The sequence below is a fragment of the Schistocerca cancellata genome, chromosome 9 (genome assembly GCF_023864275.1).
Source record: "Schistocerca cancellata isolate TAMUIC-IGC-003103 chromosome 9, iqSchCanc2.1, whole genome shotgun sequence".
Lineage (NCBI taxonomy): Eukaryota > Metazoa > Arthropoda > Insecta > Orthoptera > Acrididae > Schistocerca > Schistocerca cancellata.
The window spans coordinates 115,338,486-115,410,574 of NC_064634.1; positions in this window are offsets into that span (position 1 = coordinate 115,338,486).

The following is a 72,089-nucleotide window of genomic DNA, read 5'->3' on the forward strand; positions in this document are numbered from 1 at the left end:
CAATCATTTTCACGGATAATTTTCGATCAGATCGTACGACACACACCCTGGCCAAGTTGACATCCGTTCGTGAGGTTCATGGTCGTCCACTGCGATCTTAAACATTCGTTCTACTTCACTAAACATTTTATGCCAATGAAAAACTTTAGCTCTTGACAGAACCTCCCCTCCAAAAGCCTTCAGAAGCTTACCGCAAGTTGTCGTCGCGTTTTCACCCAATTTAACGCAAAAAGAAATGGCATACGGTTGCGCAATATTACGCGGTTCGATTTCCGTGACGAGAGACAGAAACACGTGTTAATGTATTACAGCACAACTCACGACTGAGCAGTTGCATCTACGTGCCGCTAAGACTAGAAGCAGCTTATAGACCAAGGTAAAAGATATTGTGCCTACGCAAGCCTGCAGGGTTGCCACATCTTGCAAAGAAAATCAGTCTCATTACTTTATTGTCGCACCTCATATATATATATATATATATATATATATATATATATATATATATATATATATATATATATATATATATATTGTGGTGTCACCGCCAGACACCACACTTGCTAGGTGGTAGCCTTTAAATCGGCCGCGGTCCTTTAGTATACGTCGGACCCGCGTGTCGCCACTATCAGTGATTGCAGACCGAACGCCGCCACACGGCAGGTCTAGAGAGACTTCCTAGCACTCGCCCCAGTTGTACAACCGACTTTGCTAGCGATGGTTCACTGACAAAATACGCTCTCATTTGCCGAGACGATAGTTTAGCATAGCCTTCAGCCACGTTATTTGCTACGACCTAGCAAGGCGCCATTACCAGTTACTATTGCTATTGTGGCTCATGTACCGACAAGAGCGACGTTCATCATTAATGGATTAAAGTTAAGTATTCCACCAGCTACGTCCTTTTTTCTAAATTCAAATTTCCTTGTCCTGTTCCAGACCTCACGCCAGCCTGCGTGAGCTAAAACGCCTGCCTTCTGGCTTCCTCTAGTAACACGGTGTTGGCTCTCCTGCCAACTCACAGGAAATATCTCCCACTGGACTCAAGGAGGATCCACTTTAGGGCACCATTGATTTCTCCCTGAGTCCTGCGGGACATATGCATCACAAAATAATTATAAAACTATAAACAACAGCTGAAATTTGGAAAGATGGTCTGACTCAGTATCCATCCCAAAATCAGGAAACCAATTTTTGCAGTAATTCGGTCACAAAAGGGTTAGTTAATTATAAATTCGTACGTTCATACAATTTAAATATATGCTTTAGAATTATTTGCTTCCTCATTTACTGCTGTAAGTGGAAAGCTACAGGTGATAAAATATATTTTTCAAACAAAGCTACATTAGCCATACATAGTGCATAAAACGAGTTGTTTCATACAGCAGAAAGAAACTCATCTAGAAATTAGTAGCAATTTGTATATTATGTTTCTTTCTCTCTTCTGAATAATTTATCAGTCGTGAGCTGTCCCATTTAGGAAATCAGCCATTCAATTCATAGTCGAAAGATTCGGGAAAATGTGAGAGAAGACAGTTTGTAGGAATCACACAGTTCAACAGAACAGGCGCCAGGCTGTGGAATGCGGGAGGTATCGTGGAATTAGCCGCAAGCGCAGACGGGTACGGAACACGCTACGCGCGCGTCAGCGTCACGGCGTCGGCTTTTTTCCATCGGCGCGGTCCGACGCGCCCTTCAGCAGCGGAAATTGACACGGCGGCCGGGGACGGCGAATTAATACAAATCGCATTCCAGTCCCCCGGCGAGGCGCTGCGGTGCGGTCGGCGGTTTGAAACAGTTTAACGCAAACAGGCAGCGCGATCAATACGCGCCGCCCTCAACAGACAAACGCCGCGGACGGGCGGGCGACCTTGGTGGCTGGCCGATGTCGATGCAATCGACTGTACGAAACTGGCGGCGCCAAGGCAACGCATTTACGTTTCAGCCCGGTTACCGCATACAGCGTGTCCATTATACGTCTGCCTAGAGGCTGTCTGAAATTTTAAAAACAAAACGAGCGCAACTCGTCCGTCTCCCCGTGGGGACGATAGAACGAAGAGTGGTCATTGGGGAGGGGTGGTTATCTGTTGCCTTGGTAATTGTTTTGATTATAAAAAGACAAAAATAAACTTGAATTTAACTCCCTTAATACTGGTGCGGTAATATATCTGCATGATTGCTTTGTAATTCACACTTGAAGTGTCTGGAAGAGCGTTCATAGATCCACTTTCAGAATGTAACTCTACTGTACCACTCTCGAATAGCAAGTGGAGAAAATGAAATGTTCCCATGTGATGACTGATTTCTAATATTGTTTTACGATGGTCATTTCTCCCCATGTAGACGAGAGCCAACAAAATGATGTAGCATTCGCCGGCCAGAGCGGCCGAGCGGTTCTAGGCGCTACAGTCTGGAGCCGCGCGACCGCTACGGTCGCAGGTTCGAATCCTGCCTTGGGCATGGATGTGTGTGATGTCCTTAGGTTAGTTAGGTTTAGGTACTTCTAGGGGACTGATGACCACAGCAGTTAAGTCCCATATTGCTCAGAGCTTTTTCTTTTTTTTTTGGGTAGCATTCGGAGGAGGAAATTGGTGATCGAAATTTCGCCAAGAGATCTCACCGTAGCGATAAACGCCTTTGTTTGAATGACTGCCACCGCAACTCGCTTATCATGATGATGATGATGTTTGGTTTGTGGGGCGCTCAACTGCGCGGTTATCAGCGCCCGTACAATTTCCCCAACTTTGCTCAGTCCAATCTCGCCACTTTCATGAATGATAATGAAATGATGGGGACAACACAAACACCCAGTCATCTCGTGACAGGTGACCCCGCCGGGAATCGAACCCGGGACCCCGTGCTTGGGTCGCTTTTCATATCCGCAATACTCTCCCGCTATTTAGCAACAATGCGTAACAAACTGCCCTACCTTGAACTTTTCCCATGTCCTCTGTCTGTCCTATCTGGTTAGCCGGCCGATGTGGCCGATCGGTTCTAGGCGCTTCAGTCCGGAACCGCGCTGCTGCTACGGTCGCAGGTTCAAATCCTGCCTTGCGCATGGATGTGTGTGATGTCCTTAGGTTAGTTAGGTTTAAGTAGTTCTAAGTCTAGGAGACTGATGACCTCAGATGTTAAGTCCCATAGTGGTTAGAGCCATTTCAACCATCCTATCTGGTTAGGATCACACATGGCACAATAATACTCAAGAAGAGGAAGACCAAGACGTATAGTGTAGACAATATCTTTAATAGATTTATCGTGTCTTCTAAGTGTTATGCCAATAAAACAGTCTCTGATTCGCCTTCCCCATAGCATTCTCTGTGTGATGGCTCCAATTTCAGTTCATAACTGGAGTCATTGGTATTTTAGTTGAATATACAACTTTTGCATTTTTTAATTTATCGTGGAACCAACATTTACAGGCGTTTTTCATGTGGGGACCTCATACTTTGTATTCTTTAGGGTCAATGCCACTTTTCGCATCGTGAAGATATTTTGTCTAAATCGATTGGAAATGGGGTTTGATCTTGTGATGGCTGTAGCAAACGGTAAATAGCCCTACCATCCGCAAAACCTGTAAGAAGGGTGCTCAGATTCTCACCGAAACCATTCATACAGCTTAAGAAGATCAGAGGGCCTATTATCTTCCGTTGGAAAGCAGAAGACTTCCCAGGAAGTACTATGAACTGTGACCTTTGTGACAGTACAACATATCGTGTTGCGAACCCCCCAAAGAACTCCACGTCCAATGACATGTGCGTGGGCGGCAGCACAAGGCCTGAAACAAAGGATGACTCGAGAGGTCATTAATGAATATGACATCAGGTGACAGATTCGGCACTTTTGGATGAGGAACGCAATGATGCTCATCCATAATTTGTATATCAGTTTCATTTCGAAATATCTAAAGATTCAACCGCGACTTAAAGCACCTGAATAATTACAGAAACGAAAGAAATCCTTGTAATAATAGTTCCCTACATACAGGGCAACCGAAATCTGTAAACATATTTCCGCTGGCGTCAATTTCAGAGGAGTATATAAATATTTTAGTATCTCGGCAGCGGTGAAAAACGGCCGTCTTCTTGGCCTTGGGGCACGCACGAACACAATAAAGACCACCGTCCCAGTGACCGAGGCTGTTCCAGGTTAGGAAACCTAAGGTCCAAAAAGGAAGCAGCCAGTTCTATCGCCCAGCAGGCGACAACCAGCCGCTTGACCACCCGGCAATTTGTCAACGGAACCACTTTTTTCAGCTGTAGGCACACTTGAGAGGTGCCGACCAGCTAAAAAAGCGCAGAGCATCGCCGCTCCGCCCCATTCTGCATCGTCTTCTCGGAAGGTCCACCAGCTGCCGTCTTGCCCGCGACCGCCTCTTGTACACTCCGCCATGCTACGGAAAGTTTAACGACTCGTTACTTCGGGCACAGTCTAGTAATGATGCTCGGATTCGATCGCCGTTTCGGCCGTTTGGCAATCGCGTGTATTTCGCGATACTACGGGGAAGCAGCAGCGCCGGCCATGCGGTAACATCCACAGAAGTCTGCCACCTCCCTTTCGTTGCCATTGCCGAAACCTAGTTCTCATGGTAAGTATTCTCTCTCCGAATGTTCTCAGCTGAACTTGGGTAGTTACTGATGAGTGTTACTTCCATATGTAAACTGTAAATCTGTCTATGTCAGTCGATGATGTCCTTGGTTAAGTGCTTGTTGTTCCGTGCTAATTTCAGAATATCTCTCTTTGCGTTAGTCTCTAAATCTTTTATTTGTGTTGACTTTTATACCACCTTTCTCCAAATATCCATTCAGATCAGTGGATCACTGCAGGTAGCGTCGTAGTCCATACCTTCCCACGGTCTAATACTGGGTGGAATGATAACATGAGATCCCGATGGCCTAATTTATCCCACCCGCTGGCTGGGGAAAATTCTTTTTATTCAGGCTGCCCAGGGTACGAAAACTGTGGCACTTAGTTAAGCTGTGGTAGTGCAACAAGAAGACACCAATTCAAGCGCAATACATGGCGGCTATATCCAATATGATTGTCAAACACTATATTTCGGTTACCAAAGAAAAAAAAAGATAAATGGTTAACACCCCGTCGACAACGAGGTTCTTAGGGATGGAGCACAAGTTCACTGCTGAAGGATGGGAAGGACATCGGTGTGTCGGCTTCCGATAACCAGTTAATTTAAAAATGAAACCAGAACAATATTAAAAAAAAGACATAAATTCTAAACTGCAAAAGTCCGACAAGGGTGTTCCCAAAACCGACGGGGTACGGATCACCGATTTAGTGGCAGCGAAGCATTAGTGTTGAGACTACTGAAGCTGGTTGTATGTTGACTCTATATTCGATGGAGCACGGTGAAAATCTGTGGCGTTTATTGAGTGACATAGGCAGCGTATTTTGGAAACATTTTGTCTCAAAATATAGTAGAACAAGAACTGCATCCGATATTCGAATGGATACACAAATTTATGGATCTGTTTCCTTGCCTACAGATATCATGGTTTCTCGTTTGTGTAAGGATCTTTTCAGATTAAGCTATGAAGCCTTGCAGATTAAGTAATCATCTTGGCAAATTGTATTCTGAGGAAGCGGGTACGTTAATTCCGTATTTTCCAAGGTTTAAAAACACAAATTTGAAAAACGCAACGCTGTAGGCAAACACACGCTCATCGCAGACAAAGGCATTCTTGACTCCTATGAAATATTACTAAAAGCTATATATGAGATATGAAATACTTTTGAGAAAATACTGTTGTTGGCGTTGTCAAATTGTCGATGTAATGATGGGGACGACACGTATGCTTGATTAAATGAATTCGTTTAAGTAACGACACAGTTGCGAGCTGAATTTATGGTTCAAATGGTTCTAAGTCCTATGGGATTTAACATCAGAGGTCATCAGTCCCCTACACTTAGAAACACTTAAACCTAACTAATCTAAGGACATCACACACATCCATGCCCGAGGCAGGATCCGAACCTTCGACCGTAGCAGCAGCGCGGTTCCGGACTGAAGTGCCTAGAACCGTTCGGTCACAACGGCCGGCTGCTGAATTTATGAGGTGACCTTTCTTATGTGGAACAAAAGTGGCTAGATACTTTGAAGCACAGTGAATTTCTACTGCACACTGATATATCAGTAGATAAATACAATGAAGTATTGATCCCAGCTTGTGTTTTATTCATGAAGCGGTATGACGGGATATTGGAGCAACTGTTGTTTACCAGACACTAGACCAATGGCAGGAGAGTCTCCTCTATGTACGGGAATGCGGAAGACGACTGGAAACGTACATGCTTGTGCAAATGATGGAGCTGCGCTCACATCGCGGACACATTTAAAATCCGCTATATGTGACGTTCTGGTAATCCACTGTGTAATCCCATGCAACAACTTTGTTGCTAAGAGAATCGAGTGGAAAACTGCGTGTACGATTAATTCTATTAACATAAATGTGTATTATCTGAACGACCGCCTTTTTTGCATGCTGTGTCATTTTGACGAAGATTTCGAATATCTTCTCATGCCTACCGGCGTTAGGTGGCTATTAAGACGAAACTGCAACTTATCTGCGACCTTTTTCGTACAATAGTAGAGTCTCGCAGATATATCTGGCACATTTAATGAGCTCAGCAAAAAGCTGCTGGGAAACAAAATAGATTTGCTTAGGGCGTAATAATACCTTCATTCATTGCCAAACTAGACCTTTACACCAGTACTGGAATCGTCAAGTACTCATTCACCTTCCGAATCTTCAAAATATTGCACGCAAAGGTAGAAAAACTTCCAGACCCAGACTTACTTGAACTATGTGACACACTTCAAACACAAAAAAACTGAATTACTATGAAATGAATACCCATAGCTGCATCAGGCGTTGATATAAGTCAACGGGGACAGTTGAAAATGTGTGCCCCGACCGGGACTCGAGCTCGGGGTCTCCTGTTTAAATGACAGAAGCTCTATCCATCTGTTTTTTTTTAATAAATCTTTATTGAACAAATGGAGAGTACATATATATACACAAAGCAAAAGTTCTTCAAGGTACCACATAAAACATATACAAATGATTGTTAGTTAAACAAAACAAAATATTAAAAAGAAAACCATTAAATACAACAAAATATAACATATTCTGTTTTCTTCCTTTTTTTTAATTTGTTTTTTTTTTTGTCGATGCATGAGAACGTGGATAAGGGTGTTGCATCATGTGACAGGTAGGCATGGCACACCCCAACTTTGAGGGGGGTCAAGGAAGACGCTGCGGAGATAACCGGCAAAAGTTTGTCGGTAAGATGGTTTTCGGGTGAGGGTGCTATGCGCGGTCACAACTTTGTACCAGAAGTCAAGGACGGTATACGGACCACTCTGAAAGAGGTATTCTAAAGCCTGTCCTCGAAACCAGATTAGGGTATGGTGCCAGAGGGTAGTGAAATGTCTGGGGCAACAACAGGAAATCCGGGGTTACCGTCGTTGGCGGGGCACGGAGGTAAAAGCCCACGATGCGTTGGATGAGGAGCCATACGTTTTGTTTCAGGGGGCACGTAAGACGGTGCTCGTCGGCGTCTTCGAGCTGACAGTCAGGGCAGAGTGGGGAGGCGGCCAGTCCTATGCGATAAAGTCGACTATTAGTCGGGAATTTTCCATAGACTAAAACATACCAGAGTGCAGACACAGACGACGGTAAAAAGGGTGCATGCACACACCCTCAAACCGTTCGCCAGTTAATGTCAGGGTTCTGTAGCACCATGGGGTCGCAAGGATTGGACGGCATAAACAAACGATAATAATCTTTTGTACGGGGAGGACGGGACGGGTGACTGGAAGATCGGCCCGAACCTCCATCTGAGCCACCGAGGACACATAGGATCGTGCGAATTCTTCATATATATGGTGTCCCAGCTATCTTGTCCACCCAAAATATCTCTGGAACAATAACAGCTAACAGCTATTGGAAAACGACTTTCACCGGTATTAATGTAGGGCTGGGGCCCATGAATGTACATATATGGAAACGTTCTAAAACGAAAGCATATGTGTTTTTTTACACAAACTTACGTTTTTTTAAATGGACCTCCTATATTTTTTCTTCAGCAATCCATAGCATGACAAAGCACATACACAATGGCGTTGATTGCATCGCAATATTCCCATTGCATCCTGAGATACTGAGGCGCGAAGTTGACGCTTGAAACACCCGACATGCGCTGCTAGCGCACGTCCTGAGGCTCAGGCGTGAACCCCATGCTGCCCGTAATCGCGATGTGATTGACATGTGTAATCACACCTCCATACTTATCAAGAGGTCCAAAACGAATAATACGGTCTGCTGCCATCAACTCTCATAAGCACATAATGGTTTCCCTCTTGCACGTTTTACGTATCTACGTACACAATATGAACCAGTACCGATCGGTGTACACCCGTCTGGTTGTCTTATTTATCCTGCACACCCAAAATAAGGTTTATCTAATGCGTTATATGACCCATTGTGCCTGTCGCGCAGGGCATGGCTCTACCTATTCAAGTGTCCAACGTAGTTCCCACTACTGCCACAGTTACCCTTCGCCTTGTTTATGATTTGTGACCCATGCAAACTCCTGTACTCCACCACCCTCCTAGCATCCCATTTGTTGTTGCTTTGGCGTGCAGTACACCGCTTGCCAGTGTAGTCGTGCATCAGAGTAATCTAGTGACGGCACGGAGGTAGTACACATTGTGAATAAACGTTGTGTTGTGGAACTTATACTGTACAGTATAATGTACACACATGAAGATATGGTAGAAATGCTGCTGATCTATGGAGAATGTACGTTGACGAGAAATACGTTATGAGATTGCTTGTTTGTTGATGGTACTGTTAGCGAACATTATGATTATTAAGTTAATATTGTTTTCTACCCTACTCTACATACCTGTACTGTACCCTGTTGTAGGTGGACGAAATGCTGTTCAGGCAGAACGACTGTACAGAAGACGATACCCTGACAAGCCATCGCCTTCGCGCCGGATGTTTGGTCGTCTCACATCTCGTGTACGTGAAACGGGAAGCTTAAATCCAAGACCTCGACATCGTCCTAGAACACGCACAGATGAACGTGCTGAAGTTGCTGTGCTCGCTACCATAGCTGTGAATCCTTAAATCAGCACGCGTCAAATTGAACGTGAAGTTGGTGTGTCGAAATCAAGTGCACAGCGTATTCTTAAACGTCATAAATTTCATCCTTACCATGTTCATTTACACCAGGATCTTCATGGAAATGACTTCCGCAATAGGGTAACATTTTGTCGGTGGGCTCAGCAAAAACTTCTGACTAATCCAATTTTTTTTGCAGATGTTCTCTTTACCGACGAGGTATCATTCTCCAACAAAGGAATTGTCAAAATGGGGAATATGCATTATTGGTCTGCAGACAATCCAAAATGGCTCCGTCAGGTAGAGCATCAACGTCCGTGGAAAGTTAATGTTTGGTGTGGGATTATTGGAGATACCATTATCGGACCTTTCTTTATAAATGGCATCCAAAATGGCAGACAATACTCCAGATTTATACGACACAATCTTCCGGTTCTCTTGGACACCGTACCTCTGAACCGGAGAATGGTCATGTGGTATCAGCATGACTGATGCCCTGCACATAACGCCTTACGAGCACGACGACTTCTGAACCGTAAGTCCCCTGGTAGGTGGATTGGACGAGGTGGCCCAGTTAGGTGGCCTGTCCGACCTCCGGACCTTACACCGCTGGATTATTTTCTTTGGGGAGCAGTGAAGGATGCTGTTTACCAACATGAACCAACAACACCAGAGGACATGAAGCAACGCATTATTGATGCTTGTACAGCCATCAAAGAGGAAACAGTAGCACGAAGTAGGGAATCCTTCATCCGCAGAGTGACCCTATGTATGCAAGCCAATGGGCATCACTTTGAGCATGCGATGTGAACGCTATGTTTAGTATGTAGTGCTGGTATCACAGTGGAAGTTTCTAAAAAAGGGCCATTTTACCCAGTGATGTTAAGAAACATTTATTTGCAACAATTTGTCATTTAACGCATTAGATAAACATAACATTGATAATTATGTGATAATAAAACTAATTGGTTAAACATGTTTACATTCATCTTCTATGTCCTACCTGAACTTCCAAAATCAAAAAATTTGTACCTAAACAACGGTAAAACTTTTAGTCCACTTGCTCGTTTCAATAAAACCATCAACATGAATTTTACTATTACGAGTGAATGATTAACTGTCACTTGCGCTAGATCTACAGTAAAGTAAAGTTTTAACGTTGAACGGCATTACGTTTTTTAGTAACGGATTAACGATAAGCGAAGTTAACTTTGTGACAAACGTTGCGGTACACAGATATGTTACGGAACCGCATCACCCCTAGCCTATGGGATAAATACCTGCTGGAATGTACGACGTTAGTGCAGGATAGCAGCAGACCGTATTATTCGTTTCGGACCTCTTGATAAGTATGGAAGTGTGATTACGCATGTCAATCACATCGCGATTACGGGCAGCATGGGGTTCACGCCTGAGCCTCAGGACGTGCGCTAGCAGCGCATGTCGGGTGTTTCAAGCGTCAACTTTGCGTCTTAATATCTCGGGATGTAATGGGAATATTGCGATGCAATCAACGCCATTGTGTATGTGCTTTGTCATGCTATGGCTTGCTGAAGAAATTAAAAAAAACATAAGTTTGTGTTAAAAAACACATATTCTTTCGTTTCAGAATGTTTCCAAACTTGTACATTCATGGGCCCCAGCCCTACATTGATACCGGTGAAAGTCGTTTTCCAATAGCTGTTAGCTGTTATTGATCCAGAGATATTGTGGGTGGACAAGATAGCTGGGATATATATATATATATATATATATATATATATATATATATATATATAAAGGCTCATCGGCCATTTGACCATCTTCTTCTGTGCGGATGCACAAACAATGCCTGAACTCTTACGGGAATCGGCAAAAAACCGCGAGTAATGAGTATAATGGATAGGGGCATTTTTTTTTGTCATCAGTCTACTGACTGGTTTGATGCGGCCCGCCACGAATTCCTTTCCTGTGCTAACCTCTTCATCTCAGAGTAGCACTTGCAACCTACGTCCTCAATTATTTGCTTGACGTATTCCAATCTCTGTCTTCCTCTACAGTTTTTGCCCTCTACAGCTCCCTCTAGTACCATGGAAGTCACTCCCTCATGTCTTAGCAGATGTCCTATCATCATGTCCCTTCTCCTTATCAGTGTTTTCCACATATTCCTTTCCTCTCCGATTCTGCGGAGAACCTCCTCATTCCTTACCTTATCAGTCCACCTAATTTTCAACATTCGTCTATAGCACCACATCTCAAATGCTTCGATTCTCTTCTGTTCCGGTTTTCCCACAGTCCATGTTCACTACCATACAGTGCTGTACTCCAGACGTACATCCTCAGAAATTTCTTCCTCAAATTAAGGCCGGTATTTGATATTAGTAGACTTCTCTTGGCCAGAAATGCCTTTTTTGCCATAGCGAGTCTGCTTTTGATGTCCTCCTTGCTCCGTCCGTCATTGGTTATTTTACTGCCTAGGTAGCAGAATTCCTTAACTTCATTGACTTCGTGACCACCAATCCTGATGTTAAGTTTCTCGCTGTTCTCATTTCTACTACTTCTCATTACCTTTGTCTTTCTCCGATTTACTCTCAAACCATACTGTGTACTCATTAGACTGTTCATTCCGTTCAGCAGATCGCTTCCTCGATGTACAGATTGAAGAGTAGGGGCGAAAGGCTACAGCCTTGTCTTACACCCTTCTTAATACGAGCACTTCGTTCTTGATCGTCCACTTTTATTATTCCCTCTTGGTTGTTGTACATATTGTATATGACCCGTCTCTCCCTATAGCTTACCCCTACTTTTTTCAGTATCTCGAACAGCTTGCACCATTTTATATTGTCGAACGCTTTTTCTAGGTCGACAAATCCTATGAAAGTGTCTTGATTTTTCTTTAGCCTTGCTTCCATTATTATCCGTAACGTCAGAATTGCCTCTCTCGTCCCTTTACTTTTCCTAAAGCCAAACTGATCGTCACCTAGCGCATTCTCAATTTTCTTTTCCATTCTTCTGTATAATATTCTTGTAAGCAGCTTCGATGCATGAGCTGTTAAGCGATAATTCTCGCACTTGTCAGCTCTTGCCGTCTTCGGAATTGTGTGGATGATGCTTTTCCGAAAGTCGGATGGTATATCGCGAGACTCATATATCCTACACACCAACGTGAATAGTCGTTTTGTTGCCACTTCCCCCAATGATTTTAGAAATTCTGATGGAATGTTATCTATCCCTTCTGCCTTATTTGACCGTAAGTCCTGCAAAGCTCTTTTGAATTCCGATTGTAATACTGGATCCCCTATCTTCTAAATCGACTCCTGTTTCTTCTTCTATCACATCAGACAAATCTTCACCCTCATAGAGGCTTTCAATGTATTCTTTCCACCTATCTGCTCTCTCCTCTGCATTTAACAGTGGAATTCCCGTTGCACTCTTAATGTTACCACCGTTGCTTTTAATGGCACCAAAGGTTGTTTTGACTTTCCTGTATGCTGAGTCTGTCCTTCCGACAATATCTTTTTCGATGTCTTCACATTTTTCCTGCAGCCATTTCGTCTTAACTTCCCTGCACTTCCTATTTATTTCATTCCTCAGCGACTTGTATTTCTGTATTCCTGATTTTCCCGGAACATGTTTCTACTTCCTCCTTTCATCAATCAACTGAAGTATTTCTTCTGTTACCCATGGTTTCTTCGCAGCTACCTTCTTTGTACCTATGTTTTCCTTCCCAACTTCTGTGATGGCACTTTTTAGAGATGTCCATTCCTCTTCAACTGTACTGCCTACTGCGCTATTCCTTATTGCTGTATCTATAGCGTTAGAGAACTTCAAACGTATCTCGTCATTCCTTAGTACTTTCGTATCCAACTTCTTTGCGTATTGATTCTTCCTGACTAATGTCTTGAACTTCAGCCTACTCTTCATCACCACTATATTGTGATCTGAGTCTATATCTGTTCCTGGGTACGCCTTACAATCCAGTATCTGATTTCGGAATCTCTGTCTGACCATGATGTAATCTAATTGAAATCTTCCCGTAGCTCCCGGCCTTTTCCAAGTATACCTCCTCCTCTTGTGATTCTTGAACAGGGTATTCACTATTACTAGATGAAACTTGTTACAGAACTCAATTAGTCTTTCTCCTCCTTCATTCCTTGTCCCAAGCCCATATTCTCCTGTAACCTTTTCTTCTACTCCTTCCCCTACAACTGCATTCCAGTCACCCATGACTATTAGATTTTCTTCCCCCTTTACATAGTGCATTACCCTTTCAATATCCTCGTACACTTTCTCTATCTGTTCATCTTCAGCTTGCGACGTCGGCATGTATACCTGAACTATCGTTATCGGTGTTGGTCTGCTGTCGATTCTGATTAGAACAACCCGGTCACTGAACTGTTCACAGTAACACACCATCTGCCCTACCTCCCTATTCATAACGAATCCTACACTTGTTATACCATTTTCTGCTGCTGTTGATATTACCCGATACTCATCTGACCAGAAATCCTTGTCTTCCTTTCACTTCACTTCACTGACCCCTACTATATCTAGATTGAGCCTTTGCATTTCCCTTTTCAGATTTTCTAGTTTCCGTACCACGTTCAAGCTTCTGACATTCCACGCCCCGACTCGTAGAACATTATCCTTTCGTTGATTATTCAATCCTTTTCTCATGGTAACCTCCCCCTTGGCAGTCCCCTCCCGGAGATCCGAATGGGGGACTATTCCTGAATCTTTTGCCAATGGAGAGATCATCATGACACTTCTTCAATTACAGGCTACATGTCCTGTGGATACACGTTACGTGTCTTTGATGCAGTGGTTTCCATTGTCTTATGCATCCTCATGTCGTTGATCATTGCTGATTCTTCCGCCTTTAGGTGCAATTTCCCACCCCTAGGACAAGAGAGTGCCCTGAACCTCTATCCGCTCCTCCGCCCTCTTTGACAAGGCCGTTGGCAGAATGAGGCTGACTTCTTATGCCGGAAGTCTTCGGCCGCCAATGCTGATTATTTATCAAAATTTAGGTAGTGGCGGGGATCGAACCCGGGACCGAAGACGTTTTGATTATGAATCAAAGACGCTACCCCTAGACCACGGGTACTAGTGCGCGACAAGTAGGGAATGTGACGGGAGGCGTGCCAGAGAAGTCCCTGCAGTCGCACTGTCCTTTGTGCCCTCGGTGGCTCAGATGGATAGTGTGTCTGCCATGTAAGCAGGAGATCCCACGTTCGAGTCCCGGTCGGGGCACACATATTCAACTGTCCCCTTTGACTTATATCAACGCCTGTATGCAGCTAGGGATATTCACTTAATTGTAATTTCATTCTAGCGAGCTGCATGATCACCGATGGTATCTGTTCTTTCGGACATGTCCGAAAGAAGAGATACCATATATACAACAAAATAGATCTGATATTTAGATTTTCTTAACTATTGTAAGTAGGCTGTTTAGGTTTTTATGTTGGTAACACCATGTAGCACTCTATATGAAAATCACTGACTCTGCTGTGTGCAGTCTGTGGCTGGTTTGCATTGTTGGAATTTGCTATTGTAGTGTTGGGCAGTTGGCTCTTAACAGCGCGTAGCGTTGCGCAGTTGGAGGTGAGCCGCCAGTAGTGGTGGATGTGGGGAGAGAAATAGCGGAGTTTTGAGAGCGGATGATCTGGACGTGTGTCCATCAGAGACAGTAAGTTTGTAAAACTGGATGTCATGAACTGCTATATATATATATTATGACTTTTGAACTCTATTAAGGTAAATACATTGTTTGTTCTCTATCAAAATCTTTCATTTGCTAACTATGCCTATCAGTAGTTAGTGCCTTCAGTAGTTTGAATCTTTTATTTAGCTGGCAGTAGGGTTTCGCCGGGATCGAATGAAGGGTAGAGCCACGGGTCGTAACACATCTGAAATGTAGCGGCCACTGTTCAAAGTGCCGTCAATGCGAACGAGAGGTGACCGAGACGTGTAACCAATGGCACCCCATACCCTCACGCCGGGTGATACGCCAGTATGGTGATGACGAATACACGCTTACAATGTGCATTCACCGAACCATCACGCATACTAACCCGGTAAATCACGTGAGACAGCTCTCCACCAACTCGTTGGGAAGGTGGGAAAAGCACTTCACTTCCAAGAAATACCCCTCTGCATTTTCCTGGATGTTGAGGGGAGCGTTCATTAAGACGACCTTCCATTCCATGGTAAGGGGTTGGGGTTGGGTTGTTTGGGGAAGGAGACCAGACAACGAGGTCATCGGTCTCAGCGGCTTAGGGAAGGGCGGGAAAAGAAGTCGGCCGTGCCCTTTGAAAGGAACCATCCCGGCATTTGCCTGGAGCGATTTAGGGAAATCACGGAAAACCTAAATCGGGATGGCCGGACGCGGGATTGAACAATCGTCCTCCCGAATGCGAGTCCAGTGGCTGACTCCATGGTAAGGGCAGCAGAGGTGCATGACCCTGGGACCACTATATGTAGGTGAACCAGGACCGTGCTTAGTCGAAGGAAGGTGGAGGCTACCATGATGAATGGAAAGATGGTAATTAAGACCACTAGAAGGTGCCCACAAGGAGGGGTTTTGTCTGCTCTATTGTGGAATCTAGTGGTGAACGAACTCATTGAGGAACAAAGTTCTAGACAATGCTTCTGCCAATGATACGCAGATGACCTTGTCATAGTAATACTTGGCAAATTCTCTGACACAGTCAGGAATATGGCACAAAGAGTATTGGACATTGTGCAAAAATGGTGCATTAAACAGGATCTGAGAGTTAATCCTAAGAAGACTATTGTGGTGCCATTTGCGAAGAGACATATTCAGCAACCAAGTTGGAATCTAAAGCTCTTCGATGAAACTCTACCTGTGAAGGGGACAGTGAAATATCTAGGGGTAACCTTGGATGAGAAGCTAACTTGGACCCCTCAGATTAAGTGCATCTTCTCCAAGGCAAAAGTACTATAGTGAGTACTAGGAGGGCTTGTGGCAAAAACTGGGGCCTAAGCCCCACGGGTATGCACTGGATCCACAGTGGTTGGCGGGTTGTTGCTAAGGAGCTTGCTAAGGTGCAGAGGTTGGCCTGCTTAGCCATAACGGACGGAATTAGCAGCACATCAACCGCTGAAATGGAAGCCATGCTGGATATGCCTCCGCTTTACCTTCGGGTCAAGATGGAGGCAGCAGCTGGGGCATACAGACTTAAAACTGGCAAAAATTGGATCTGATTTGGATATCCAGAATCACACACTACCATAGTGAATGGGGTAAGTATAGGAATGGCTGGGGAAATGCCTGCCGACTATATAATAACTCCCAACTGCTTCGACAAGCCTTACAACATAATAATTGGAAGCAGGGAGCAGTGGGTAAAAACAGTTAGACACCGTACGGGGGACATCGTTTGCTTCACCGATGGGTCGAAAACAGACCAAGACGTTGGGGCAGGGGTGTATAGGGTTCAGCCAAGACAGGAGAGCATCATCTCAGCGTGCATCTGTATTCCAAGAGGAAATTACTGCACTCAGGACATGTGTTTAGAATATGCGTAGGTGCTACAATGACCTTAGCATCTACATCTATTCAGACAGCGTGGCAGCCCTGAAATCACTGGCAGCTCCCACGACAAGAACAAAGATCGTTTCAGATTGCCACTGGGCTCTGGTGGAGCTAGGGGGAAGCAATAGGGTAAACCTAGTGTGGGTCCCTGGCCTCTCATGGATCTGTGGCAATGAACAAGCCGATAGATTGGCTAGGATGGGGGCAACAACTCCATTTATTGGACCAGAACCTGTCCTGATAATCACCAAGGCTATGATCAAATTAGAACTACGCAACTGGCTTAGGAAACAGCGCGTAGCATATTGGACCAAAGTCAATAAACAAAAACATGGTAAGGTAGTGATGCCCAAGCCATGTTTTAAAAGAAGCTGTGTAATCCTGGGATAGAGCAGGAAAGAGATCAAACTCATGACTGGACTGATAACCGGCCATGGGAATTTCAAAAAACACTTGCACACAATGGGTATAACGGAAGAGGACCCTAAACGTAGGATCTGTGATGAGGGTGAAGAAACTGCATCACACCTAATCTTCGAATGCATGGCATTGGAGAGTAAAAGATACAGAATCTTAGGACAACTAGACCCGAAGGAATTGTGTCTAACAAAAAACTGGTAGAGTGACTCCTTGCACTATTTAAGGGCACTGGCTGGCTTTACTTGGTATATACAGGGGGTGATACCGCACAATAAACCTAGTTACGTTGCGGGAAGTGGCGAGTCAGACCCAAGCTGTTTTAGCTTCCCTGTTAAAATCAATCAATCAATAAATCCCTTCTGTAGCCAATCAGGGCCTAGCAGAGGGCAAAATTTGAGCAGACCATCCACCAAGACAGGGCAGTGTGATAGGCACTGTGGCGTCGACGACAAGCTTCCCACGTGGTGTCGATGAGCTGACGGCAGCCGACAGCCAGTGAAGTGAGGTGAATTGTGTTCAACTTTCATGGTCCACAGCCGCGCCACACCCTTTGACAGCAGATATATGTTTCATGGTCTGAAGACGCAACGGGCCAGACTTCAGCAGCGTGCACCACACTGACAATATTGTGGGAGATGTAAACATTATCGAGGCGGCTGGAAGAATGGCAATTGAAATGCGGAAGAATCCACAAGGCTGAGGTGCTGGACAATTCTCACAAGTGCTGCATCTGGGCAGTGATGGGATAGTTGGTCTTTGGGTGCCTGGGTGCAGTTGAAATCGCCTCCCATGATCAATGCATTCTGCCGACCCAGGGAAGGATGTGTGACTGTCTCTGAGAAGGAGGTGGAACGTTCACACCGGCGACCCGAACCAGTTGGCGCATAAACATTGACGATCCTGACGCCACTAAAAGTGGCAGTCATACCCCTGGCATGAGGGAGATTGGCAACAGCGAGGATATATTCACAGACCATGGAGAGCATAGAAAGTTGCAACATGCACCTGCTGAAGGAAAGCAAAGTCAACGTCCGCAGCATACAGCATGACATGGAGTAAATCCAATTTGTGGCGGTCACTAATGGCATTGACATTGACTGTGGCAGTGCGGTAAGTCTGGAATGCTACCATTGACCGGAGGAAAGGCGATTCAAACACGGGGAAAGCACGGGGAACTTCCTGTTAGGCCCTCGTGGGAGGACACATCACTGTGACGGGGAAGGAGCCGACCCCACCAAGGAGGGCCCATCGCTCTGTACACCTCCAGAATGTCCGTCCTTAGCATTGACGTCGTCCACCCAGGAGACAAACTTCTCACTGGGCTGGTTCAGTTGAACACTATGAGAGGTGCGGTCACAAGTAGCGTCACAGAAAAGGAGGCAACCGCATCAGACGCAGGCGGGGGAAGGTCGGTTCAGTTTTAGGTCCTCTGTTGTTCCTTATTCATGTGAATGACCTCCCACTTAACGTTCAGCAAGCGAAAATAGTACTTCTTGCAGATGACACGAGTGTTATAATAAACCCCATTCCAGAAAAAGCAGCTGAAGATATTGTTAAGGATGTCTTTCAAAGATTTATTAAGCGGTTCTCAGAAAATGGAATTTATTTATTTATTTTTTATTTATTTACATGTCAGGTTCCGTAGAACCAAATTGAGGAGCAAATCTCCAAGGTCATGGAACGTGTCAGTACATGAACTTACAACATAAAAGTAATAACAGATAAAAATAAATGTTCATGAACCTGAAAGAAAATCAGTCCATAAGTTTAAGCAAACGCTATCAGCAATACAATGAGAATCAGCTTAATTTTTCAAGCAATTCTTCGACAGAATAGAAGAAGTGACCCATGAGGAAACTCTTCAGTTTCGATTTGAAAGCGCGTGGATTACTGCTTAGATTTTTGAATTCGAGTGGCAGCTTATTGAAAATGGATGCAGCAGTATACTGCACACCATTTTGCACAAGAGTTAAGGAAGTCCGATCCAAATAGAGGTTTGATTTCTGCCGAGTATTAACCGAGTGAAAGCTGCTTATTGTTGGAAATAAACTAATATTGGTAACAAGAAACGACAATAAGGAATATACATATTGGGATGCCAATGTCAAAATACCCAGACTCGTGAACAGAGGTCGACAAGAGGTTCGTGAACTCTCTCCACTTATTGCCCGAACCGCCAGTTTCTGAGCCAAAAATATCATTCTAGAATGGGAAGAGTTACCCCAAAACACAATACCATACGACATAAGTGAATGAAAATAAGCAAAGTAGACTAATTTACATGTCGAAGTATCACTCACTTTCGAAACCGTTCGAATAGTGAAAATGGCAGTATTAAGTCTTTGAACAAGATCCTGAACGTGGGCTTTCCACGACAGCTTACTATCTATTTGAACACCTAGGAATTTGAACTGTTCAGTTTCACTAATCATATGCCCGTTCTGTGAGATTAAAACGTCAGGTTTTGTTGAATTGTGTGTTAGAAACTGTAAAAAGTGAGTCTTACTGTGATTTAACGTTAGTTTATTTTCTACAAGCCCTGAACTGAGGTCATGTACTGCACTACTTGAAACCGAGTCAATTTGCACACAACATCCTTTACTACCAAGCTAGTGTCATCAGCAAACAGAAATATTTTAGAGTTACCCATAACATTAGAGGGGATATCATTTATATAAATAAGGAACAGGAGCAGCCCCAACACTGATCTCTGGGGCACCCCCCGACTTGACAGTACCCCACTCTGATCCCACGTCACTGCCGTTATCAACATTGTGAATAATGACCTTTTGCTGCCTGTTGCTAAAGTAAGAGGTGAACCAATTGTGAGCTACTCCCCTTATTCCGTAATGCTCCGACTTCTGGAGCAATATTGTGAGATCAACACAGTCAAATGCCTTTGTTAAATCAAAAAATACGCCAAGCGTTCGAAACTTTTTGTTTAGCCCATCTAATACCTCACAGAGAAAAGAGAATATAGAATTTTCAGTTGTCAAATGACTTCTAAAGCCGAACTGTACATTTGATAGCAAATCGTGTGATATAAAATGATCAATTAACCTTACATACACAGCCTTTTCGATAACTTTTGCAAACACTGATGGCATAGAAACAGGTCTAAAATTATCTACATTATCCCTTTCTCCTTTTTATAAAGCGGCTTTACTACTGAGTACTTTAATCGCTCAGGAAACTGACCATTCCTAAAGGAAAAATTACAAATAAGGCTAGATACATGGCTAACATGTGCAGCACAGTACTTTAATATTCTACTAGACACTCCATGATAACCATGAGAGTCCTTAGTTTTCAGTGATTTAATTATTGACTCAATCTCCCTGTTGTCTGTATCACAGAGGAGTATTTCAGACGTCAAGCTCGGAAAGGCATTTGCTAAGAAATTTATATGATTTCCTGTAGAAACTTAATTTTTATTTAATTCACCAGCAATGCTCAGAAAATGGTTGTTAAATACTGTACATACATCTGATTTATCAGTAACAGAAATATTATTACTGCGAACTGACTTTATATCATCAACCTTTTGCTGCTGACCAGACACTTCCTTCACAACTGACCATATGGCTTTAATTTTATCCTGTGATTTAGCTATTCTATTTGCATACCACATACTTTTTGCCTTGCTAATAACATTTTTAAGCACCTTACAATACTGTTTGTAATGGGCTACTGTAGCTTGATTGTGACTACTTCTAACATTTTGATATAATTCCCGCTTTGTTCTACATGATATCCTTATCCCACTAGTCAGCCAACCGGGCTGTCCATTACTGCTAGTATCCCGTTTAGAATGTTCTAATGGAAAGCAACTCTCAAAGAGCATGAGAAATGTGTTATGGAAAGCATTGTATTTATCATCTATATTATCGGCACTATAAACATCTTGCCACTCTTGTTCCTTGACAAGTTTTGAAAAACTCTCTATTGCTGTTGGATTAACTTTCCTACGTAGTTTGTAATTAAATACGACATTGGTTTGAGTACAAAAACCTTTTAGTGTTAAAATTTGTGCATCATGGTCTGAAAGGCCATTCACCCTTTTACTAACAGAATGCCCATCTAGTAATGAAGAATGAATAAAACTATTGTTTATGACTGTGCTACTGTTCCCCTGCACCGTAGTTGAAAAAAACACAGTTTGCATCAGATCATATGAATTTAGGAGATCTACCAACATCCTTTTTCTTGCACAATCATGTACAAAATTAATATTGAAGTCACCACATATAACTACATTCTGGTACTTCCTACAAAGTGAATCAAGAACCCTCTCTAGCTTAAGTAAAAATGCTCTGAAGTCGGAGTTAGGGGACAACAGCAATTAGAAGTTTAGTTTCACTAAATTCAACTAATGCTGCCCAACTTTCAAATATCTGTTCAGGGCAGTGTCGTGATACGTCTATGGTCTCTAATGAAATACTGTTTTTTACGTACAGAGCCACTCCCTCACCCCGCAAGGAACTCCTTGAGAAACAGCCAGCTAATCTGTAGCCTAGTAAAGGAAGCCTCTGAATTATCCAATTATTTAAGTGGTGCTCTGATATACCAATAATTTCAGAGTTAACATCTATTACCAGTTCACTAACTTTATCTCTAATACCTCTTATATTTTGATGAAATATGCTAATTCCTTCTCGGAAACATTACATCCTCTGGAGGTGAGCCCTTAGTTAGAGGCACTTCCTTTAAGCAGGTGTACCTATCAGCTGACTTCAGTCTAAAAAAGTTGTAGCTCTAACACCAACTACTACAGGAATTTTTCCATGAGTGATACCACTACCACCACCCACTACACTGTCACCTATAAGCTTAGCCAGCCTCCCCTTCCCATACCCATTGAGGTGCAGGCCATGCCTAGTGAAACCCCATCTACTGATAGACCCAACTGGCACCACTGAGATGTGATCCATGCCCTCCGCCATCAGTGCCCTCCCCCCAGTCCCACATTAACGCGCCTAACAGCCACATTAAGGTGAGGCCGATCATGACGCTGAAACAGTTGCACGAAATGCACATTAGTGCCACCAGTTTGAGTAGCTATCTTAACCAAGTCACCACTGACATCATATTCCCCGTCCCTATCGAGACTGTTCCCTGCTCCACCCACTATCACTACCTGATCCTCTTTCGTAAAATTTTTACATAACTCCCCTATGCTTTCAGTCACCTGAGCCAACCCTGCACTAGGCTTCACAATGCTGGTGACCTGGTACTCACTCCCCAACACTTCCTGCAACTGCTGGCCCACGCCTCTACCGTGGGAACTACCTAGCAGCAGAACCTTCCTTCTACTAGACTTTGCAACTAACCTAGGCCTCCTAATTGCTGAGGACTGCTGCAAGTTACCTACATCTACGGCTACACGAGGCTCCTCTCCACTCAACTCTGACAGTTGGTCGTATCTATTGCATGTATGCAAAGTAAAACTGTCTGAATACCTCCTACCTCCTCCTCCTAGCTACCTTCTTGCTAACTGCCAGTTCCCATTCCCCACCACCCTTCACCCTCCTCAACCTATCTAGTTCCCCCTTTGCGCATTGTAACTGCACCTGAAGGGCACAGATCTTACGCTCCTGCTCCTCTATTAACTTGTTGCTACTACAGATTCTACATTCCCAGGAGAGGATCTCCCTAAAATGACCACTGGCTTCCCCACTGCATTCCCCCCAATGCAAATACTTTGAACAAATCCCACACCGTAATCCACTACTCACAAATCTACGACAGAGCCCACACTTTTCACTCATGGTAAAATTTTACAGTTACAGAACAAAACTATACGTCTACGTTACCAAAGTTCAGTTACACCAGTAGAACTATTTAAGAACTAACAATAATGGTCTCGAAATTCTCTGCCTACTAAGAAAGCAGCTACTTGTATTAATACTACTACAACACAGCCGATACCAATACCAGCAAAACTTCACAAAATTATTAGCTAAAACCAAAAAATTAAAACGACCACTGTAACACTAAGCGAAGTTAAAACACTAAATGAAAATTTTACTGAAATATTTCACTAGAAAGACTAATAAACGTCAATTGAAAACTAAAGCACGAAATTTACTAAACGACTTCAACACACAGAAAACTCTATAAAACACAGCGAGCGAACGATTACAAAAGTTTATTAAGTCGTTATTTCGCCACAAACGGCACGCAACACCACTGAAATCTATTAAATAACTGTATTAAAGAGCACAAATAAACTTGTCAGTGCTTAGCTTATAACCGCTACAGCTGCAGTGCACGCCACAAAATGTAAACACACTACTGAGAATCCCCCTTAATTTTGAAAAAACTCACTATATCCAGTTCTGTATACCGAATAGATTCATACCGACAATTGATGTAGCATATGAACAGGGCTCAGTTAACAGGGTAGATTTCTCCAAATTTTTGGATGTTCACATTGATGACGATCTGAACTGGAAGACGCATATTACTGAGCTTCTCAAACAATTAAGTTCAGCTTCTTTTGCTCTTCGTATAATCGCTAGTCTTGGTAATAAACAGATCAGACTCCTAACGTACTTTGCATATTTCCACTCAAGAATGTCTTATGTAATAGTTTTCTGAGGTAACTCACCACTTCCACATAAAGTATTGATTGCACAAAACAGAGCAGTGAGAATAATTAGTGGTGTTCAACCAAGGACGTCATGTAGGCACCTTTCCAAGGAGTTAGGCATTTTAACTGCACCATCAGAGTACATACAGGGTGTTTCAAAAATGACCGGTATATTTGAAACGGCAATTAAAACTAAACGAGCAGCGATAGAAATACACCATTTGTTGCAATATGCTTGGGACAACAGTACATTTTCAGGCGGACAAACTTTCGAAATTACAGTAGTTACAATTTTCAACAAAAGATGGCGCTGCAAGTGATGTGAAAGATACAGGAGACAACGCAGTCTGTGGGTGCGCCATTCTGTACGTCGTCTTTCTGCTGTAAGCGTGTGCTATTCACAAAGTGCAAGTGTGCTGTAGACAACATGGTTTATTCCTTAGAACAGAGGATTTTTCTGGTGTTGGAATTCCACGGCCTAGAACACAGTGTTGTTGCAACAAGACGAAGTTTTCAACGGAGGTTTAATGTAACCAAAGGACCGAAAAGCGATACAATAAAGGATCTGTTTGAAAAATTTCAACGGACTGGGAACGTGACGGATGAACGTGCTGGACAGGTAGGGCGACTGCGTACTGCAACCACAGAGGGCAACGCGCAGCTAGTGCAGCAGGTGATCCAACAGCAGCCTCGGGTTTCCGTTCGCCGTGTGGCAGCTGTGGTCCAAATGACGCCAACGTCCACGTATCGTCTCATGCGCCAGAGTTTACACCTGTATCCATACAAAATTCAAACGCGGCAACCCCTCAGCGCCGCTACCATTGCTGCACGAGAGACATTCGCTAACGATATAGTGCACAGGATTGATGACGGCGATATGCATGTGGGCAGCATTTGGTTTACTGACGAAGCTTATTTTTACCTGGATGGCTTCGTCAATAAACAGAACTGGCGCATATGGGGACCCATGTTGCAGTCCCATCGTCCCTGCATCCTCAAAAAGTACTGGTCTGGGCCGCCATTTCTTCCAAAGGAATCATTGGCCCATTTTTCAGATCCGAAACGATTACTGCATCACGCTATCTGGACATTCTTCGCGAATTTGTGGCGGTGCAAACTGCCTTAGACGACACTGCGAACACCTCGTGGTTTATGCAAGATGGTGCCCGGCCACATCGCACGGCCGACGTCTTTAATTTCCTGAATGAATATTTCGATGATCGTGTGATTGCTTTGGGCTATCCGAAACATACAGGAGGCGGCGTGGATTGGCCTCCCTATTCGCCAGACATGAACCCCTGTGACTTCTTTCTGTGGGGACACTTGAAAGACCAGGTGTACCGCCAGAATCCAGAAACAATTGAACAGCTGAAGCAGTACATCTCATCTGCATGTGAAGCCATTCCGCCAGACACGTTGTCAAAGGTTTCGGGTAATTTCATTCAGAGACTACGCCATATTATTGCCACGCATGGTGGATATGTGGAAAATATCGTACTATAGAGTTTCCCAGACCGCAGCGCCATCTGTTGTTGAAAATTGTAACTACTGTAATTTCGAAAGTTTGTCTGCCTGAAAATGTACTGTTGTCCCAAGAATATTGCAACAAACGGTGTATTTCTATCGCTGCTCGTTTAGTTTTTATTGCCGTTTCAAATATACCGGTCATTTTTGAAACACCCTGTATATTTGCTAATGAAATTCGTTACAAATACTCCATCTCAATTAGCGAGGAACAGTGATGTTCATACGGACAACGCTACAGGGAAAAATGATCGCCGGCCGGTGTGGCTGAGCAGTTATAGGCGCTTCAGTCTGGAACAGCGCAACAGCTACGGTAGCAGGTTCGAATCCTGCGTCGGGCATGGATGTGTGTAATGTCCTTACGTTAGTTAGGTTTAAGTAGTTCTAAGTTCTAGGGGACTGATGAACTCAGATGCTAAGTCCCGTAGTGCTCAGAGCCTTTTTTTTCCCCTCCATTACTGAAGCTGTCAGTTGCTCAAAAATGAGTACATTATTCAGCAACAAAATTCTTTGATCATTTGCCCAACAACATAAAGTGTCTGGCAGGTAGCAGATCCAGTTTTAAATCTAGCTTAAAATCATTTCTTTTGGACAACTCCTACTTCATGGACTAGTTTCTGTTTCAGAAATGGGGAAAAAACAGAAAAAAATGAACCTCTAAATGTAGTTGCATGTGTAGAACTAAATATTTCAGTAATATTAATATTAGCACTATTAATATATATATATATTGCAGGGTGTTACAAGAAGGTACGGCCTAACTTTCAGGAAACATTCCTCACACACAAATAAAGAAAAGATGTTATGTGGACATGTGTCCGGAAACGCTTAATTTCCATGTTAGAGCTCATTTAGTTTCGTCAATAGCGTGATCAAATAGTAAATTTTCACAATCAACATGTGTGGGCTGACGAGAATCCGCACGCAATTGTGCAATCACGTCATCAACACAGATTTTCTGTGAACGTTTGGGCAGGCATCGTTGGTGATGTCTTGATTGGGCCCCATGTTCTTCCACGTACACTCAGTGGAGCACGTTATCATGATTTCATACGGGATACTCTACTTGTGCTGCTAGAACATGTGCCTTTACAAGTACGACACAACATGTGGTTCATGCACGATGGAGCTCCTGCACATTTCAGTCGAAGTGTTCGTACGCTTCTCAACAACAGACTCAGTGACCAATGGATTGGTAGAGGCGGACCAATTCCATGGCCTCCACGCTCTCCTGACCTCAACCCTCTTGACTTTGATTTATGGGGGCTGCATCAGCGCTTCAGAGATTCCATGCGACGGAAGGTGGATGCATGCATCCTCGCTAACGGAGAACATTTTGAACATTTCTTGTAACAAAGTGTTTGAAGTTACGCTGGTACGTTCTGTCGCTGTGTGTTTCCATTCCATGATTAATGTGATTTGAAGAGAAGTAATAAAATGAGCTCCAACATGGAAAGTAAGCGTTTCCGGACACATGTCCACATAACATATTTTCTTTCTTTGTGTGTGAGGAATGTTTCCTGAAAGTTTGGCCGTACCTTTTTGTAACACCCTATATATATCAGACTTCCCCATGAACCATGGACCTTGCCGTTGGTGGGGAGGCTTGCGTGCCTCAGCGATACAGATGGCCGTACCGTAGGTGCAACCACAACTGACGGGTATCTGCTGAGAGGCCAGACAAACGTGTGGTTCCTGAAGAGGGGTAGCATCCTTTTCAGTAGTTTCAGGGGCAACAGTCTGGAAGATTGACTGACCTGGCCTTGCAACATTAACCAAAACGGCCTTGCTGTGCTGGTACTGCGAACGGCTGAAAGCAAGGGGAAACTACGGCCGTAATTTTTCCTGAGGGCATGCAGCTTTACTGTATGGATAAATGATGATGGCGTCCTCTTGGGTAAAATATTCCGGAGGTAAACTAGCCCCCCATTCGTATCTCCGGGTGGGGACTACTCAAGAGGACGTCGTTATCAGGAAAAAGAAAACTGGCATTCTACGGATCGGAGCGTGGAACGTCAGATCCCTTAACCGGGCAGGTAGATTAGAAAATTTAAAAAGGGACATGGATAGGTTAAAGTTAGATATAGTGGGAATTAGCGAAGTTCGGTGGCAGGAGGAACAAGACTTTTGGTCAGGTGAATACAGGGTTATAAATACAAAATCGAATAGGGGTAATGCAGGAGTAGGATTAATAATGAATAAAAAAATAGGTTTGCGGGTAAGCTACTACAAACAGCATAGTGAACTCATTATTGTGGCTAAGATAGACACGAAGCCCACGCCTGCTACTGTAGTAGAAGTTTATATGCCAACTAGCTCTGCAGATGATGAAGAAATTGAAGAAATGTATGATGAGATAAAAGAAATTATTCAGGTAGACGAACTACATGGTCACCGGACTGAAGTGCATGTTCCGCAACGGCCGATTTATCTATTTTACCCAGTCGGCAAAGACTGTAACTGTGGCAAGGTCTATATTGGTACTGCGAAAAGAAGTGTGAATACCAGGGTAAAGGAGCATAAAAGTCTTTGCCGACTGATAAAATAGATAAATCGGCCGTTGCGGAACATACACTTCAGTCCGGTGGCCATGTAGTTAAGTTTTCTGCAACTACAATTTTAAGTGCTACCACAAACTATTATCCACGACTGTATAGGGAGGTTATTGAAATTTATAAACATGATATTTTAATAGAAAAGAAGAGGCATTGAAATTAAGCGAGATATGGACAGTGGCATTACAGAATCGATAAGTGATTTTTATCTATGACGGACTATTATCGATAGTTAATCCGTCCTATCCTCTGTTATGCCAGCGTTGCCTGGATTTCCGCCCCCACCCGCTTTTACAAGGCCCTCCAAGTCCTTGAACGCCATGCGCTCCGCCTTGCCTTCCGTATCCGCCTTCCTTCCCCCACACGGCTCCTGTATGAACTGATCCCCTTCCCCCACTTCCTCCTGTTCCTCCAACATCTCCGCATCCTTTACATTGTTCGCAGACTTGATCCCCCCCACCCTCTGGTTTCCTCCTTCCTCTCCACCCCCCGCCCGTTGCCGTGCCTCTATCGCTGTATCCCTCCCTCTCTCCACCTCCACACCCTCCATCTCCTTCATCAGCGCAATTTCCAACGCCTCCCCCTCCCGGATGACGAACTTCGCCGTGACATCTACCCTTCCTTCCAACTGTAACCTGGCCTTGTTCCCCCCCCCCCCCTCCCCAGGGCCCCCTTTCCTCTTTCCTTCTTCTCCCAGAGCGGATTTCCCTCCGTCCCCCCTCCCCTGAGACCCTGCACCCCATACCTGCCTCTCTCCTTCCCAACTTCCCTGGCCCTCTCCCGTGCGCCTCCTGCTCACCTCCCCCATCTCTCCCACTCCCTCCCTTCTTCAGGTCTCCCTCATCTCCTAGCGCCTGGCAGATCCTCTGTCTTGCTCATCATCAGTGTGCCATATCAGTGTTGTGTTTAGTGCTGTTACTCGTGTGCATCAAGAGATGTGATTTTAATTGTGTCCTGCCTTGAGGTTAGCCGTCAGTGTTACGTTCTGTGCTATGCCATCCGTCGCTACTTTTATGCTCCAGTCATACTGTGCCTTGTGTTCTTTTAACCGTCGCCGTGTGTGGCTTTTTCTATGTGCTACTTTTAAACAGTTTTTTTGTTATCTCCATTTTACAGTCACCCCGTTTTGTTTTGTTTTGTCTTCCATGCTGTTCCCCCTTTTTTATATCTATGTTCACCTTATTCTCTCCTTTGCTGTTTTTGAATGTCTTCTATTGTTTTGTTCTGTCTTTCAGCTGAAGAGCAGCGCCTATGCTGCTGCCAGCCCGCCCCGATGGGGAATTGAAACACAATAAAGGAAAAAAAAATCGATAGTTACATTTTATCTTTGACTAGTTTTCTCTCTGCTAATATGTGCAAGCTAGACCACGCCCACTTTCCTGGGCATTTAGGCCGCTCTCTGACGTCCGACTCGTCAGTCGGCAGGACTCAACAGGACCAAGTATGTCCAACGTAGTATTGGACGAAACGTTAGGAACTGAAGTATTCCATGGACCACGGGCATATAACCCGGAAGAATTATCCACAACAGTACCATCCGGTCGTGAAAGCCTTCATTGTAAAATACGATATTACAGTGGCTGTGTCGTTCAGAAGTACGATGCAGTATTCCCTCCAACGTGACTGACGACGTTGCTGGAAGGTTCAAAGGGAGCCTTCGCGACGTCGGACGGTACCTCAAACGGGAGTTCGAAAACCCAGAATGCTCGTACGTCAAAACCAGCTGATGGACAACGACAGTCCCTGCATGTCCATCAAAGTATCGGAACTTCAGAGCGTTAGCGTGGCGCCGCATTACGTCGGTGCCCAAAATGGCTCTGAGGATAATGGGACTTAACATCTGAGGTCATCAGTCCCCAAGAACTTAGAACTACTTAAACTTAACTAACCTAAGGACATCACACACATTCATGCCCGAGGCAGAATTCGAACCTGCGGCCAAGTGGTCCCAGACTGAAGCGCCTAGAACCGCTCGGCCACAACGACTACGTCGGTGCACAGGTCGTCATTAGCCAGCTTTATGTACTCAGTAGCACGAAAAATGAATTCCGAGAACATGTTGTGGTGGGAGACGCATTTCATCCCGTATAAAACGTGCTAATTCATACACGTTCGGTTGTTCGTAATACAAAGGAAAATTTAATTTAATTATAGCTTGGCGGTATGAATACGCCATGATGGTCCATGAAATCGGATTCTCAGACAGGCCGCTACGCGAAAGTAAACTAACGCGCGCTCGATAGATTGCAGCACGAGAGGCGAGACGCCAACAAAGCCTCACCACTGCCGAAGGCAGACTGCCGTTAGGGTATCCAGGACTCTTCACGGTCAGACCCAAACCTCCATATGTCGTCAGCCAGGTGTGAGCAACCTGCACTCATACATTCGTCATGTATATTCTTGTACAGGGGAGACATTTTAAATGAAAGTTGCTTGCCCGTGTCAGCAGATAAATACGATATTACAATGGCTGTGCCGTTCCCCTCCCGGATGATGCCCTCTCTCCCTCCATTTATCCCTCCTATCAACTCTGATCCTCACTCCCCCTCCTTTCCTCTGTTCTTTCCCTGGGCTCCCTCTCCCCCCCTTCCGTCCTGTTTTGTCCCCACTAAACCTCTCCCTACCTCCCTTCTCCCCCCCCCCCCCGAGTCCTTTTCTATTCCCCTCCTCTGCCTACCCCACTCCCTGTCGCGTCTGCCCAGCGCCCACCACCCCTCTTATGGGTCCTCATCCTCCATTAGCTCCTTTCCCGGCTCCCCCCCTTCGCTTTTAGTCTCCTTTCCCCCCTTTTTTATTTTCCCATCATCTGTCCAGTGTACCCCCACCTGCTCTCGGCTGTGGTATGTCACATTTGCCAACTTTTTAGTGCAGTGTTCCAGTGACTATTCAGTGGTGTTCGTCTTTCTCGTGTTGCGAACAGAAACCATGCTGTCACTAGGTGTGAATTTTATGTCTTTTGCGAACAGAAACCAGACTGTCGCCGTGTTTTTTTAATTGACTGTCTATTGTTTTACTTGTCTGCTTCGTATGTATTTTATTAGAATCATCATCCCCCTGTTCTTTGTTTTAAGTTCCACGATTTCTTTTCGCCATGTTACTCTTTAAGTCTCCGATTTTATCGCCTGTTTTTATTATTTATTCTCTTCATCTTTCTAACAAAGTCTGTAGGCTGAAGAGCGACATACTAAGCTGCTGCCAGCCCGCCCCCTTCGGGGGGAATTGAAATTCAATAAAGGAAAAAAAAAAGCTGTGCCGTTCAGAAGTACGATGCAGTATTCCTTTCGACATGCATGCATGTCTGAAGGAACAACTGCGGATAAATTTCATGTATTTAATAACGCCTGTAGTCGCCGCAGTGCCAGTTTCTCGTCTTCTACTCACCAACGTGATGCTCTGTGCAGTCACAACTACAGAAGAAAATCCGAACAAATCATCCATCGTGGGGCAGGAGGAGAACTGTCAGAAGTAGGAGAACTGTCAGAAGTAGGAGACTGTTCATTTTCCCCTTTTTCGTACCTGGTTGTTCATATCAGTACACTTCAGTTGACACTCTATTTTTTTAAAATATATGTTGCTCATTTAAATGCGAAGTAAACTATTAATAAAGGCCTTAGCCATAGCTTATTCAAAAAAAAAAAAAAAAAAATGGTTCAAATGGCTCTGATCACTATGGGACTTAACATCTGTGGTCATCAGTTCCCTAGACTTAGAACTACTTAAACCTAACCTACCTAAGGACATCACACACATCCATGCCCAGGGTAGGATTCGAACCTGCGACCGTAGCGGTATCGCGGTTCCAGACTGTAGCTCCTAGAACCTCTCGGCCACACCAGCCGGCCATAGCTTATTCACCTAGGGCGCCACCTATCCTGGTAAGTATATAAGATCGACATCGTTCCACGCTACTTCTTAAAATCCTTTATCCAGTTATGTTTTATGATCATGTTTACCCGCCAGGTTAGCCGAAGACCCTAATACGTTGCTTCCTGAAGTCCGAGAGGCGCGCCGGCCCCGGGTCGAATCCGCCCGGCAGTTCACCGACGTCGGTCGGTATGCTAGCTAGTCTGTATGTGGTTTTTAGGCGGTTTTGCACATCCCGCTAGGTCAACACTGGGCTGGTCACGACATTCGGCCGCAGTTACATTGGTCGCAGATATCTGAACACGTTCGCACTGCTGGGGTACACTAATTCCGTCCTGGGTAGGTATGGAGTGGTTGCAGGAAGGGCATTTGGTCACCCCTTAAACTTAACATTGCTAAATCTGTTCCTAACCATGCCGACCCTGTGAAATCAGGGGCAAAGCACCAGCAAAAGATCAAGAAGAGTTTTATGATCATGTTTAATTTTCGACATCATTCGTAGTACCACATCTCAAACACTCTGAGTTCCGTCTTTGCAGGTTCTTAGGCAGTTCTTACTTTAACGGCATTCAGTGTTGTTCTACAGTGCTGGGAACACGGTCCTAAATTTCGAGTCAGTATTTAATGCGAGATAAGTTTTTGGTGAACATGAATAAAGTATTTTTTGCTCATAACAGTTTGTTTATTCCTTGTTTTATTCATAATTTGTAATGTTGTTGTCTGTACAGTGGAAGAAAAGTTATTCACTTGCCAATCAATGTTTCCCGCAATTTTTATATTTAGAGAATTGTATTCATCTTTCTACGACGATTCAGCACTTTCGCATTTGTTTTGTTTATTCGTCAAAATACTTCGTGTGGTGTCATAAGCACATCACACACGACCAGGCAGCATCACAGGCGTCCATAGGTCGACAAACCAGTCCAGAGGCGGCGGATAGCCCAGCGATTACCGCACCAAGAAGCCGCATCGGTGGCGCCGCCATAGAAGTAATATGCGCTGGTACACCAGCAGAGCGGGTAGTTACAAGTCAGCTCGACTACCCAGAAGACCGCCTGCTGTTTGTGTACTTCGCGCCGCATTGTCTGCTTCTAGCCCGTCAACACCCCCCGGTCTTCAGTGAATATTCTAGTAGGACAAGAACTGTTTACTATCCAGCCTTATATTCTAGAATAGTACACTATTGGCCATTAAAATTGCTACACCAAGAAAAAATGCAGATGATAAACGGATATTCATTGGACAAATATATTATACTAGAACTGACATGTGATTACATTTTCACGCAATTTGGGTGCATAGATTCTGAGAAATCAGTACCCAGAAAAACCACCTCTGGCCGTAATAACGACCTTGATACGCCTGGGCATTCAGTCAAACAGAGCTTGGATGGCGTGAACAGGTACAGCTGTCCATGCAGCTACAACACGGTACCACAGTTCATCAAGAGTAGTGACTGGCGTATTGTGACGAGCCAGTTGCTCGGCCACCATTGACCAGACGTTTTCAATTAGTGACAGATCTGGAGAATGTGCTGGCCAGGGCAGCAGTCGAACATTCTCTGTATCCAGAAAGGCTCGTACAGGACCTGCAACATGCGGTCGTGCATTATCCTGCTGAAATGTTGGGTTTCGCTGGGATCGAATAAAGGGTGGAGCCACGGGTCGTAACACATCTGAAATGTAACGTCCACTGTTCAAAGTGGCGTCAATGCGAACAAGAGGTGACCGAGACGTGTAACCAATAGCACCCCATGCCATCACGCCGGGTGATACGCCAGTATGGCGATGACGAATACACGCTTCCAATGTGCGTTCACCGCGATGTCGCCAAACACGGATGCGACCATCATGATGCTGTAAACAGAACCTGGATTCATCCGAAAAAATGACGTTTTGCCATTCGTGCACCCAGGTTCGTCGTTGAGTACACCATCGCCGGCGCTCCTATCTCTGATGCAGCGTCAAGGGTAACCGCAGCCATGGTCTCCGAGCTGATAGTCCATGTTGCTGCAAACGTCGTCGAACTGTTCGTGGAGATGGTAGTTGTCCTTCAAACGTCCCCATCTGTTGACTCAGGGATCGAGACGTGACTGCACGATGCGTTACAGCCATGCGGATAAGATGCCGCTCATGTCGACTGCTAGTGATACGAGGCCGTTGGAATCCAGCACGGCGTTCCGTATTACTCTCCTGAACCCACCGATTCCATATTCTGCTAACAGTCACAGGATCTCGACGAATGCGAGCAGCAATGTCGCGATACGGTAAACCGCAATCGCGATGGGCTACAATTCGACCTTTATCAAAGTCGGAAACGTGATGTTACGCATTTCTCCTCCTTACACGAGGCATCACAACGTTTCACCAGGCAACTGCTGTTTGTGTATGAGAAATCGGTTGGAAACTTTCCTCGTGTCGGCACGTTGTAGGTGTCGCCACCGGCACCAACCTCGTCTGAATACTCTGGAAAGCTAATCATTTGCATATCTCAGCATCGTCTTCCTATCGGTTAAATTTCGCGTCTGTAGCACGTCATCTTCGTGGTGTAGCAATTGTAATGCCCAGTAGTGTAGCTGAATGTCAGGATCCGCTGCCTGAGCCGATTTGTATAAAGCTGAGTATTAGTCAATAGCTTTAACAAATCACATCATTGTTTGAGTATTGTCTTAGTTCTCTTCTGGTAGTGTTTCGCTTAGCGTACTGTAAATAGTTGTGGATGGCGACGAGTAAAATCTCCTCCTGTGGTTCTATCAAAAGCACGATACAACACTTCCGTCTGTCGCCTGAGCATTTCATTTAATAAACATGATTTGAGGTTTCTTCTCTGTCAGCCAGTTTAGTTAGGTCGTCTGTGAACGCTAAAATGTATTGCTGTTATACTTTAATTTACCTCCTGTAATTTGTTTCAGTTCGGAAATTACATATTTGAGTATAATTAAGAAACAATAACATATGCAGAATCTACACACATAAAGAAACGGCGATTCGGCGTAGATCACTCAGAGTGATTGGTAGGTCACGTCGTCCATAAACAGCCCTTTTCTATCTATCCCAGGCCTGTTCGATGGGATTCATGTCTGGAGATCATGCTGGCCACTCTAGTCGAGCGATGTCGTTATCTTGAAGAAACCCATTCACAAGATGTGCACGATGGGGGTGCGAATTGTCGCCCATGAGGACGAATGCCTCGCCAATATGCTGCCGATATGGTTGCCCTATCGGTCAGAGGATGGCATTCACATATCTTACAGCAGTTAGGCGCCTTCCATGACTACCAGCGGCGTACGTCGGCCCGACATAATGCCGCCCCAAAACACCAGGGAACCTCCACGTTGCTTCACTCGTTGGACAGTGTGTCTAAGGTTTTCAAACTGACCGGGTTGCCTCCAAACACGTCTCCGACGATTGTCTGGTTGAAGACATATGCGACACTCATCGGTGAAGGGAACGTGATGCCAATCCTGTGCGGTCCGTTCGGCATGTTGATGGGCCCATCTGTACCGCGCTGCATGGTGTCGTGGTTGCAAAGATGGACCTCGTCATGGACGTCGGAAGTGAAATTGTGCATCATGCAACCTGTTGCTCACAGTTTGAGTCGTAACATGACGTCCTGTGGCTGCACGAAAAGCATTATTCAACATGGTGGCGTTTCTATCAGGGTTCCTCCGAGCCATAATCCGTAGGTAGCGGCCATCCATTGCAGTACTAGCCCTTGGGCGGCCTGAGCGAGGCATGTCATCGACAGTTTCTGTCTCTCTGTATCTCCCCCATGTCTGAAAAACATCGCTTTGGCTCACTCAGGGATGCCTGGACACTTCCCTTGTTGAGAGCCCTTCCTGGCACAAAGTAAAAATGTGTACGCGATCGAACCGCGGTATTGACCGTCTAGACATGGTTGAACTACAGACATCAGGAGCCGTGTAACTCCTTCCTGGTGGAATGTCTGGAACTGATTGGCTGTCGGACCTCTTCCGTCTAATAGACGCTGCTCATCCACAGTTGTTTACATCTTTGGGCGGGTTTAGTGGCATATTTCTGAACAGTAAAATGGGCTGGGTCTGTGATATAATATCCACAGTCAACGTCTGTCTTCAGGAGTTCTGGGAACCGTGGTGATGCAAAACTTTTTGTGAGGTGTGTATAAATTATTACATTCTTAATATATGTGTATGACTCTTTGTTTTTAACTTTCATCATTCCCACTAGATTTTTTTGTTGTTATTGTAGATTACCCTTCAGTTACTCTACCTTAATTTTCATTCGTGCCAGGAATTCTAACGTATTAACACACTTTATACGGACTAAGAATTTGCTTTTACTTCAACTCCTTATTTTCCTACATACAGCTGCATTGGTAACAATATGTTCTATGAAAAAATACGGAGTGGGTTGAAGTCCGGTAATAAGCTGACAGTGCAGCTTGTCCTCCGACCTAATATCGGTCACCATTCATGCGACAACTACTAATCTCATCGTATCCGCTGTGATTGGAGTCAAACACGGTTTAATTAACGCGTAGCTATAGAACGTGAGACTCCAGGGATTTGTGTCACTAAGTACAATGATACGGCCATTGCCAAACTGCTACGGGGTGGCTTCCACGCATCATGCGCCCTGTGCATTAATAATGATAATGACAATAGACACGTGGACGTATAAGCACTCTGCACGAACATCATATCGTTCTTGGAGAAAGAACTAAAGGAGACTTGGTCCGTAAATTTAGGGAGGGAACATTTAGAAGAAACATGCCTACTGTATAAGCTGTGTAATCGTGAACTTTCGGAAGAAACGAACAAACTGAATGTTGAATTCGTACGGTCTGGAATGGCCGCGACTGCAACAGTCTATATAAGCTTTAGAATTTCAAATTGGAGAAGTGATCAATCTTGTTTCGAAAGTTTCTTGATTAGTTGCACCGATTCGATACCTACAAAAAAGTTTTCTTGGTTCTTCGGACGCCAACAGAGCGTAAGGAAAGAAAAAGAATTTTGGTACGATACTAAATGTGCTTAACAGACTGTTGCAATGGTTGACTGAGAAGAAGTGAGTTTTAAGCGAACGCATTTCTTACGTTTAGGCAATGAAAAATACTTGATTTTTAAGTTGTAAATAGATCTCCATGCATTTCAGCAGGTGGAAAATAACCTCATGCATCCAATAAAGTTGCAAGTTATATTTGATCTATTGTGTTACGAAACCATAGAAAAAATGAGTCTGTCATACTACTACGAAGACAACCTTACCAAAAATAATTTTTTGTTGTTAAATCGTAAAAACGTATATTTGTATAAAATAACAACGGAAAGAAAATTTTTTATCACTATAGCATTAAAACGGACATTTTTTTGAAGATGTTCATTATCACACGAAATTTCAGTTGTTCGCTTGAGTATAGTTCCATTTCCGAGCACCAGGAAGGCTTTTTCAGTTTTTATCAGCGAATTGGGTCATAGTATCAAAAAACATTCTCCACATAAAAATGTTAAATTATTATTGTTGTGGTTGGCAAGAGAGCCAACACCGTTTTACTAAAGGAGGCCGAGATGCACGCGTTTTAGCTCACGCAGGCTGGCGTGAGGTCTGGAACATGACAAGGAAATTAGAATTTAGAAAAACGGACGTAGCTGGTGGAATACTTAACTTTAAGCCATTAATGATGAACGTCGCTCTTGACGGTACATGATTCACAATATCAATAGTAACTGAACATGGCGCCTTGCTAGGTCGTAGCAAATAACGTAGCTGAAGGCTATGCTAAACTATCGTCTCGGCAAATGAGAGCGTATTTAGTCAGTGAACCATCGCTAGCAAAGTCGGCTGTACAACTGGGGCGAGTGCTAGGAAGTCTCTCTAGACCTGCCGTGTGGCGGCGCTCGGTCTGCAATCACAGATAGTGGCGACACGCGGGTCCGACGTATACTACCGGACCGCGGCCGATTTAAAGGCTACCACCTAGCAAGTGTGGTGTCTGGCGGTGACACCACATTCCTCCCCCGCAATTCGGCGTTCGGTTGTGGTCCGGTTATCACGCGTATCACGATTACTAATTTTGTACCCTCATTCGTTATAAAAGTCAGGAGCTGCTTCTGTCTTCCAGATTCCACCTCTTTTTAGGAAAGTGCGGTTCGTCATTCATGCTTAAAGATTTCTATAAAACGTGTATTATCCGGAAAAGCTGGGACGTATATTTTTCGAAACAGCCGAGCTGGTTGTCTGGGACATCGGGTATAGCATTGATCATCATCGAGGACATCAGGTGCAAAATGTGTTCATTGATCGGAACAAGATAAGAAGAAAAATATTGCGTTGTAAACAGAAAAATGAAAACAATAATCTTCTTGATGTTTCCAATAGGTCAGTTTCGAGACTCTGCCAGTTCTGAAAAAATACTAACTTTGCTCTTTGCAATTCGCTACAATATGTCCGGTAGCAGGCTGTAGACGACCACGTACCATTATGCACGCATCTTCTAGAGGAAGGATGTTGTCTAGACCATGCGTGTCCGTTTCACACTCCAGCCGTATGCTCGCCCTAACTTTAAATCTAACGGCACAAGAACATTTACTTTAAATCTAATAGCACTAGAACATTTATGGACGAGATTACTACTTATACCGCCGATCACTGCTGTCGTCACTAAATATGATAAAATAAATTCTGCCTGAATGTAGATGGCGTCATCGGGCGTTATGGCCGAACGGTTCTAGGCGCTTCCATCTGGAAACGCGCGACCGCTTCAGTCGCAGGTTCGAATCCTGCCTCGGCCATGGATGTGTGTGATGTCCTTACGTTAGTTACATTTCAGTAGTTCTAAGTTCTAGGGGACTGATGACCTCAGATGTTAAGTCCCATAGTGCTCAGAGCCATTTCAACCATTTTTAGATGGCGTCGGCAAATTTGAACCACAGTAACCGTATGCATTAATTCGTCACTAGCTGAGACAACGAAAGTGGAGGAAGGCTGAGGAAAGCAATGCTGCTTACTCTCAATACAGATCACGTGAAAGGTGGCCAAAAGTGAAAATGACACTCTCACGGATTCGTACCCTCACTCAGATTCTGCAACCTCGTGCAACACATGTAAGCGAAACTATTCTGGCAAGTTTTAATATCAAAGTTCCCCGATAACTGCTAACTAACTAGCGACTATAGTTCTAAATGGCAAAGTGCTCAAAAAGCTTTGTTAACACAAAGTAACGGTGAGCATTACATCGTACATAATTTTTCTTTGCGGGTGTTCTGAAGTTCATATTAACACGCGTTACTGAATTCATGAGCATTATCAAAGTTAACAATTGAACTTTGAACGACAGCTCCAGCTACAAAACAAAAAGAACAGTGTCTGGGCACAATGACACGGAGAATACGAGTATGCTGTGATAGCGAGATTCTCTATGCCGCCTTTTATAATTTGCTCACACGAATGGTTCTGATACGTATTAATCTGATTGAATTTCTGTATTCAAGGTTTTCTTTAATGTATTTAACATGTTACGGCATCAGACAAGGCTGTAGGCCCTAAAACGGGCCGGACGAAGTGGCCGTGCGGTTCTAGGCGCTGCAGTCTGGAACCGCGAGACCGCTACGGTCGCAGGTTCGAATCCTGCCTCGGGCATGGATGTGTGTGATGTCATCAGGTTAGTTAGGTTTAACTAGTTCTAAGTTCTAGGGGACTAATGACCTCAGAAGTTGAGTCCCATAGTGCTCAGAGCCATTTGAACCATTTTGGACCCTAAAACGGGAAAAAAAGCACAGAATTAGAAGTGAGAACTCAAAAACTAATTTTCACATGCACGATCCAGTCATATTCTGTGAGGACGTCAACGAGCAATAACCACTCACAGATGGCATGTGGCAGGACTAACAGTGGAGGGTGTATAAAGCGTGTCGGGGGCGGCGGGAGGGGGCTTGGAAAGCACTGCAGTCGTTGTCGTAATGCGAAAACGTAGCGATTTATCTGACATCCAAAAGAGCGTGATCATTGGCTTTCGAGCGAAGGGTGGAAGCATTTCCGAAACCGCTAAGTTTGTAAATTGCTCGTATGCCGCCGTGGTTGAAGTATTGTAATGAACTCGAGAAATAGTTTATGACATCACATAACCTGCAAATTACCAATGAGATAGCTCTACGCTGGGAGCTAAAATTGACTTCAACACTTAAATGAAATCAGATACAAAAGGTTATGAGATTAAGGGGTGGATGATGCCCGCCCGGTTAGCCGAGCGATCTAACGCACAGCCTTCCGCAGTGGGAAGGAGCGCCTGGTCCCCGGCACGAATCCGCCCGGTGGACTTGTGTCGAGGTCCGGTGAGCCGGACAGTCTGTGGATGGTTTCTCAGGCGGTTTTCCATCTGCTTCCACGAATGCGGGCTGGTTCCCCTAATTCCGCCTCAGCTACACTATGTCGGCGATTGCTGTGCAAACAAGTTATCCATGTACGCGTGCACCACCATTACTCTACCACGCAAACTTAGAGGTTACACTCGTCTGGTGTGAGACGTTCCATGGAGGGGTCCACCGGGTGCCGAACCGCACAATAATCATGTGTTCGGTGTGGGGCGGCGGAGGGGTGAAGTGGACTGCGGTAGTCGTCGTGGAGTTGTGGTCCACTGCGGCTGCGGCGGGGACGGAGCCTCTTCGTCGTTTCTAGGCCCCCGGATAACATACAACAACATACGTAGGGTGGATGTATGAATGGGACTGATTGCTTAGATGGTTAAAACACGAAAGAAATATATTTACTTCAGTACCGTTTACACAGATCAAAACAAAGTTAAAAATCTCAGGTCGATTTGACAGGGCGTGGGAACCACTCAGTTATTAAGGGGAAGGAGGGAGGGACTATTATTCGTGATCATTCGTAGTGCAGTGTTGTCGGCGGCAGGCGCTGCGTCGATACAGCGCGTCACCTCGGAGCTGTGCGGCGCGAATCGGCTGCCTTCATCGGCATCCGCGGCTTTGCGCCGAGGCCCGGGTACGATCTCCGCGTTGTCTGCCCGTTGTGGGTTGTTACGTGCCCAGAGCGTCCATATTACGGCATCGGAAGGCGACGGCCGGAAGACCCCCCCTTGTCCTCTCGCTTCCGCGCTGTCTTACAGACTACCTTCTTCTCATCCGTCTCTCATCTCAACGACTCCTCGAAATTTTCTTCTCCCACTCGGCGTTGTCATTGGCGGAATAAAATGGCTTCAAATGGCTCTGAGCACTATGGGACTTAACAACATCTATGGTCATCAGTCCCCTAGAACTTAGAACTACTTAATCCTAACTAACCTAAGGACATCACGAGGCAGAGAAAATCCCTGACCCCGCCGGGAATCGAACCCGGGAACCCGAGCGTGGGAAGCGAGAACGCTACCGCACGACCACGAGCTGCGGACTGGCGGAATAAATTTGCAGCTCCACCCAATGACTGATCGCCGTTTCATGACCGTGTCTCTCCGTGCAGCGTGGAAATTTTCTATCTCCTGTGAGCTGGTGTGTGACTCGGGAATTGGCGTCTTTTCCGCGATTTGACTGTCAACGCTGCTCCAGGTATTGGTCGCTCATTGCTTCGATGTTCTTCTGCATGCCTAAGTTTTGTAAAAACAGCCACACAACACTTGTTTGTAACGACTGCCCCTGCGTGAGGCCTGGAAAATGCCAAGTTTGTTTTTCGTCCAAGAACTAGCTGGCGTTCATGATTTATAAGGAACGCCCTTACTGTCAAGAAAACATTTTTTTTAAGCAAGCTGACTTCTTTCATAGTTGCCAAATTTCACACGCCTCCCTGCGTCAATTCTTCGTAATTCTGTGTCTGTAGGGGTCCTGAAATTGTTGACAACGTTCTTGCTTTCTAAGCAGGTAAAACGGCAGCTGCCACGGCAAAAGAATTCACATCCTTCATGTGTGCATTTTTGACGCTCTGTCCTAATGGCTGCAGTAGTCCATCAGTTTTCGGCACGCTTGTCATTGCCTGCCAGGCTCTTCGCAAGTGTTCATTCTGAAGCGAGATGAGGGCGTTCTCCCGGCTACCCCCGGTACATTTTCTGGAAGTCTCCGATGGCCGTGTCGCATAGGATCCGGCTCTCTCTTGCTTCTGGGCCGTTGGTGCTTTGAGTCGGCGAAAGTGGTCCCCAGTCGAGGTATCACAGTATACTGTGCATGGCAAAATGGACTAACCGAAACTGGCGCGAGGAGGCCATAGACGACATAGGTGAACGATGCCTGTGGAGATGCGTATGGGCGAATAGACGTGCAACTGTTCAGTAACTGACCATCCAGATGAACCAAGGGGCTACCAACAGTGTATCATCAACGACTGTCAGTGAACTTTGCTCTGTATGAGCGTCCACAGCAGATGCAGATGGTTTATGTACCCACGCTAACTGCCGCTCATCAGCAGCGAAGGGTAGAATTTGCACGCCAATACCGCACCTGGACATCCACTGACAGGTGAGAAGTGGCATTTTCAGGCCAATCACGTTCTATGCTCCATTGGACAGATGGATATTGTCGTGCTTGGTGTGAAACTTCTGAAAACAAACACTCAGAATGGAGGATGGAGCTTTAAAGTCTGGCAGTATTTTCGTGACATTCCTTGGATGATGTCGTCATCCTGGAAGACACAGCGGATTAACACAGCGAATCTATCCTTTGGTGCCATGTCCACCCATTGATGCAGTTTTTTTTCCTCCGCCCGATGGTCATCTAGCTGCAGGACAATGCAACGTGTCACACAGCTCACAGTTTACGTGCACCATTCGAAGAGCACGAGGATGGGTCTATCATACTCCCTGGCAACCAAACTCTCCGGGCTTAAACCCAGACGAAAATCTGTTGGGCCACCTCAAAAGGGCTGTAAATGCCATGGTTCCTCAACCGGGAAACCTAGCACTGGAGTCGGCGTGGGCCACATCTCTGCCTGTACCTTGCAAAACATCATTGGCTCTCTTCCTGCACGTCTCGCAGCAGTTTGTGCTGCAAAATGAGGTGATCTAGGCTTTTGATGCGTGGTCACATTAATGAGAATGGAGACTGTATTATTTGATAAAAAGTAAACATTTCCTGAGACATATTCCGTAATTGAATTTGCTGTGTTGTCGTACGTTCTCCCATTATTAGTCATCAAAATGAAAATGTGGAATTGCAGTGAATTTCTTAAAACTCAGAGGACTGGAAGAGTGTTTATAATTGACAGGGGTAACCTGCGGATATGCTTCATTGTTTTCGGTACACCTGCACTTTAGGAATCGAATATCGAAACGGACAGTGCTCACATTATAAACTGATGCAAGAGGATCATATTCGTTGCCAGATCTTTGCCACGCATGTGTTAACATATATCTGTGTGTCGGTCCAGAGAGTTGGTTTTATAGAACTGAGTGAAGACAGATTATCAAATATCGATCCTGTAACGTGATTTTGGAAGCGTAAAAAATGAGCAAGGCATCTGATACAGACTACATCCAGAGGGTGGCAGTATTTCGTTGTCTTTGGTGCCAGTGTCCTTCACATATTGAACGATGTTTTTCAGACAAAGACGTTGAGACTGTAGTCTATTTGTGTAGACCAGAAGTGCCAAAGTAATAGACCCGTCTCACCAACATATTGCGTGACGACAGAATGCAAAAAACATTTATTCCACCTGTATTCGCTTCAACATGGGTGTTCCGTAAACATATACACTCCTGGAAATGGAAAAAAGAACACATTGACACCGGTGTGTCAGACCCACCATACTTGCTCCGGACACTGCGAGAGGGCTGTACAAGCAATGATCACACGCACGGCACAGCGGACACACCAGGAACCGCGGTGTTGGCCGTCGAATGGCGCTAGCTGCGCAGCATTTGTGCACCGCCGCCGTCAGTGTCAGCCAGTTTGCCGTGGCATACGGAGCTCCATCGCAGTCTTTAACACTGGTAGCATGCCGCGACAGCGTGGACGTGAACCGTATGTGCAGTTGACGGACTTTGAGCGAGGGCGTATAGTGGGCATGCGGGAGGCCGGGTGGACGTACCGCCGAATTGCTCAACACGTGGGGCGTGAGGTCACCACAATACATCGATGTTGTCGCCAGTGGTCGGCGGAAGGTGCACGTGCCCGTCGACCTGGGACCGGACCGCAGCGACGCACAGATGCACGCCAAGACCGTAGGATCCTACGCAGTGCCGTAGGGGACCGCACCGCCACTTCCCAGCAAATTAGGAACACTGTTGATCCTGGGGTATCGGCGAGGACCATTCGCAACCGTCTCCATGAAGCTGGGCTACGGTCCCGCACACCGTTAGGCCGTCTTCCGCTCACGCCCCAACATCGTGCAGCCCGCCTCCAGTGGTGTCGCGACAGGCGTGAATGGAGGGACGAATGGAGACGTGTCGTCTTCAGCGATGAGAGTCGCTTCTGCCTTGGTGCCAATGATGGTCGTATGCGTGTTTGGCGCCGTGCAGGTGAGCGCCACAATCAGGACTGCATACGACCGAGGCACACAGGGCCAACACCCGGCATCATGGTGTGGGGAGCGATCTCCTACACTGGCCGTACACCACTGGTGATCGTCGAGGGGACACTGAATAGTGCACGGTACATCCAAACCGTCATCGAACCCATCGTTCTACCATTCCTAGACCGGCAAGGGAACTTGCTGTTCCAACAGGACAATGCACGTCCGCATGTATCCCGTGCCACCCAACGTGCTCTAGAAGGTGTAAGTCAACTACCCTGGCCAGCAAGATCGCCGGATCTGTCCCCCATTGACCATGTTTGGGACTGGATGAAGCGTCGTCTCACGCGGTCTGCACGTCCAGCACGAACGCTGGTCCAACTGAGGCGCCAGGTGGAAATGGCATGGCAAGCCATTCCAGAGGACTACATCCAGCATCTCTACGATCGTCTCCATGGGAGAATAGCAGCCTGCATTGCTGCGAAAGGTGGATATACACTGTAGTAGGGCCGACATTGTGCATGCTCTGTTGCCTGTGTCTATGTGCCTGTGGTTCTGTCAGTGTGATCATGTGATGTATCTGACCCCAGGAATGTGTCAATAAAGTTTCCCCTTCCTGGGACAATGAATTCACGGTGTTCTTATTTCAATTTCCAGGAGTGTAGTTGCTATTTGCTTCCCATACTATGGACCACACTTCCCCTCTGTTTCCTGCAAATAAATATTGAAGGAGGCCGGTATGACAGAGTTTGTTTTGTGCTTTTCATATTCTTTTATTACTGCTCTCCGCTGTGCAAGCAGCAGCAGCGTGCTTGAGGCACCCAGTTGCCTCCCGTGTACATGTACATAACGTCCAGCAATGCTGACTGTGGCCTCCCTTGTGTGTGTACACGACATCCTGCAATACTGGCAGAGTGCAGAGCGACCAAGCGGTGACGTAACGTCACTGCTTCTTTCAGCGGCGTCCCCAGAGTCGACAGCTAAGGCAGTGGTGGTCGAGCATGACTGCAATCTCCTGCAGTGCCCAGCGGGTGGCAACGAGTCATGCAGCGACCCTTACCACTGCGAAAAGTGGTTGGTGTGCTGTGCCCGAGGGCTCGACTGGCCCCACGGTGTCTCTGCATCTCGTGTCTCAGGCTACACTGGCTCGGGGTCGAACTGTGGACCCCGTACTGCAATTCGGATGGTGCCCCAAGTGTCGCAGCCCTTTGGTAGTAGTGCTAGAATACTAACACAACGCGATTTCAGTATGAAAGTGGCCAGGAATTTATACGCTTACAGGCTGCTCTTGCTTGGACTTTGCTATGCTACACACAACTTTCAGCGGTCGCTACTGCCTCAGATATTTCCACCCCAAGCCTGGCTGGTTCGCCTCGCAATGTGCGGCGGCTATGTTGTGTTCTTTAAGACGTAACATCCACACTTGATCTGCTGTAATCTAATACAAGTTTGGCACGGTTCTGACCGAATATGATTGGTGCGCTGCAATATAAGCGATGTTTGTTGATCTACCATCCATAGACATAGCAATATCTATAGTGTAACTGTGTGGGGATCTATGAACAGACTGTAGCATATCAGCTATTGGCTTTTCGCTGTAATGTAGTTCACAAAAAATTGGTTACAGAAACTAATCCACCCACATTCTTTACTTACGCTTTTGTGTTTAATGAACATGTTGACAACTGCCATAAGTGTGTCTGTTGTTTGCGTCCGCAGCTGGTGGTCGTGCGGTAGCGTTCTCGCTTCCCACGCACGGGTTCCCGGGTTCGATTCCCGGCGGGGTCAGGGATTTTCTCTGCCTCGTGATGACTGAGTGTTGTGTGATGTCCTTAGGCTAGTTAGGTTTAAGTAGTTCTAAGTTCTAGGCGACTGATGACCTCAGAAGTTAAGTCGCATAGTGCTCAGAGCCATTTTGAACCTTATCGCTTCAATCAATGTCTTCTGTCAGTGGCTTTCGTTTCAGTTTCATGTAACTGTCGCATCCTCTCCTCTTCTCCATAGTTTCGAAACAGTTCATTCAACGCCGTCTTCTTCCTTTCTTTCCCAGCACATTCCAAATCAAATGTTCAAATGTGTGTGAATTCCTAAGGGACAAAACTGCTTAGGTCATCGGTCCCTAGACTTACACGCTACTTAAACTAACTTAAACTAATATATGCTAAGAACAACACACACACACCTGTGCCCGATGGTGGACTTGAACCTCCGGCGGGAGGAGCCGCGCAATCCGTGGCAGGACGCCGGAAACCGCGCAGCCACTCCGCGCGGCGAGCACTTTCCCTTCACGTCTACTAATGACGAAGGTGTTGCACCTGATAACATGTCCAATAAATTTTATTTTTCTATTTTCTATTTCATTTAATAATATTCTCTCTTCGTTTATGTCCCTTAAAACTTTCAGTTTGCCTTTGTTTCTGTTCAGTTAGTTCTTGTTACTTTCCGCCATATCCACGTTTCAGCACCTTCAAATTGGTTCGTTTCCAGTTTACCCAGAGTCCAACTTTCACAACCATACAGCAGTGTATTCCATACAAATGAGTTTCCAAACGATTATCGATATGCATGCAACAGCATGTTCCAAAACGCTGCGTATAAAAACAGGATTATCCGGTGCTCATGGCTCGAGTTCTATTCGTGATAAAAAGGTAGGATCAAGTGTTCTGGATAGCTCTTGGGACAGGGATAATTTGTATACCCAAGAGAACGTTCGTCTTAGTGTCACTATCCTACAATACAGGGTCAAATTATGAATATTTCACACTTCCTCCTGCTGAAGCAAGTGGAGCATATCGATTTTTGAATTTTATGTAGTCTATGATGCGCTTGATGGAACTTATGGATGTATCATTAGTTCATGGCGTTTCCTCGGAAAATCGCAAAACGGTTCTTTTTGTATATTTTCGCCGTCACCATCGGACTAAAACCTGACATAGTACTCCAAAATGGCTATGCACTCCAAGATGGCTATGCACAGCAAATGGCTGAAATTTTTACGGTACATTCCTAAGATCTCTGTCTCAAACAGCATTGAAAATTTTCTTGATATCTTCATAAGTTTCCAGGTTCAAAGTACGAGGTGAAATCTGAAATCTGAATAGCCGCGCGGGGTTAGCCGAACGCGCTGCAGTCATGGACTCTGCGGCTGGTCCCGGCGGAGGTGCGAGTCCTCCCTCGGGTATGGGTGTGTGTTCGTCCGTAGGATAATTTAGGTTAAGTAGTGTGTAAGCTTAGGGACTGATGACCTTAGTAGTAAAAGTCCCATAAGATTTCACACACTTTTTTTTAAAATCTGAATAACCAACAACCGCAGTAAATTCTTCAAAAATTTGTTACGATGTATTTTCTAAGCATTTATCTAGAAGAGCCATCTTCCTGTTTTCAAAACTCTTTATCCCTTATAGAGATTTGTATTTTTTACGATGTATTCCTAAGATTCCGACCTCGACATTGAAAATTTTCTTCTTATATTTATCCGTTCCCGAAATACATAGATGTAACATAGATTTAAAGTTACCATACTTGAACGCGTAAAAAACGCACGTAAAATCCAGTGGGAGGCGAAATCGTAGTTCATAAAGTAACGTAGCACGGAGAAATATGCTGCAAATTGTCTCCGTTTGGAAATCCCATGTTGTAATATGGAAGCACCTAAAATCCGATCTGACGTATAAAATTAGTTTTACGTTACCTCAGTTTCACATAAGTAAACTATCTGCATTTTACTGGCCAATGCATTTCTTTTCATGTGAGATACATGACATGCGGCAGCAGTGAATAAAACGGTACCAGCGGAAAAATGCCCCTATCGGAATACATAAATTCCAACATGTTCCTATTTATTTAAAAGACTGACTGAAACGTGGAGTACCAGCTACTCAGCACTTTTAAAAATTGTCCCAAAATTTTGTCATGCGAACATATTCGCGCTTTTTTATGCTGAGAGAGAAGAAGACAGTGACAATGGCAGTCCCTAAGGTTATACACTACTTAACTTAAATTATCCTAAGGACAAACACACACACATGCCCGAGGGAGGACTCGAACCTCCACCGAGATCATCCGCACAGTCCATGACTGCAGCGCCTTAGACCGAATGGCAGAGACGGATAAGTAATAAATACTGGAAATTAATAGACAGTGACTGTGTTGCAGAAACAGCGAAGGAGACAACTGGAGTATGAGAGAAAGAGAGGGACACAGTGGCAGTGAAACATAGTTGACAGTGACAGAACAGAACAGAAAACAAGGAGGAAGGCAATGCCAGGGGTGGGGGAGGGGGGGGGGCGATAAAGTGGAAGAGAAATTGGAAGTGGGTGACAGTCAGTGAGAATGAGAGACAGAGTATATGACAATGACAAAAAGAAAGACCGAGATAGTGACGGTGAGAAGAGATAGCTGCAGTAGGAAGGAAGGAATGCGCTATGAGCATTGAGGGAGAGCAAGCAGCAGATCCCCCTATGGATCTGGGGAGTTAGAATAGGCCCGAGATATCCCTGCCTGTTGTAAAAGGTGACTAAAAGGGGTCTCACGTTTCGGCCCTATAAGTTCAGGTCCCATTTTAGGGTTGGACCTGCCACTTTCCAAATTCTACAGAAGTGCGAGCCGTAGGAGGAAGGACGCCTTAAGTGGTGCATGAGTTATCCATAGTGCCCTTAGATTCTATCTCCTGAACCTCTTGTCATGGCTTTGCATCTCCACCTGTGATTCAACTATTTGGGCGATGACACTTTCCGGGTATGTCATTGTCTCCAGTCCTCCTCACCCGCATGACAGTATTAGATTTCTCTGTAACCAATATCGAGCATGGTAGCTAGTCCGTTGTGGTGGGACCGTCATGTACCCATTTGGTAACAGCCCATTGACTACACAGGGATCGCACTGCTGATGACTGAGCTGTTAACACTCTAGGGAGTAGATGCCTGTTTTCCTGGGGCATCAGGACTCCCAGCAACGACCATAATACGAGGTGGCCTTTGCTGTGGCTGGATGGTGCCCTGGGGAGAGCCCCTGATCAGAGTGGGTGGCATCAGGGTGGATGACCCACAATGAAGTGGACGAAGTCATCTCTTGCTGGTGACTGTACGGCGCCGGAAATCTCTGAGAAGGGCAAGATCGAGTACATTGCTGACAGATATGACCCTAAATCGTTGCCCTCACTCGCTACACCATGGGAGGAACGTAGGGCTACAGAAAGAAGAGAGCCATATTCGCCTCAGTATTCAGTCTGTAGCAGAATGGATGGGGACTCCTTTATACCCATGAAGCCTCGATTTTTTGTTGAACATCTTGAGCATAAATTTGGGGAAGTGACAGTGCTGTCCAAGATGAGAAGCGGTGCAGTCTTGATTCAGACAGCATCGCCCAATCCTGGGCGTTACTCGTTTGTGACTGGCTGGGCGATATTCCTGTTTCCTTCACTCGCCATAAAAGCCTCAACATGGTCCAGGGGATTATTTTCCATCGCGACGTCCTCTTGCAGTCTCATGACGAGCTCCAGTCCAATTTAGAACGGCGGGTTATTAATTTCGTCTGGCGCTTTTACAGGGGACCCAAAGACAACAAGGTTGCTACCGGTGCCTTCCTCTTGGCCCCTGAGGGCGATTCATTGCCTGAAAAGATCAAGGTGATGGTTTACTGCTGTGACGTTAAACCATACGTCCCTTCCCCTATGCGGTGCTTTAAGTACTGGAAATTCGGGCTCATGTCTTCCCACTGCACTTCCAACACCGCATATGGAGACTGCGGGCGTCCACTGCATCCAGGTACTCCCTGTGTGCCTCCTCCCACTTCTATCAACTGTGGAGAGCAGCACTCCCCCTGCTTGCTAGACTGCACAGTACTCCAAAAGGAGAGGAAGATCATTGAGTACAAGACCCTGGACCAGTTGACTTACCAAGAGGCTAAACGTAAATTTGAACGATTACACCCCATTCAGTTGACATCCACATACGCTGCAGCTACATTACCATCGCCATCACAAGTACCAATTGTACCACACTCTGTGTCACGAACAGTGAGCCCTCCATGCCCACAGAATACATCTGTCCCCTTGGTGGCAGGGAGAAAATCTCCTTCTATTGTTCCCAAAACACCCACTTCTGGAGAAAGCCCCCCACCCCCCCACTCCCAAACGCAGGGGACATCGGTCCCCTCCCCCCAGCCAGAGAAGCAACAGCCTCCTCTGGCTCCACTTGTTTGGAAAGAGCCCCTTGGGAGCTTCACAGTCTTACTCCATGCCTGAAGCTACTGTGGAGAAGGCTTCCCAGCAAGCCCCTATAGAGAAGCGAGAGGGCAAGTAAACAAAGAGGTCTGCTAAGAAAAAGCACCCTTCGCTGGCCCCAACACCACCACTACCTACAAATTCTGCACCAGCGGATGAGGTGGAGATCTCAGTGTCCCCTGAGGACCTGGGTCTCACTAATGCCTCATCCACAACAGGAATGGATACAAATACTCAATCGGTGGCAACAGGTGACATTGGGGCGTAATGTGCCTCCTTGCATGCTTCATGCCTTTCCAGCCTGACGGTAACGTCATCCTCCAGTGGAATTGCAGCGGGTTTCTCCACCACCTGGCTGAACTACGGCAACTGTTAAGTTTTCTGCATTGCCCTCCAGGAAACCTGGTTCCCAGCAATGACCTTCATGGCTACAGGGGATATTACAAGAACCGTTGCGACTATAATAGAGTGTGAGGTGGAGTTTGTGTCTATGTCCTGAACTGAGTATGCAGTGAACCTGTGCCCCTTCAAACCCCTCTTGAAGCTGTGGCTGTTAGGATAGGAACGACACAGGAAATAACTGTCTGCAACGTGTATCTTCCTCCAGATGGTGCAGTACACCTGAACGCATTGGCTGCACTGATTCATCAACTTCCTAAACCTTTCCTACTTTTGGAAGATTTTAACGCCGATAACACCTTATGAGGTGGCGCTGTGCTTACTGGTCGAGGTAGAGATGTCGAAACTTTCCTTTCTCAACTGGACCTCTGTCTCTTAAATAGTGGGGCCCCCACACGTTTCAGTGTGGCTCATGGCACTTACTCAGCCATTGATTTATCCATCTGCAGCCCAGGACGTCTTCCATCTGTCCACTGGAGAGCCCACGATGATGTGTGTGGTAGTGACCACTTTCCCATCTTCCTGTCACTCCCCCAGTGGTAGTTGAGCAGGTCACTAGAACGATCGTTTCTGCGGCGAAAAACACGATCCCTTGTTCTTTAGATTGCCCCCGGCGGAATTCAGTACGTTGGTGGTTGGCGGAAATCGCTGAGGCCATTAAAGAGCGTCAGCGAGGTCTACAGCGACGTAAGTGGCACTCTTCCCTAGAGCACCTAATAGATTTCAAACGGTTCCGCGCCCGCGTTCGCCAGCTTATAAAAATACAGTAACAGGCGTGTTGGGAGAGGTACGTCTCGACCATAAGGTGCCATACATCACCTTCCCAAGTCTGGACAATCAGACGTGCTTGTGGGTACCAGACCCCGAAACGTGTTACTGGTATTAACATCAATGGCGTGTTATCTACCGACGCAAACGCAATTGCAGAGCACTTTGCTGAGCACAGTGCTCAAGCCTCTGTGTCAAAGAACTATCCCCCAGCATTTCGCACCCTTAGATAGCGGATGGAAAGGAAAGCCCTCTCGTTCACTGAACGTCACAGTGAACCCTATAATTTTCCCTTTACAGAGTGCGAGCTCCTCAGCGTCCTTACACATTGCCCCGACACAACTCCTGTGCCTGATCGGATCCACTGTTAGATGATCAAACATCTTCGTCCGGCTACAAGTGACATCTCCTCGTTATCTTCAACCGGATTTGTTGCGATGGCTTCCATCGCAATGGGGGGAGAGCACCGTCATTCCAGTGCTCAAAACTGGTCAAAGCCCGCTTGATGTGGATAGCTATCGGCCCATCAGCCTCACCACTGTTCTTTGTAAGCTGTTAGAACGTGTGGTAAGTCGGCGGTTGTTTTGGGTCCTGGAGTCACATGGCACACTGGGTCCATGCCACGGCGGTTTCCGCCAGGGTTGCTCTACCATTTATAATCTGGTTTCTCTCGGGTCTGCCATCCAAACAGTCTTTTCCAGACGCCAACACCAGGTTGCCATCTTTTTTGATTTACAAAAAGCTTGCGACACGACCTGGCGACATCATATCCTCGCCATATTATATGAGTGATGTTTCCAGGGCCCGCTCCCAATTTTTATCCAAAATTTTCCAATCGCTCCGTACTTTCGCGTCCAAGTTGGTACCTCCCACAGTTCCCCCCATATCCAGGAGAATGGGGTCCCGCAGGGCTCTGTATTGAGTGTATCTCTATTTATAGTGGCCATTAATGGCCTAGCAGCATCTGACGAGCCGTCGGTCTCACCTTCTCTGTATGCAGACGACTTCTGCATTTCGTACTGCTCCTCCAATACCGGTCTTGCCAAGCAGCGTCTACAGGGACCCATCCAAGGCGCAGTCATGGGCTATAGCCCATGGCTTCCAGGTTTCAGCCACGATGTCGTGTGTCATGCACTCGAGTTATCGTCGTATCGTTCATCCGGAACCAGAACTTTACCTTAATAGTGATCCACTCACTGTAGTAGAGATATATAGATTCTTACGACTGGCGCTACAGTCTGGAACCACGCGACAGCTACGGTCTCAGGTTCGAATCCTGCCTCGGGCATGGATGTGTGTAATGTCCTTAGTTAGGTTTAAGTAGTTCTACGTTCTAGGGAACTGATGACCTCAGTAGTTAAGTCCCATAGTGCTCAGAGCCATTTGAACCATTTGAACTGGTTTTCGACACCTGATTGACGTGGCTTCCTCATCTTCGTCAGCTGAAGGGGAAGTGCTGGCAGCACCTCAATGCCCTCCTCTGCCTGAGCAACAACAACTGGGGTGGAGATCGCTCAACCACAGCGGCCGGCTTATCTGACACTTCGTTACAATCACAATGCAATACTTACACACAATCTAAATCGAATAAAACACACTGTTACATTATGTCTACTCTGTCCCACTGCACACTCCTGGTCAGAGCGACGTCATCGTCCGAACTAGTGCCTCGGACTTGGCGTCTTTAAATACTTCGCGTTTGTTCAGAAGTTCTGGTCTTGTGTTCCTGTAGCAGAAACCTCTATAACAAGAAAAATCACCTCTGACATGTCATGCAGCGTGAATAATCTGGCTTCTCTCCATAATTTCCTCTCTATTATGCTCAATTCCCTATCACAGGGTAAAAATACTGTCTGCTGTCACTGGAAGGTAATGTAAAATTTTGCTTAATCTCCTAGAATCGGTTAGGTAACACAGAAACCTCCGAGGAAGTGATTCTTATTTTGAGCCGAGCAGTAGTCCGTTAATAGACGAAGTTCAGTATACTCTAGTGGTATCTATTTCATACACTCTAAGACCAAAAAATAAAAAATAAAGACGCGTCACAAAGGAGTTATCCGAATTGGACTGAAATCGGTAGATGCGATGTACATGTACAGACAAAGAAGTGATTATAATTACAGAAAAAAATGGATTGAGCTTCACAAATCGACCAATTGAATAACACGTTGGTCCAATCCTACTTCTTATGCAAGCAGTTATTCGGCTTGGCAACGATTGATAAAGTTGTTGAATGTCCTCCTGAGCGATATCGGGGCAATTTCTGTACAATTGGCGCGTCAGATTTTCAAAATTCGGTGTTGGTTGGCGGAGACTGACCACGATGTTCCAGAGGTTCTCAACTGGAAGGAAATCCGGTGACCTTACTGGCCAAGGTAGGGTTTGACACGCACGGACACAAGCAGTAGGAACTCTCCTCGTGTGCAGGCGGGCATTATGTTTCTGAAACGTAAACCAAAGATGGCTTTTGTGAAGGGAAACAAAACGGGGCGTAGAATATCATGGAGGTGCCACCGTGCAGTAGGGGTGCCACGCATGACAACCCAAGGGGTCCTCCAATGAAAAGAAATGGCACGCGAGACCATCACTCCCGTCTGTCAGGCTTTACGGCTGGCGATAGTCAGTTTGGTATCCCACTGTTGCCGGGAGCGTCTCCAGAAACGTTTTCGGCATGGAATATCATTAACTGGAGTAGCATTGTCTTCATTGATGAGGCCCGCTTCGAACTGATACAGGCGAACTACATGTCTAGTAATAATCGAGAATAATAATACTTACATATCCTTAAATATTATAAAATGGCTGTGTTAATGTATGTAAGTATGTTCCACACCTCCTCCTAAAACTCTCTTCCGATTTTCACCAAACTTGGTGTACATATCACTTACTGTCTGGAAATCATCGCTGTGGGAATAAGAACCAGCTACCCATCAAAGGAGTGGGTGTGAAAAAAACCAGTGTAGCTCAGGACGCGCGAATTCCATATTCTATTTGTCCAATATTTGAGAACGAAAGCATTTAGTGACTTGCAAAATGCTTTAGACGTAATTAGAAAACTTTTCGAAACTTTTTCTCCCTGACAGCCCCTACAAGATGATGAAGCGAAAACAATTTATCGATTACTACGTTTTCGCTGTCCACGCAGTAAAACTGCCACATGAAGCATGAAGTATTGATTTATTACTTCTTCACTACTAATTCTGTCCGCACACATTTCGCAGACAATATCCACATATGCCGCTGAATGTACCAAGAGAAATACACTCAACAGATCATGACCTCCTACCTAATAGTCGGCGTGTCCACCTTTGGAAAGGATAATGCAGCGATGTGTCGGGGCATGTCAGCAGTAAGGCCTTGGTAGGTCGCTGGAGGCAGTAGGAACCACACCTGCACATACAAGTCACCTAATTCCTATAAATTCCTGGGAGGGGGAGATGAACTTTGACTCCACGTTCAATCACATCCCAGATGTGTTCAAAACGTTCAAATGTATGTGAAATCTTATGGGACTTAACTGCTAAGGTCATCAGTCCCTGTCCGCCCCAGTAGCTGAGTGGTCAGCGTGACGGATTGCCGTCCTCCGGGCCCGGGTTCGATTCCTGGCTGGGTCGGAGATTTTCTCCGCTCAGGGACTGGGTGTTGTGTTGTGTTCATCATCATTTCATCCCCATCCGGCGTGCAGGTCGCCCAATGTGGCGCCGAATGTAATAAGACCTGCGCCACGGCGGCCGGACCTGCCCCGCGAGGGGCCTCCCGGCCAATGACGCCAAACGCTCATTTCCATCAGTCCCTAAGCTTACACACTACTTAACGTAACTTATCCTAAGGACAAAGACACACACCCATGCCCGAGGGAGGACTCGAACCTCCGCCGGGATCAGCCACACAGTCCATGACTGCAGCGCCTTCAGACCACTCGGCTAATCCCTCGGGTTCAGATCTGGCGAGTTGGGGGCTCAGCACATCAATTGAAACTCGCCACTGTGATCCTCGATCCACTCCATACCGTGCCGCAGTATCTTGTTGAAAAATGCCACTGCTGCCGGGAAACATGATTGTTATTAAGGTGTGTAAGTGGTCTGCAACCAGTGTGCGATACTTCAAATGGTTCAAATGGCTCTGAGCACTATGGGACTCAACTGCTGAGGTCATTAGTCCCCTAGAACTTAGAACTAGTTAAACCTAACTAACCTAAGGACATCACAAACATCCATGCCCGAGGCAGGATTCGAACCTGCGACCGTAGCGGTCTTGCGGTTCCAGACTGCAGCGCCTTTAACCGCACGGCCACTTCGGCCGGCGTGCGATACTTCTTGGCCGACATAGTGTCTTGCACGAACTCCACTGGACCCAGGGATGCCATAATGAATATTCCCTAGAGCATAAAAAAAATGGTTCAAATGGCTCTGAGCACTATGGGACTCAGCATCTTAGGTCATAAGTCCCCTAGAACTGAGAACTACTTAAACCTAACTAACCTAAGGACATCACACACATCCATGCCCGAGGCAGGATTCGAACCTGCGACCGTAGCAGTCCCGCGGTTCCGGACTGCGCGCCTAGAACCACTAGACCACCGCGGCCGGCCTAGAGCATAAAAGAGCCCCCGCCAGCTCGTTTCCGCCCTGCAGTACAGATGTCAAGGAGATGCTTCCCTGAAATACGACTAATCGCGCCCTCCCATTGGCATGGTGAAGAAGGTATCAGTATTCATCAGATCATGCAACGCTCTGCCGCTGCGCCAACGTACAGTGCCTATGGTCACGTGTCCATTTCAGTCGTAGTTGCCGACGTCGTGGTGTTAACATTGGTGCATGCTTATCTCGTCGGCTGCGGAGGTCCGTCGTTAGGCGTGTTCGGTACACTGCCTGTTCAGACACAGTTCTACTCTCCCCTACATTAAAATCTGATGTTAGTTCCGTCAAAGTTCGATACCTGTCCTATTTTACCAGTCTGCCCAGCATACGACGCCCAACATCCGTCGTAATGGAACGCCGCTGCACCCTACAATGTGTGGACGTGATTTCGCCTTGGTTTCTCCGCTCACACAGCACTCCTCGAACACCCGACAAGTGGTGCAATTTCAGAAATATTCGTGCCAAGTCTCAGGTCCATCACAATCTGCCTTCGATCACAGTCAGATAGATCGCGTGCATTTTCCATTCTACACACGGAAACGCGCTCACTGGTATCACATGCACCGTGCATGTGTCTGACTAGCAGTCATTCCTCGACAACTGACGCTGCTGCTGTCGCCTGAATGGATTTATATCGACAGTATGTCGGTGGTCCTAATGTTCTGGCTGATCAGTGTATATCACTGTACGACACACAGTTCAAGAAACATGACATCATAAACACTGACTGCTTGAAAACTGAACCATATGGCAAAATTCGCTAGCGATACAGATGAAATAGGTGTTCAAATATTTGTAACATATGTTAAATATATGTGAAATACACTGAGGTGACAATGTCACGGTATAGCGGTTGCAAAACCTGCACCACGCAGATAACGAGCAGCCCTTAGTGGGTCGCCATCACAGTTTTCTTTATCTTAAATATCTTTTCACTAATGCCTTTTTGGCATATTTATAATTTTATAAATGACATATAAGTACTGCCAGTCTGTCACGATGATTTCGTACTTATACCCTATCATAAGCTTTTTGTCATAATTCTGTGACCATGTTATACAGGGCTATTACAAATGACTGAAGCGATTTCATAAATTCACTGTAGTTCCATTCATTGACATATGGTCACGACACACTACAGATACGTAGAAAAACTCATAAAGTTTTGTTCGGCTGAAGCCGCACTTCAGGTTTCTGCCACCAGAGCGCTCGAAAGCGCAGTGAGACAAAGTGGCGACAGGAGCCGAGAAAGCGTATGTCGTGCTTGAAATGCACTCACATCAGTCAGTCATAACAGTGCAACGACACTTCAGGACGAAGTTCGACAAAGATCCACCAACTGCTAACTCCATTCGGCGATGGTATGCGCAGTTTAAAGCTTCTGGATGCCTCTGTAAGGGGAAATCAACGGGTCGGCCTGCAGTGAGCGAAGAAACGGTTGAACGCGTGCGGGCAAGTTTCACGCGTAGCCCGCGGAAAATTGGCTCATGCCAGAACTGGAGACCGACAGCGCCGACTTCATCTTTCAACAGGATGGTGCTCCACCGCACTTCCATCATGATGTTCGGCATTTCTTAAACAGGAGATTGGAAAACCGATGGATCGGTCGTGGTGGAGATCATGATCAGCAATTCATGTCATGGCTTCCACGCTCTCCCGACTTAACCCCATGAGATTTCTTTCTGTGGGGTTATGTGAAAGATTCAGTGTTTAAACCACCTCTACCAAGAAACGTGTCAGAACTGCGAGCTCGCATCAACGATGCTTTCGAACTCATTGATGTGGGAGGAACTTGATTATCGGCTTGATGTCTGCCGAATCACTAAAGGGGCACATATCGAACATTTGTGAATGCCTAAAAAAACTTTTTGAGTTTTTGTATGTGTGTGCAAAGCATTGTGAAAATATCTCAAATAATAAAGTTATTGTAGAGCTGTGAAATCGCTTCAATCATTTGTAATAACCCTGTAGAATATAGATTGAAATTCTGAGGAAGACACTCCTAGCATTGTTGAAACCAGGTTAATTTATTAAAAATAGTGACCGAGGGCTGTTTTTCTTTCAATTGCAAGAAATTAGAGCCAATACAGAGGTTTACCGACAGTCATTCTTCCCACGCAGTGTTCGCAAGTGGAACAGGGTTGGAGGGATCAGATATTGGTACCGAAAGTACGCTCCGCCACACACCATTAGGTGGCTTTCGGAGTATGATGTAGATGTAGAATATCGGCAGCTCGTGGTCTTGTGGTTAGCGTTGCTGATTCTCGATACGGGACTACTGGTTCGATTACTGGCCATGTTTGGTATTTTCTCGATTCTGGAATCAATTTCGTTGATTATTAAACAGCACTTTTACTGATATTTAAAGGCATTATATAGTACGAGACACTATCATTAATGTTTACTGCATTATATTATATCAGCCGTAATTTAATTTCGTATTCGTTGATGAAAATGTGTAACCTACCACATTAAAGAGCATCAACAGATCCATGTTGATTCTGTGTCAAAATTTATACCAAAGCAGCTGATCCGTACCATCGCGGCCATCCGTTAGTTGTCAGCACTGGAAGACAAATGTTAAATATTTACCTTCTAGCGTCTTCTAATCCCCCAATGGCGCTGTTACTTACCCCTCTGACCCAGAGATAAGCGACTAACCTTACGTAGCTGACGATCGACTTCACCAACGTCAATTAAAATTTAGCACATCTAAAAATATTACCGGTTTTGTAAGTATTTTTGTTAGTCACTGAGCAAAAAAAGTCTCTCATAAGGCTCTCTTAACATTAGTTGACGGTTTCGGATACGGCTGTTTGTTACTAGATGCATATTTATAAAATACGGCTAGAGAAATGAAACCCGTATGGAAAGGTAGAGTAGGTAGAAGCACAAAAGCGGTACAGATACGTAACTGAGTGCTGACGGCAGTAAGAAAAAGAAATCGTGTTAATAAAGGGAGTGGATACGTGATTACTGCTTTTTCACACCAATTCTGATTTAAGCTTTCGTGATTTCCCGATAAACTGGAAGTTTTTTTCCGTTAGGAGTTGGAGTGCTGCCCTTCAGAAATCTTGTGTCGGCTGTGATCGATGTCGCTCCGTCGCTAATGACCCGGCTCCCTGTTGGAATTCAGCATTAAAAATATAGCGCGCGAGAAGAAGTGTGCAAGCAATCAGGGCTCTCCACAAAAGAGAGGCTAAATGAAGCGCTATCCGTGTGCGCGTCGCCGCCCCTTTTGTCGGAAATCGCGGCGCGGGGGGTGAATGGGATGATGAGCACAGAGTGAGCAAACGCCGGAAGAGGTAGAGATGTGGGTCACTTAACGAGCTGCTGTTAAAACGGGCGATTCGCTGTAGAGCGGAGAAATCTCTTCAGAGCGCACTGCTGTCGGCCCTGCACAGCAGGCGCTACGTAAAGCTCGTTTTATTGCAGATGTTGGAAATGGAAATGCCGTGTGTCTAGAGCCGCCTCTCGGCTAGACCGTTCGCCTGGTGCAAGTCTTTTGAGTTGACGCCACTTCGGCGACTTGCGTGTCGATGGGGATGACATGATGATGATGAGGACAAGACAACACCCAGTCCCTGAGAGGAGAAAATCTCCGACCCAGACGGGAATCGAACCCGGGCTGTTAGCTCTGACATTCCGTCGCGCTGACCACTCAGCTACCAGGGACGGACATTGCAGATGTTCATCATTGCGTACTGTTTACCAATATGTACGCCTCGAAATACCACCGTCATAATTTGATTCCTTGACCGCAAGTCCTAAGCTGTGAATACACTGATCAGCGAGATCATCATGACCATCGACCTTCTATCGATGATGCCCGCCCAGCCGATAGCAGCGTCACCTGGTGAGGAATGACTGCCTGCCAGACACACGCACAGATACCACACATCACACATTCATGGACACACGTACGGTGCTTATACCCTACTGTCCATTAAAATTGCTACACCAAGAAGAAATGCAGATGATAAACGAGTATTCATTGGACAAATATATTATACTAGAACTGACATATGATTACATTTTCACGCAATTCGGGTGCATAGATCCTGAGAAATCAGTACCCAAAAAACCACCTCTGGGGGTAATAATGGCCTTCATACGCCTGGGCATTGAGTTAAACAGAGCTTGGATGGCGGGTACAGGTACAGCTGCCCATGCAGCTTCAACACGATACCACAGTTCATCAAGAGTAGTGACTGGCGTATTGTGACGAGCCAATTGCTCGGCCACCATTGACCAGACGTTTTCAATTGGTGAGAGATCTGGAGAATGTGCTGGCCAGGGCAGCAGTCGAACATTTTCTGTATCCAGAAAGGCCCGTACAGGACCTCAACATGCGGTCGTGCATTACCCTGCTGAAATGTAGGGTTTCGCCGGGATCGAATGAAGGGTAGAGCCACGGGTCGTAACACATCTGAAATGTAACGTCCACTCTTCAAAGTGCCGTCAGTGCGAACAAGAGGTGGCCGAGACGTGTAACCAATGGCACCCCATACCATCACGCCGGGTGATACGCCAGTATGGCGATGACGAATACACGCTTCCAGTGTGCGTTCACCGCGATGTCGCCAAACGCGGATGCGACCATCATGATGCTATAAACAAAACCTGAATTCATCCGAAAAAATGACCTTGGGATCCTGCATGGCGTTCCGTATTACCCTCCTGAACCCACCCATTCCATATTCTGCTATCAGTCATTGGATCTCGACCAACGCGAGCAGCAATGTCGCTATACGATAAACCGCAATCGCGATGGGCTATAATTCGACCTTTATCAAAGTCGAAAAGTATGCATTTCTGCTCCTCACACGAGGCATCAGAACAACGTTTCACCACGCAACGCCGGTCTACTTCTGTTTGTGTATGAGAAATCGGTTGGAAACTTTCCTCATGTCAGCACGTTGTAGATGTCGCCACCGGTGCCATCCTTGTGTGAATGCTCTGAAAAGCTAATCATTTGCATATCACAGCATCTCCTGGCAGTCGGTTAAATTTTGCGTCTGTAGCACGTCATGTTCGTGGTGTAGCAATTTTAATAGCCAGTAGTGTAGCTTGCTGTCCGTGTGTAGAATGGGTAAGGCGCGCTATTTGTCTGAGCTTAACCGGGAGCAGAGTATGATGGCTCCGAGGGTCAACGCGAGCGTTTCGGAGGCTGCAGGACTTTTCGCGTGTTCGAGAGTGTCGTGGCGAGTGTCTTCAACATGTGGCGAAACCAAGGGGAAACCATGTCCAGACGTCATAGGGTTGGGCTACCATCCCTCATTACAGATGTCGGACGTCGGAGGTGGGTACACTGGTACTACAGGACAGTCGGCGACCTGTGACGGAACCAACACCAGACTTTAATGCTGAGCAGAGTAAAAGTGTGTCTGAACACACAGTGCACCGAACATACCTATCGATGGGCTTCCGCAGCCGATGACACATGCATGTCCCAATGTTAACACCTCGACAATGCCAACGACGACTGAAATGGTCGGCAAGCACAACTACAGTGGTCATTAGCGCCCAGACTAACTTATGAATGCACTGCGAGGCGCAAGGTTAAAACAGCAACTGAAAGGGAAAACACATTAAAGGCACATTAACAGGCAATGGAGTAAAAGAAAACAGCATACTCAAATGTCCTTAGACAGGTCTGGCAAGTGGATAAAACGAAGAACGCGAGCAGCTGCTCCTGGGTCATCCACTAAAATGCATCCAGAGTACATGGCAGGCCAAGATCAACGCGCAGTGTACTAAAATTCGTACAGGACGTTAAAATGTGGCGTACCGTCAGCACTTGTCCATATGGGCAGAACGGCGCCGGCGCCGGCGCCGGCGCAGCTGTCAGCAGATGGCCATGGCTGAACCTGCAGTGTCCAATACGTAACCGAGCCAAAACGACCTCCTCCCGCCGAGTAGGGCGTGAAGATGTCGTCCGAGCCGTGGGGAGAGGTTTCAAGGCCCGAAGCTTGTTGTCAGTAAGTGTAGCCCAATCGGAATGCCACAGCGATAAAAGGGTGAACCGGATACGGATCACTGAGGCTCTGGATGGCGCTCAGGGAATCAGAGCAGATGACATATGCAGAATGTCGGTGGCGGCGGATGTAAAGAACAGCCTGGTAGAGCGCAAATAGCTCAGCTGTGAAGACCGAACAACGGCCATGGAGCCGGTATTTGAAACTGTGTGCCCCGACAATAAAACAACACCCGATACCGTCATTGGACTTAGAGCCATCTGTATAAATGAAGATCGTATTAATGAACTTCGAACGAAGTTCGACAAACCGGGAGCGGTATACCGAAGCTGGGGTAACTTCCTTTGGGAGCGAGCTGAGGTCAAGGTGAACGCGAACCTGAGCCTGGAGCCAAGATGGCGTTTAGCTCTCGCCCACTCGAAAGGTTGCAGGGAGTGAAAAATCAAGTTGCTGAAGGAGACGACGAAAGCGAACTCCAGGGGTAGCAGGGCAGATACATACAACCCGTGCTGACGGTCGAGACAATCGTCAAAAAAGGAACGATGAGACGTGTGTTCGGGCATTGACAATAGCCGACAGGTATACCGACAAAGCAGTATATCGCGCCGGTAGCTTAGTGGCAATTCACCGGCTTCAGATTGCGTCGGCATCGAGACACACCAATGTTGAGTTTGTATCTGTCCTGAGACGCCATGACCGGCCTCAATTGGACTCTTCTGTTGGGAGAGTTAATTTGGAGTTGGAACGGCTGCTTGGGTCAGGTGCGGGGGCTCATATTGGTGTGGTTCCTGTTGATTATCTCAGTAGGTGGGACTATACCAGGCATGGCCTACATCTCAACAGGAAAGGGAAGGGGAAACTGGCTGGGGTAATAGCAGGAAATTTAAGGGGGGGAGGCACTGCCATGAATGGTAAAATACCAGTGGTTACAGGTGTTGGAGCAGCATCTTTTTTAGGATAGGTAAGACAGAAAGATGTCAAGTTCTACGAGAGGTCAGGATTGAAACAAATCTTCAATTTAGGAAAGAAATTAAACAGCACAATTCCAGCACATTAGATCACCAATCACAGCTACCAATTATAAATTTTCACCAATCACCAGAAATTTTATCTCCACCAAGTTGTATCTCAGTCCTAGGTAATTGCATTGATGAATTAAAGTCACCCAACCCAGTTGACATAATCTGCCTCTCTGAACACCATGTGACCACTGGTATAGGAACTAGGCCTAAGCACAATGAGAAACTCAGACAGGAGAGTACTGCAAATGTTAGAATAAGGAAAGGTTCTCATAAAAGTATAATTAAAAATAATGTAAGTATATTTCATCAAAATATTGGGAGTTTAAAGAATAAAGTAGATGAGCTTCTGGTTTGTTTAGAAGATTTAGAAGCTGAGAATGAAATAGATATACTATGCCTGTCTGAGCATCACATTGTTACTGATATGGATAAGGTAAATGTAAGTGGTTATAAGCTCTCTGCACATGTAATGAGAGAAAATATGGAGAAAGGAGGAGTTGCCATATATGTCAAAAGTTATCACTGTGCAAAAAGTATAGAAACAAAAAAGTTTTGTGTAGAGAAACATATAGAAGCATGTGCCTGTGAGCTTAAATTAAATAAAGGCACATTTATAATTGTAACTGTATATAGGTCCCCATCAGGAAATTTTCATCTATTTCTGAAAAATTTGGACTCCTTGTTGTGCTATCTGTCAGACAGGGGGAAGCAAATTATTATTTGTGGGGACTTCAATGTAGATTCTCTGAAAGAGGGTAATAGGAAAAATGACCTTGAAGTATTACTCGGTTCTTTCAATTTGACACCCGTTATTGATTTTCCTACTCGGGTGGTAAAGGATAGCAGCTCACTGATAGATAACTTCTTTGTAGACCAAGATAAGTTTAACCAGATAAATGCTCAGCCTGTTGAGAATGGTCTTTCTGATCATGGTGCACAGCTGGTTACAATATATGACATAGCTCCATTCAGCAATACTAAACAGTCCTCCAAAGTAGTACGTTCAGTCAACGATTTAACAATTGCAAATTTCAGGGAAAGCCTACAGCAGTTAGACTGGGATGAGGTGTACCGTGAACCTGATGCCAATTTAAAATATAATTTATTTCATGACATTTTTGTAAATGCATTTGAAAACTGCTTCCCCAAGAAAATAGTTAAATATACTCGTAAGAAACCTTGTAACAAACCATGGCTTACTAAGGGTATAAAAATATCTTGTAACCGGAAAAGGGAAATGTATCTGACAGCAAGAAAGAGTAGTGACCCAGAAACTATCAAAAATTATAAAAACTACTGTGTTATATTAAGAAAAGTTATTAAAAAATCCAGGAGTATGTGTATCATGTCTGAAATCAGCAACTCTGATAATAAAATTAAAACAATTTGGAATATTATTAAAAGAGAAACAGGTCAACCAAGAGCAGAGGAAGACAGCATTACCATCAAATTGAATGAAAGCTTTACGAACAAAAAGTCAGAAGTTGAAAATATTTTTAATAATCATTTTCTAAATGTTGTGGATATAGTAGGATCCAGGTGTTCATTAGAAGATGCTAGGCTGTTAATGGAAGAGGCCATACCTATGCAATTTGATACAATTGAAATCTCACCCACTTCTCCCTCTGAAATTAAGAAAATAATAAACTTGCTTAAAAGCAAAAACTCACATGGAATTGATGGCATTTCCAGCAAAATACTAAAAGCTTGTTCTCAACAGATAAGTAAGATTCTCAGCCACCTGTGTAATAGCTCTCTGGAACAGGGCATTTTCCCTGATAGACTGAAATATGCTATTGTTATACCTTTGCATAAAAAGGGGGATAGATCTGATGTCAACAATTACCGCCCAATCTCCCTTCTAACAGCTTTATCCAAAATTTTTGAGAAAGTAATGTATTCAAGAGTAGCTTCACATATCTGTAAAAATGAAGTACTAACAAAATGTCAGTTTGGTTTCCAGAAAGGTTTTTCAACAGAAAATGCCATATATGCTTTCACCAGTCAAATTTTGAATGATCTGAATAACCGAAAACCACCCATTGGGATTTTTTGTGATCTCTCAAAGGCTTTTGATCGTGTAAATCATGAAATTCTGCTAGACAAGCTCAAGTATTGTGGCATGAGTGGGACAGTGCACAAATGGTTTAATTCGTACCTAACTGGAAGAGTGCAGAAAGTTGAAATAAGTGGTTCTCGTAACATGCAAAGATCAGCACATTCCTCAAACTGGGAAACTATCAAGAATGGGGTTCCACAAGGGTCAGTCTTGGGTCCTTTGTTGTTCTTATTATATATTAATGACTTGCCATTCTATATTCATGAAGAGGCAAAGTTAGTTCTCTTTGCTGATGATACAAGTATAGTAATCACACCTGAGAAACAAGAATTATCTGATGAAATTGTCAATACTGTCTTTCAGAAAATTACTAAGTGGTTCCTTGTAAACGGACTCTCACTGAATTTTGATAAGACACAGTACATACAGTTCCGTACAGTGAATGGTATGACGCCATTAATAAATATAGACCTTAATCAGAAGCATATAGCTAAGGTAGAATATTCCAAATTTTTAGGTATGTCCATTGATGAGAGATTAAATTGGAAGAAACACATTGATGATCTGCTGAAACGTTTGAGTTCAGCTACTTATGCAATAAGGGTCATTGCAAATTTTGGTGATAAACATCTTAGTAAATTAGCTTACTACGCCTATTTTCACTCATTGCTTTCATATGGCATCATATTTTGGGGTAATTCATCACTGAGGAACAAAGTATTTATTGCACAAAAGCGTGTAATCAGAATAATAGCTGGAGTCCACCCAAGATCATCCTGCAGACATTTATTTAAGGATCTAGGGATATTCACAGTAGCTTCTCAGTATATATACTCTCTTATGAAATTTGTTATCAACAACCAAACCCAATTCAAAAGTAATAGCAGTGTGCATAACTACAATACTAGGAGAAAGGACGATCTTCACTATTCAAGATTAAATCTAACTTTGGCACAGAAAGGGGTGAATTATACTGGCACTAAAGTCTTTGGTCACTTACCAAATAGTATCAAAAGTCTGACAGATAACCAACAAGTATTTAAGAAGAAATTAAAAGAATTTCTGAATGACAACTCCTTCTACTCCATAGAGGAATTTTTAGATATAAATTAAGAAAAAAAATTATTAAAAAAATAAAAAAAATAATAATAATAAAAAAAAATAAATAAATAAAAATAAAAAACACACAAAAAAAATAAAGTTGTTATATTAACTTAAGTATGTTGTTAAATTAACCTAATTATGTCATGTATTGGAAAATTCGACTCGTTCCACATCATTACGAAATATCGTATTCATGATCCATGGTACTAGTATTAATCTAATCTAATCTAATCTAATCAGCATGAAGACTCTCGACGGGACTAGTATAGAACGCTCCGATCGCAAGACGTAAACCCCGATGTTGTATAGAGTTGAGGCGGCGTAAGATGGACGGCCGTGCAGAGGAGTATACAAACCTGCCATAATCCAGCTGTGAGCGGACGATCTACCGATACAGGCGAAGTAGCACGGTTCGATCCGCTCCCCACGACGTACCGCTGAGAACACGGAGGACATTTAGCGAAAGGGTACAACGGGCAGCCAAATATGACACATGTGGAGACCAGCTAAGTTTCCTGTCAAATGTAAGACCTAAAAATTTTGTTGTCTCCACGAGCAGTGGCAGAGTATGGGCTGATGAATGACGACGGGACGGCGCAAATCCGTCATCTTCCAGGGGAACTGCTTCTTGACACCTGTGCTGCAGGACGGAGACAACCTGGCGGCGGCCCCATTATGCTCTGCGGAACATTCAGTTGGGCAACCTTGGGTCCAGTGGAGCTCGTGCAAGGCACCATGACGGCTAAGAAGAATCGTATACTGGTTGCAGACCACGTACATTCCTTCGTGGCGATGACGCTTCCCGATGGCTCTGACGCTTATCAACAAGATAATGCGCCATGTCACAAGGGCAGGAGTGTAATGTAGTGGTTCGAGTAACACAGTGGCGAGTTCCAGTTGATGCGCTGGCCCCCCAATTCGCCAGATCTGAACTCGGTCGATGTGATGTGATTGCGCTCGGCGTCAGAGCTCGTCATCCTCATCCTCAGTATTTACAGCAATAAGGTTTATAACACTCCTGTCTGCTACTATTGTACCATAAACTCAATGCTAGAAACAGGTTGTGACATAAAACTATTTTGTAAAAGCAACTATGGCACAAAGCAACAGAGCAGTGTTACCCTCTGAGAGGAATTTTGTTATGTTGACTGTGTTGTTCCTAACGGAGGTGGCTTATCGGAAATGAAAGTCAGAATTACGTAAATATTTGAATAGTAACAAACAAAATTTTGCCTAGCTATACTGTTTATAGAATAAGGGAAACGGTCGCCAGCCTAATTAGGCAAGAGAAAGATTACCATTCTCGTTTAAGAAAGTAGGTATAAGTAACTATAACGGACAAACACAACCTAGACTTAGCCACACGCGAGTGCAATGAACTCTGACACACGTATGCTTAAAGATTGAAGCTAACAACTGGAGCAGCACAAACTATTTGCAAAATTATAAGAGATACCGAAACACCCTATTACTTTCAGGCTTACATAAAATGAATGGTCTTTATAACATTACTATTAACATGCACTTCTAATACACAAGATACACAAACACTTAGCAAACATGAATATATAATGTTTCACAACTGCAGCTTTCTCACTTTTACTACAGCGAAACACAATACTGACCAAATTGCAAGAAACTGACTCACCTTTTAGAATTTACTACAGACAATAATGTGATCATTTGCCTTATAAGCCTCAGTCTTAAGAACTTTTAATATTGAAGTTAGCAACAGCACTTTAAATAGCAGTTTTAATAGGAAAATTATATTGAGCAAATAACATTTACTTTAACTGACTCTATTGCCACATTAACTTTAACTTTCTTTTTACTAAGTTCAAGAGGCATTAATTAGCAAAACTCTAGGCTTTAATTTCTTTTAGTAAGGACACTCGGATATCACTTTAGCTCAAACGGAGAGGAACCTGAGAGGTGTTATGATGAGGAGAAAAAATCAAGGTAGGTACATAAATTCAGATACAAATTACCTTATATTTCAGCACATTAGCACGTCCATTAAGCTGATCCTTCACTGTACATCATTATAGTATTACGTTGCAATGATTGCGCAATGTGGTGGCAACTGCATGTAGGTAGGTGGAATTGTAGGCAGAATTGCTGGACTCTGTCATTTCTTGGTGGCGATGATAGATACAAACTCCAGAATAGTTCCAGCTATTTATCCATCCATCCGAGGTCTTGGAAAGAAGCAGGAAAAGCCTCTCTCGGAATCAGCACAATATGCATCTTTTACATGGCAGTGCACGGACTCGTAGCTTGTCCCCGACTCGTAGCTCGTCTCCGACTAACAGGTCCACCTTTTCCACCTAGGCCAACCACAATTTGCGCGCGCTACACAGTTCCGTTCCCGAGGGGAACCACTACACATTTTACATACAAATTAACTAAGAACCCTAAGTGAAGGTCAGCAGTTTACATAACAGCAAACAAACAGCTTAAATAAAACAGAACATTTTTACATATTGACATCTCTACTAAAAAATTATTCACACAAAATTACAATCATATACAGTAAGTTTTGTTCCCTCCAAACGGGACAAAGAATATAAATTCCAGATACACTACTTTGCATAGAATCAAATCACGACATCAAAGGTTTGACAAAGAAAAGGGTATACAATTTTGTGTTATCTGTTCAATCAAACACATTTACAGACGATCAACAATGTAACATTAAATAAAGCAAAAGCAAAATAAATCCATACAGCATAACAGCTGTGGTGTTACAGGTTTACTTGTGTGTGCAGACGTGGTGCCAGCTCCCTCCATGGTCTCATTGCTTCTGTGTCACGAAACGTCGCGGCTGTTTCCATGCCACAGATGGACATACCATCTATTATGTATTTGGTCATAATGTTGTGGCTGATCAGTGTACATCCTTTCAGGATTCCAGTCTCGTCACTTCAGGCACATTTTTAGTCCTGGATGTATTTTACGCTCTAAGACGAAAAAATCAAAGCATCACGAACGATTTATTCGAATGGGACCGAAATCGGTAGATGTGATGTACCTGAACAGACAAGCGAATAATTAGAATTTCAGAAAAATTGGATGATTTATCCAAGAGGAGGAACTTCAGAAATTGAGCAAGTCAAAACCGATTCGTTCACCTACGGCCCTTATGGAAGCAGTTATTCGGCCAGGTACTGACTGATAGAGTTGTTGGATGTGCTCCTCAGGTATTTCGTCCGATTGGCGTATTAAATTGTCAAAATCCTGAGGTGGTTCTGGGGCCTGCCCATAATGGGTTAACGTTCTCGATTGGCGAGAGATCCGACGACTTTGCTGGCCAAGGTAGGATTTGGCAAGCAATAGAAACACTTACTGTGTGCAGGCGGACATTATCTTGTTTAAACGTACGGCCAGGATGGCTTGCCATGAAATGCAACAGAACGCGGTGTAGAATATCGTCGATGTACCGCTGTGCAGCAAGGTTCTACGGGTGGCAACGAAGGAAGTTCTGCTATGAAAATAAATGGCACCCTAGACTCTCGTTTCTGGCTGTAGAAAAAAATGGTTAAAATGGCTCTGAGCACTATGCGACTTAACTTCTGAGGTCATCAGTCGCCTAGAACTTAGAACTAATTAAACCTAACTAACCTAAGGACACCACACACATCCAGCCCGAGGCAGGATTCGAACCTGTGACCGTAGCGGTCACGCGGTTCCACACTGAAGCGCCTTTAACCGCACGGCCACACCGGCCGGCTCTGGCTGTAGAGCTGTATGGCGAGCGACAGTCAAGTTGGTATCCAAATGCTGTGTGGGACATCTCCACTAATCATTGGGACTCAGTTAGAAGCTGGAATCATCACTGAAGACAATTCTACTTCAATCAATGAAGCTCCACGCCGAAGACATCTGGAGACATCCCAGACAGTGCTGGGATACCTACCTGTCTTTCCTCCACCATACAGCCCTACAGCCAGGAGTGATGGTACAGACTGCCATTTCAGTTTACAGCAGGATCCCACAGGGTGTCATCCACAGTGACCTTACAGCACAGTGGTACATCGACGATATTTTGTGCCTCAATTTGTTACTCTTCGTGGCATGGCCTCCTGGGCGTACATTTCAGAAAGATAATTCCCGCCCACACACGGCGGGAGTACTCTCAGCTTGTCTTCATGCTTGCCAAATCCTACCCTATCCAGCAAGGTCGCCAGATCTCTCCCCAGTTGAGAACGTTTGGAGCATTATGGGTGAATTTTGACAACCTAACGCGCTAACTGGACAGAATTTATCGTGATATCCATATGGGGCACATCCAACAAGTTTATCAATCAGTGCCAGTACAAGTAACTGCTTGTATAAGGGCCAGAGATGGAACAACATGTTACTGACTTGCTCAGTTTTGAAGCTCTTTCTCTTGAGTAAATGATCCAATTTTTCTGAAATTGAATCATTTATTTGTCTGTACATGTAAATCACATCTACTGATTTCCGTCCTATTCGGACAACGCCTTCGTGATGCGTCTTTTTTTTTGTTTTACAGTGTATTTTCTGGACTATTGCGCCGTAACTACAGGGTTATTCTAAATGATGGACCCATTTTCAAAACTTCGTATTCATTCAAGTACTAATCCAAAATGAACAAGTCTTATACCAATGAAAAGATGAGGTTTCAAAGTTTGATATCAATTTAATAATTTGTAATTAATTAGTTTTTAATAATTACTTAGTAGTTAGAAATGTGATAAATGCTATAAATGTTCATTGTGGCCACCGTTGGCTGCACGGCAAACATCGACGCGGTAGTCAATCTTGTCCCAGACCCGCGAAAGCGTATCTGCTGTTACTGAGTGCACAGCAGCAGTGACCCGGTTCCGCAGGTCGTTTAGAGTGGTTGGTAGAGGCGGAACGTAAACAGCTTCCTTCACATAACCCCATAAGAAATCGTCACAGGGTCTGAGATCAGGAGATCTCGGTGACCAGAAGTGCAGAACCGGGTCCTCAGGTGCCCTGCGAGCGATCGAGCGCTGAGGAAGGGAGTCATTCAAAAAGCCTCGTACATCACAGTGCCAATCCTGTTGGAAAATGAAGTCCTGGGAATCTTCCATAACTTGAAGGGACAGCCATTGTTCCAACATGTGCAGATACGTGATTCTCGTTACAGTTCTTTCCGCAAATAAAAATGGTCAATAAACCTTCATACGGGATATGGCACAGAACACGTTGATCTTCGGTGAGTCTTTATCGCGTTACAAAGGTGAAAGTGGATAGCGAGCATGTCTGTGTGAGGTCGTCCACGTGCACGGTAGTCATTGTGGGTCCGCTGAGGTGAGCAGACTTGAGACGCTGGAACCTATGACTTATAGATATTGCTTCAAGTGTGTTGGGGTTCGCTGCATGTCAGAAACGTGGTATTATAATGTCTATGATATGTATATAGCTAGGTGTGCCCAGCAACTTTGTATACTTAAGACGTACTGTAATCTGGTATTCGCCTAAACCGGCATTATCCAACAACTACCGTGTGGTGGCAGACTGTGTTATTAACTGATGGTGTTTGGTGGCTGCCCACTGTGTTTTATGTTTGCTGTATTTTTGTTGCCTGTTTCTGATGCTAAACTGTTTCACGTTAGTTTCTATTGTATTTTCTTGTGCCTTGTACGAGGGTTGGAACATAAGTAGTGGCAACCGTTTATTCACAACCGATACAAAAGAATTACATGTTTGAACCTGTTACTGCCCTTCAAAGTAGTAACCAGCCTTGTGTAGAACCCGTTGCCAGCGATGTGGAAGGTGTAGTATACCTTTAGCAGAACTTTTTCTGTTGATGTTGCGAATGGAGCGGTCTACTGCC